Source organism: Miniopterus natalensis, chromosome 10 (genome assembly GCF_054644295.1).
Source record: "Miniopterus natalensis isolate mMinNat1 chromosome 10, mMinNat1.hap1, whole genome shotgun sequence".
Classification (NCBI taxonomy): domain Eukaryota; kingdom Metazoa; phylum Chordata; class Mammalia; order Chiroptera; family Miniopteridae; genus Miniopterus; species Miniopterus natalensis.
Window position 1 is genome coordinate 60,228,761 of NC_142090.1, and position 72,089 is coordinate 60,300,849.

The window sequence follows — 72,089 nt, forward strand, 5'->3', positions numbered from 1 at the left end:
GCTTTCGTTTCAGAACCGTTAAGTGAAAACAAAATAAAAACAAGCTACTTCCACCCTAGAGTAAATACTGAAAAACAACATTTTAAAAATCACTTTAGAAGACTTCGTTCGTGAGAATAGAGAACAGCTTAGAGTTGTTAAGATGTAGATGTTGGTTGGAGGGCTTCGCTTACCTCCTAGCCTACACCAGCTGTCCAGAACATGGATTCAGTTTCCTTTCCTCACAAAGTTACAAATTAATATTTGAGATACCCATGAAATCATTTGCAAACTGCTGAAACTACAAATGTTAATTCCACAAATGCCAGAGGCCTGCTGTTCAGGCAGTCACCAAGTTAACACTAATTTAGGAGTTCTCCATGTCTAAAAGGGCTTTGCTGCTATTACCACCCTTCTCCCTCCATGACTCCCCAAACTCCTGAAGGAACTGCCAAGCCACATGCCACCCTCAGTCTCCTGGAGTCTAATGTTCAAAAGAGCTCAGCACTTGGAGTTTAGGATTTGATAAGGTTCAGGGGGGCTGGGTTCTGAGTTCACAGTCATAGTCATGGTTCTCAGAGCTTGGACCACAGTCAAAGGCAGGTTCTTGTTCCCGACACAGCTGACCTGCTGAACTAATGGGGTCAGCCAGGGAACCAGTATTTTTAAGAAAAATTGCCATGTTAGTGACTCCATGGAAATTTCACATTGCCCGCAGTCCCAGAAAAATAAGCTCCTAATTTAAGTAGCTATACTGACAATCCCCGTCCAGAAACCAAGGTTGCCTTCGCAAGTTGTGCCTCAGCCTGAGTACAAAATCTCATGACATTTTAAACCTGCACATAAAGCAAACTTTAATTTTCAAGAACTTCAACTCAATTCATCAAAAATTTAAAAGAGTATTTAAATGAGTCCTTTGTTTCCCAAAAATCCCAAGCAGAGAAGTCCATCTGGCTTTTGTGAAACTAGAAACCCTCAGAATCAGTTGACATGGGGGTGGGGGGGTGATGCAATCACGATGCCCCCCCCCCAAAGGAGTCGCCTTTGCCAGACTTTGTCTTCACAAAAAGCACGTTTGAGGACATTTCCGCTTTATTTACTGCGAGCAGCCTTGAATGATATTGCAATAAAAACTTATATTCACATCTAAAACCAAAGAGTTTTTCACTTAGAGCAGAGCTTTTCTATTTTAGAGGAGAACTGAAATCTCCTGTTTTTCAAATAACACATTATCAACATCAGAGCGTTTCCTGATCCACTTTTGTGCGACGAATGGCTTCTTCAAGTTAGTTAGGTGATTGCTAGCAATTAATTAGGAAGGTTAACACTGTTTTTATTGATCAGCCTGGCAGCTGTGATTGACAACATTAATATAATTGCTTTATTTCTCAGAAAACCTGGGTGTAAGAACCTAATGGTACTGGGAAACAGTTGGGAAATAAAGAAAAATAGATTATATGCTTTAAACTGTGCCAATTACCTTAACATGCTGCTGGGGCTTTGATAACCGAATTAAGGACTCAGGCTTCCATCCCGAAGGCCCCTAAGAACTTATCTTTCTGTCCTTTCCCTGTACCCAGCAAGAAGATGAATCTCCAGGGAAGACAGAGAAGATGGGGGGGGTCTATGACCTGAGGTGTGACCCCTGCATCACTGTTTCAATTACAATCACCATGAATGAACAAGAAAACAATTTATAACCAAAATTTAAAAATTAAAGATTCAATGGCTACGTTTAACATCTTTTCTGATGAAATCAGAGACCAAAAGGAAAGGGAGGAGACGTTTGCTCTGCTTTCTGCCACTCTCAGGTTCCAATAAAGTCACATATGTTTGCTCCCAGTTGTCCTTCGGGCAGGTGCAGAATTGATACGGTGATATCCCAGAGTGATAATGGACTTGGCTAAAATATTATTCCCTGAAGTCATCCTTGTTCAAGGGTTACCAGGAAGAGGAGGGAAAAGCCTGGGGATCATCAGGCCCACCATGTAGTTGAACCAGAGTTCCAGGAGCTTCTCGGGGAATTAATTCAGTAGAAACTTTGCTGCACTTGACTACTCCTCCAAAATGACTAGTTCTTTATTGTAATTTCAAAATGACTAAGTTAAACCTTTATAATTACCAAAGCTGTTAAAACTTTAAAAATAGCTTGTCTTCCAGTTGAAATGATTAGGAAATTAAGTAGTATAGGTTTTGTTTGGATTTTTGCTCAGGGCATTATAACTCTTCTAAAAGACGTTCAAATAAATGTTTCAAGCTATTTATAACAAACGTAAAATTGCAGATCCCTTTCATTAGAATTACCACTTACTGAGAGTGCCCCAGCTTCCAGAAACTTTTCAAAGTAATCTGAATACATCCATTATCTTCAATTTTTACTACAATCTGACAAATAACAGCCCAATTTGACAGATTAGGAAACTAATAAAATGAATGACTGGTACAAGGTCAGGCAGGGAACAAGGGGGCAAAACCCAGATTTATCCGGTTCCAAAGCCAGTGTCCATTTTGCTACAGCAGACAATAAGTGTAAGAACTCGATTTAGATAATCTGAGAGCGCGGCTCTGTTAAAGGTGGACCCATAGAACAATTCTCAGGGGAAAGACATGTAAGAGCAAATAGTCCATGCTTACCAGGCTTCTTCAAAGAAAGGCTCTGGGCACACAGCTTTTTTCACAGGCACACACGCTTATGGATGCTCCCGTAATGCCACGAGCACTTTTCTCTTTGGAGATAAAAGTGTAGGTATAGCTGTGATGGCAGGTGATCGGCACAGTGCCTGTCTGTTATTACAGACAGAATCCTGACTCAGAGCCAGGAAAGCCAGGATTCGGATTCTGATTGCTTTACATCCATGATCTTAAGCAAGTCATCTTATTTCCTTTGGCCTAAGTTTATTAATCTGTTAAAAGCGTGCAATGACATGTAACTTTTATACTTCAAAGGCTGTTCTGAGCATAAAAACAATGGATAAGAAGTATTTATTTATTTATTTTTATAATTTTTATTTTTGTTTAAAGTATTACAGGTGTCCCTTTTTCTCCCCAATGACCCTTTCCCCCCGTTCCTTCCCCCTCCCCAGTCCCTCTCCCCACCATTGTCCGTGTCCTTGGGTTGTGCATTTATGCATATAAATTCTTTGGTTACTCTCTCCCCCTCCACCCACCCGCCCTCCTCCATCCCTCTGACATTTCGTCAGACTCAACTATGCTTCCATGGCATTGAATCTATTCTGCTCATCAGTTTATTAAGTTCTTTAGATTCCACGTATAAGCGAGATCATGTGATATTTGTCTTTCACTGCCTGGCTTATTTCACTTAGCATAATATTCTCCAGGACCATCCATACTGTCCCAAAGGGTACAAGATCCTTCTTCTTTACAGCTGCGTAGTATTCCATGGTGTGAATGTCCCACAGCTTTTTTATCCACTCATCTACTGATGGGCACTTGGGCTGTTTCCAGATCTTAGCTATTGTAAACTCTGCTGCTATGAACATCGGGGTGCATATATCCTTTCTGATGAAAGTTTCAGGATTCTTAGGATATATTCCTAGGAGCGGAATCACTGGGTCAAACGGCAGCTCCATTTTTAATTTTTTGAGGAACCCCCACACTGTTTTCCATAGTGGCTGCACCAGTCTGCATTCCCACCAGCAGTGTACTAGGGTTCCCCTTTCTCCACACCTTCGCCAGCACATGTCGTTTGTTGATTTGTTGATGGAGCCATTCTGACAGGTGTGAAGTGATACCTCATTGTGGTTTTAATTTGCATCTCTCTGATGATTAGAAGTATTTTAGAAAAAGTTCATATACATTTGCACCAAAGCACTGTAGATTTTCATCACTTTCCAAAACACCACCAGAGTTGATGGGAGACTTCCATTCTTATTGTTGACTCATTTTACTGTGATCACTCTCTTACAGTTGCTACCACCCATAATATATTGGCAGGCACTTGCTTTACTTGCTTTAATCTTCAAGTTTCTCCTTTTGGAACCAAGAGTACTAGATGGAACTTCTCTTACATATATATGCAGCAGTGACCTCATTGGAAGAAAGCCCTATGTTTTTGGTCTCAAGAGCTTGTTTTATCACTGACGTCCCCAGAGGCTCTCTTAGTAGGTTAAAGTAGTTTGGAAAGAGTCTGAAGATAATGTTGAATGTATAATTCATTGGGATACATAAATAATCTTTGACCATAGAAAAGTTCTTCTTGATATCTAAAAGAGCTTCAAATGTCAAATGCAAGCTTATTACTCTTTCTGAAGAAAAAAAATACAGCAGAGATATATTTTTGCTTCAAATTGCTTTTACGCTAATGGACAAATAAGTTTTACATTGCTCTATTTTTATGCTTTTTTAATTGGGCCTTAGTAGATGTAGAAAATTCTAAAGGTGTTACCTTAATTTAATAAAAGACTTTAATTTAAAAAAAATTTTTTAATTGAATTTATTGGGGTGATATTGATTAATAAAATTATATAGGCTTCAGGTGTACAATTCTGTAATACATCATCTGTATATTGTACTGTGTGTTCACCACCCCAAGCCAAGTCTCCTTCCATCACCATTTATCCCCCCTTTACTCTCTTCTATGTCCCTTACCCCTCCTTCCCTCTCATAATTGCCATATTGTTGTCTGACTGTGAGGTATGAGGTGTGTATTTCTTTTCTTCTTTTGCCTAATAAGAGGCTTTTAAAGTCACAAAGTCTGTTTCTCCAGTGCAGAGTCTCCCCTGATAATTCATCTGGTTTGGGTTCTCTGTAATTATATGGCACTTATAGTCTCTTCTCAATGCACTCATATTACTTTTATGTCATTTGCTAGACCTCTTCAAGGCAGAATAAGTCGGGCCTTCATTTCCCTCTGCTGTTTCCCTGGTGGTTGTTTGAAAGGCACTGTGAAGACCTTTTTTAATTCCTCTCACTTTGACGCAAGCCTTTATAAAGGTGGTCGTAATGCAGAAAGCAGAGACCTGTGCTGCAGATGACATTGTTTCATAAACGTGTCAGTGATTAGTAATTTAGAGAAGATGTGTTAGGCAAGTGGAAAGCCCTGATAAGCCTCATTTCCTTAACTATATTCACTTTTACCCTGGAATATAAATTTTGCTAATCACTATTCGAAACTGCATTTGCCTGTTACTCAACTACTACAGTGTTCATTTCAATTAATTCAAGTTTGTGGCATGTGAAATGTTTTCTTATTCATCAAGATGTTACTAGAATAATACTGGCCAGAGTCCTAGGCATTCCCGAGAAACTGGTTCTCCATTAACGATTAAAGAGCACTTCCAAGGGCACTTTTCCAAATCCATGTACCTAAGGAGCCCAAAAACTCATAATCTTGAGGAAAATAACTTATTTTTAAACCTCTTATCACTGAAAATTTATTAATTCTAAGAAATAATTACATTAACTTACATTATACTTTAAATTTGCTCAATTAAACTGCCAAGCACACAGAGTACTGTTTTAAAGCAGTGTCACACTAACCCCAAAGGCTGTTAAACTGCAAGCAATGTTTTTGCCCAGGACCAAATTCTCACAACTTGCTTTCAATGCTGGGAATGTCTTCTGAGGCTCCTCTGTGCATCCAAAGGTCAAGGGACTGACATTTCAATACCAACAAATAACTTGGGAAGCTAACAGAAAGATAAACACAGTGAGTTGCTTGCCCAATCTTGACAAGTACTACAACTAGTGCAATGTGAGACATCCCAAGTGAAAACAACAGATGCTAGTATCTGCTTTGGGTAAGAGATCCCTGCAGGTCAGAGCCAGAATAAAAATGAGCATCTTGAACTCCTAAAAAAGAAAAGAAAAAAAAAAAGAAGAAAGAGCTATCATGCCATGAGGCTCTAAATCCTGAGATTAAATCTACCCTCAAAATTCATATCACAAATTCTGAAAATGCAGAGAGTTAAATGCCAGTCTTAAAAGATATTTTCTGAACAGCAGATATAGGGTGTCCCCCAAAATATATATGCACTTTGAATGATTATAAAGTCAGTATTTATTAACCTATGGTTCATTTTCAAAATTTAAAAAAATTTACAGAAATGAAAAATTTTTTTGTCAATGACTCTTTTCAAACTGATGACTGTTCTGTTCCAGGCACTGCTGATAATGTGAAGCAATGGAATCATAAATATCAAGAATCATTTCGTTCAGTCTTTGTGTGCCCTCAGTTCATCAACTGTTGCTTGTTGTGTTACCGTAAACTTTATTTTTTATGTATCCCTATAAAAAAAAAGTCATTATACTGTAGGATAAATTTTCTTTGGTCAAAGCTTAGTCTGGCTTCACCCGTTATTTTAAATCAGTTAAACTCGTTTGGAGGGAAAATTTAGTGAGTGATCAGCTGTTAAAGTGTGTATACATTTTTGGGGACACCCTATATTTTTGTACCAATCAATACTGTGATTGAATTTTAAGTGGACTTGAACCAAGAGTGAAGAAGAATAATTTTTAATGAAGGCTTTAAAGACGGTTTACATTTAACTTAATAACAAAACTTTCTTCCAAACCTTGCTGAAGTGATTATTTAAAATACATATGTCCATGCAAATACATCTTTCTAAAACCAGATTTTAATCTGGTCCTGATAAGTTCTAAGCTATTCTTGAGCGAAGAGTTTAAGTCAGTCATCTTTCTCTTCCTCACAACACCAGGCAAAGTGGCCCAAAGTGATGCTTAATTCCTATTAGTTGAATAAAGAACCTGTATCATTCTCTTGCTGAAAACCCCTCAAAAGACGCGAGCCCGTGCCTATCCTATTCACATCCAAACTCTCCTTGGTCTTGTGTCCCACCACTCTTCCCTGCTTTCTGGGAATTCCTTCCTTCTGAGGTTCTTGCTACCTGGATTGTGCTCCCTCTTGCCCTTTGTCTTCTCAGTCCTTCCACCTTCAAGTCCGAATTAAGTCCTACTTTGTCCAAACATTTTTCTCTTGCAGCTTGACCTACAAAGCCCTCGTGTGACTGTTTCATCCTTAGAGTAATTCTCACTTAGTTGTCTAGTTGCCCCATGCGTGTGATACCGGTAGAGTGTAAGCGCTTTGAGGCCTTCTTGGCTCTCCCTCCCCTCAGAGTCCAGCTCAGTGTGAATATTCACATACATGGATATGGATAAGGGTATCATGGTACCCAAAGCACAGGCTAAAAGATTCTTGTGGAGCCAGGGAAGCCAGGTAACTTGGGGATTCAGTTCACTTCCATTAATTAATGGATCAGACTCAGATTTAGGTTCAGATCATGAGGGCTACTCCAGATCCTCTCTAACTGGGATAGATGTGTGATTTTTTTTTTTTTTTTAGATTAATTGCTAACTTTTAATAATATATTGCCACAGACCCACAGAATTCAGTCTTTTGGGTTTATAAAAATTCTTCATTGATACCAATCTCTATCTCTCTCTTTTCTGAAAAACCAGATGTGCCCATCTTCATATTGCAAGACTGAGTTGAGACTGGTGTGTAAAAAATATCTTTTTAAAAAATATATGTTTTTATTGATTTTTAAAGAGAGAAGAAGGGAGAGGGAGAGAGAGAAACATCCATGTGTGAGAGAAACATGGATCAGCTGCTTCCTTCAGGCCTCCTCCTGGGGATTGAGCCTGCAGCCAGGACATGTGTCCTGACCAGGAACTGAACCAGCCACCTTTTGGTGCATGGGACAATGCTTAACCAATAGAACCACACCACCCAGGGCAAAAATTCTTTTAAATTATAGGGGAACATATGCAGCTGCTTTTGGAGAATGAGTTTTGCATTGTTGAGAGGTCCACATTCTGTTTCAACTGCCCCCTGGTGTACCTGTGACTCAAAGATCATAGCAGGAAGAAGGAAGAATTGCATTCTACCTAGTTTACCCTTCCCACTGACTCACTAAACTAAAATGCCCACATAGAGGAAAGTCAGGAGTTTTGCTCAAATTCAGAGGTTTCTGACATTGACATCTGCTGAAGGGAGTCAATTAGACAACATGGATCACCATCCCTACAGGAGGATTTGGGCTAATAGGTTATATACATTGGATCAATAAGAAATGCAAAGGAAAACCATAAGGGATGAGCAAGGGAAAAAGGGAAAAAGGAAGACAAGAATAACACATGATGTGACCTAGAAACTAGTTCTAAGGTGACAAGAATATATAACTCTACATGGAAGCTTTGCATCTCTTCAGCTAATATGGCATAGGATCCAGTCCTAACTATAAACTGTGCTGTAAAGTTCAGTTTTTCTAAAATTGCTTCAAATACTCATTTTTGGAACTACTACTATGTGTCTGACGTTACTCTAAATGCTGATGTATCAATGAATGAAACAAAGTTTCAATCCTCATGGTATTTCTATTCTAGTGAATGATCAGAATCTAAATATCAGACAATATAGTAGTATGCATTAACTGAACAACTACTAAGTGTGAGCCTGATTTAATGGTCAAAGTAACCCTCAGCCCTGACTGGCGTGGCTCAGTTGGTTGGAGTGCCACCCTGTGCACTGAGGGTTCTCTGGTTCAATTCCCAGTTAAGGCACATGCCCAGGTTGTAGGTTCAATCCTAAGTCTGGGTGTGTGGGGGAGCCAACTGGTTGATGTCTCTCTCTCTCTCACATCAGTGTTTCTCTCTCTCTCTCCCTTCCTCTCTAAAATCAGTAATAAAAAAACAAACAAACAAAACACCAATATATCCTTGAGTGAGGATTAAAAAAATAAATAAATAATCCTAAGAGGTAGAAATGTCACTGTCCCTATTTTATAGATGGAAAAAAATGAGGTTAAGCAAGAGCTAAATAACTGGATTTGAACCACACACTCCTGACTGCTAAGCAGAACAGCCCAAGCAGGCTTCAAACACCAAGGTGGTAGCCTAAGTGGTCAGGAAAATATTCCACTTCATACGTGTTATGTCTTATAGCGAAACATCCAAACTGGGAAAGATTTGACTCTTGATGTATTAAATCCGCTTTATATCATGAACTTTATTTCATGTAGAGCTATTGGGATAGTAAATGGTGGGGTAATTGTTTTCATTTTAAAACCTTTAACTATTAAATTTGTGCCCCTTACGCAGCCTCTTGCAGTGTCCCTAATCTCCTATAAAGGCATTTGGCTCACCTACAACTGATAATTTTAAGCATTTCTAAAACTCTTCAAATGAAAAGTATCCTAGTGGTCAAAAAAGACTGTTCAGTCCTTTCTTCCCTTGAGCGTTCATCGTCTCCCGTTTGAGTCGATTGTCACCTACCAGCTCTAACAGGCACCTGAGCCTTGGTCCAGAAGCTCACAGGCTGTGGCAAGCGGAGCCCCTGGCAGTGTGGGGCTCCCCACCCAGCAAGGGTCTGGCAGCAACGGACACCATCATCTCAGAAGTTTCCAGAAATGAGTGCTGTTCTCCAGAATGCTGAGATTCCTTTACATGGACGAGTGCCTAGATGCCTGAGAAGGGTTCCTGAGAATTTTGCAAAGGGGGTGGGGGAAGCCAAGCCTCAGGATCTTTCTAACTCATAGCTCTTGGGACCCATTTATTGTTCCTAGAAACCCCGTTGGGAAATGAAACATAGAGTAAGCCAGACAATAAGCCCTGCTGTGAACCTGCGGCACCCAGAGTGTTGTTCTACAGCATCAAGAAGCAATATGTGTTGTTTCTTCCCCTGAGGAGCTCATTTCCAAAGGAGGAAGGGCAAATATTTTGAAATACCCAACTCAGTCAATAAGCCACACACCTAATGAGAGCTATGTAAGTCCTGGAGAAACAAACAACTATTGCATCCTCTCTCCCCAAAGGGCCGTTTCTTCCCAGAAGCATATAGTATTTGCAGCTGGGAAAAATGTCTCCTGAAACAAGACCCTGACCCTGAAACTTTTTAGCCGCGTGACCTCAGCTAGGCTGTATAACCTCTGGTGTCACAGTGTCCTTATGGGTAGGGTGGGAATAATAATAGTATTTCCCTCTTAGCTTTGTTATAAGTATTAAATGAGTTAATATGTAGAAAGCACTTGTAGCAGTGCCTGAATAATTGCAAGAGCTATAGCAAGTGCTGCTTCTAGCTAGTGTCATGTTCTGTTTGTTTTTGAGACAGATGTGAAGATTAAGTCATTTCTCTATTCTAATAATAGTAATAATAATTCTTCACATGTACTGAATGGTTAATGTGAAAATGGGGCATGTCCTGTCTCACTTAATTCTCATAACAATCTTATGAAGTAGATACAAGTTTAAACTTCATTTGAATATTAGAAAGCATATTAGAGATGTTTAAATAACTTCTCAAAGATTCAAACCCAGATTTGTCTGGCCCATCCTCTATTATGACCTCTTGCTTCCTTCCCTTGGCCACGAAAGAATGTCAGGGAGAATATTCCCATGCTTGACATGGGATGTGATACCGAAAAAAAAAAAAAAGAAAGAAAGAACAAAAGAAAGAAAGAGAAAGAAAGAATAAAGAAAGAAGAAAGAAAGACAGAAAGAAAGAAAGAAAGAAAGAAAGAAAGAAAGAAAGAAAGAAAGAAAGAAAGAAAGAAAGAAAGAAAGAAAGAAAGAAAGAAAGAAAGAAAAGAAAAGAAAATGGTGAGTAGAGGAAGAAATTGAATAGCTCTCTAAATCTCCTATTTAAAAGCAATGGAAGTGCAGGGCTAACAGCAGAGTTTTGTCGCCCCTAAAATTTCTTTAAGAGCCTGAACCACACATAGTTAGTCCATTCAGATTGTTTCTTATTTCTAAATTTTCTCTTACTAATATTTCTGATAAGAGTTGAAAAGAAGAATTAAAAAGGCAAACAACAAAAGTTACTGGAATCTTACTCACGTTTTGATCAGAAAAATATAAAGGCTGATGGAGCTGTCAGAAATCTGTTGAGGCAGGTAAGAGAGAAAAAGGATCTGTGTCCTGAGGACAGACACTCTGGCTGCATTAGGGTAGCAGGTGGTTCTTTACAATTGGTCTTCCATGGTCAGCCCAGTCTAGTTTTAAAAGATCTAGATGGAGGAAAGAGCTAGTGATGCTCCAAGAGACATCAAGAGGAGGCTAACGTTTTAGTCAATCCTTTTGCTGACCGAAAAAATAGTAAGTTTATTAAAATCACTTGTGTATTATGCTATGAAAACTTCTACAAGGATTCACAGATGGGTTTCAATTTGGACAACTCTGTCCCTGCATATTAAAGGCCTTTGATTTTAATGTCCAATAATGAATAAAACTACTGGTGGGTGTCTTCCTGAGTCATAATGTAATTAGGGAAGATTGACTGAGTCTGGCTCTCATTCCTTTTCACTGTTGTATATTTGCTCTCCACCAGATGTACCTGTGAGAAGAATACAAGAAATCTTTGTATATGTGGTGGAGAAAACCAAGGGGATTTTGAAGCAAGACTGATTAGAGTCAAATATAAATGTGGCTTTGAAATTACTGGGTTGATCAACTCTAGATATCCATGGTCCTCCAAGTAAGCCAAAACTTTTCTACAATAAAGCATAGTTTATTGAGAACTGTCACCTCCACTCTCTACCAGTTGGCCCAGTTCCATGCTGGTCATAGATAACTCTAAAAGTAGAGCTGAAAACTAGGATTTAGCACTACCTACCTTCTCAGTGCTGACCCTTAATCACTTAGGCCGGTGACTCCTGAGTTAGAGCTTCTCTTTATGATTTGAAGACACTGTTGCCTGAGTGGTGGGCAAGACTTCTATGTGCTATGCATCCTGTACCTTTCTCAACTGGCAAACTGCATTTAGTTGAGTTGTTTTAAAACCAAATTAGGCTTTCCTTTTGTTCCTCCCTGACCCTAAGTAAACCATTGTGTGGCCCCAATTTTTCACCCTTTCTTCTGTAGAGTTTCTTTTCAATGTAATTTTGCAGTTCCTTCCTTCAAATGGTGGAGTCTATTTCCCCAGCCTTGGACTTGACTGCCCTCTTGATCTGCTTGTACCCGTAGAATGTGAAGAAATAAATGTGTGGAATGCCAGCTCTAAGCTCAGTCCCAAAAGGCCATGGACACTTTGGCTTTCTCTATTGCTTCCCTGCCTTTGTCATGGGAACAAGAACAGGCTAGCCTACTGGAAGATGAGAGACCACATGGAGCAGAGCCAAGTGAGCTCAGTTGTCCTATCCAAGGTCCCAGGGAGGGTCTACTGAAAATCAGCAAAGCCACCCAGCTGACCTGAAGGTGACAGGATTGAGTGTCACTGACTAGCAGAACCACCCAGCCTTCCTAATGACTCTTGCAGGAGGGAGGGAATGATAGTTGTTTTAAGCCATTAAGTTTTGGGTGGTTTGTTACATGGCAATTTCTAACTTACCACCACTCTATGGCTTATTTCCAGTTTTAAACTCTGACAGGAACCCTGATATAATCCCTGCTTGAATGTGAGCTGATACCTTCTGCTCTTAGCATGGTATCTAACATTCAGTACATTCAGAACTTCTCATAATATAATTATCAAACATATAACATCGAAATTATACCAGTGACTATTTGTATTGCTCGCTAATGTTCAATCAGATCTAACCTTATTTTTCTTACTAATCAGCATCCTACTTTTCAGACCATGTCTCTTGTATTCTTAATTTGATGTCCTCTCTGTTTGTTTCACTCTCACTTAGACAGAATGAATAATTTGAAAGGTTAATACGCTTTCTAAATTCCTTTAGTAGAGAAATTTAGAAAGTAAAAGAAACCACATGAACAGAAGGGCAAATAATCCAAAAGCAAACAAGAATGGAAGGTTTGCCTTGATCTTATAAATTTGATAATGAAGTTCTGAGTCACAAAACAATTTTTAGGGGTGTTTTGCATAACAATTAATTCTTATGTTATTATTTATGTGGTTTCAAATAGTTGCTTCCTATCTTATATTTTATACATTATAATATTTTTTGAGTTTTCTTGACCCTTCACTCAAAAGCCTAGGCATTAGGTAACTATGTCTTTTTTTTTAAATTTGGTGACTGGGTCCTTCTGTTTAGTAAAATTCAGAATAGAGTTATATTTTCTCCAACCTTCTAATACTGTCAAATATTCAGCCAAGGAACCAGTTTTGTTTTGTTTTTATTGTCAACAGAATCAATTTAAAAATGTGAACAGAAATTTCTTTCTTGGGCGTGACATCTTAAGAAGATAACACTCTACAAATGTGAAAATTTAGGACTGGACATACACTGCATTTTTTTTTTTTACACTATTTCTCCTTTAGGACAAAATCCACCAAATTTCAATATTAGCTTTATGCAGCAAAACAGTGAGTAGTCCTCTCTGCCCCTTCTCTGGATGAAAAGTGATAGTAAAATGTTGGCGTTAGACAGCTGTCGCCCTCTAAGGAGATGCTGAGGACCTCATTTGCTTGGTGTGGCTGAGGACTGGCTGCCTGTTTCCCCTTTGTACAGAAACAAGTGAAATTACAAACGGCATGGACAATTCCGAAAGGGAAGAGTAAAGGGGAAGTAGCTTATGCTGTTCTCCTCATTATCACATCAGGAGGCAGCCGTTCCATGAGGGCTGGCGCCTGGTCTCCGGAGGTGCAGGGGTATGTCCCATCACCACTCGGCTGTTGAGGCAGAGATGCTGCGAAAGCCTTGTTCTTGTCTCATTCTTTCTCTGCCTCATTAACTTGTTCGTTTTAATGATTACATCTTCATAAGTCTAACATTTCCATATCAAATGTTCCGTTCTTAAATTAAGCATTAAAAATAGGAAAGGGAGGGCGATCATCATATAATCTGTCCTCTCTCTCAACACTTACCATGATTTCACTTCATTATTTTGGGGGTGTGCAGGGGCTCATGCACCTCTGTGTCCTTGTCATCTATTAATACAGCTTCACTTTTATTTGTCCCTGTATGCAACACACATTTATTGAGTATTTTTTAAGTTCAAGTCCCTATAGAGAGGCTTTGAGAGAAAAAGAAGGTTTGATATCCCCCCTCCCACACCCATTAAAAGAGCATCAGTTTCCTTCCCTAGATGGAATGAACTTTCAGGAAATCCTGATGAAGAAAGGTAACGCACACTAATGTAAAGGAAAAAAGATTGAATAAAGGTCCAGAAGACTAGGAGTGGACACGGGAAAGGAAATATTAGGGAGAATCACCAGGCTTTGACTTTAATAACTGGTTAAGCTCTACTTTATATCAATGAAATGAAAGTGTACTGCTAATGCTTCCCCAGGTCGGATATGTGGAGAGTTACCAAAAATAATTGGATACTCTTAGGATGCTAAGGACAGATAAGTTTTTAGAAAGACAATTAAATTGGTACCTCATTTCAGTATGAATCAGATCCATGGCGAGATTAGAAAATATTCTGATATGATTTTATTATTCTTCCAAAAGAATAAAAATATGGCCTGTGCATAGGTGTCATCAATTAGTCTTTATTAAATACTCTACTCCAACTGTAGTCTGTCAACATTAACTTTTTTTATATCATCCACAGTAACAGATATTGGATATTTTATCAATTAAAATATGCTAGTTTACTTTACATGGAAACAAATACCTCCTAACACTACACAATTGATTTTTTTTTTTTTTAATCTAAATCCAGGTCTTTCAATGTTCACAAAAATTTGATCTGTATAATTCCAATCAAGATTATTTTTAAAATTTTGATTCTATGTCAATTATCCACTCTTCCTATAAGGTTGTTTTAATCAACATTTATTAAATTATTCAACAAATATTTATTGAGTTCCTACCATGTGCTAGAAACTATTTTAGGTACTGAGGATATATAATTAAACAAGAGTTAAAGTTTCCTGCCTTCATGCAACTTAATTTGTAAGAGACATACACTAAAAAGAACACAGAGAAGTAGGTGGTACATCAAATAGTGATACAAACTGTAGAGACATATAAAGTAGAATAGAGAAAATAGGAAATACAGCGGCCTGTAGGTCCTGGTACCAGCTTTGGGTCTGGGCAGGAATGGCAATGAGGTCAGGAATAGAGGGAGAGAAAAAGGAAGAAAATGAGTAGCTTTTACATTTTTAAAAGCGTTGCTGCGTTGAGAATAGATTAGAGAGGAGTAAAAGTTGAAGTAATGAGATCTGCTAACTATTGCAACAGTCCAGACAAAAGTTGCTATTGATTTGGACCAGGTGGTAGCAGTGGACGTGGTGAGCAGCGGTCAGATTCTGAACATATTTTGAAGGCTGAGTCATCTAACTTGCTGACTGACTGGCTATGAGGCATGAGAGAAAGAGAATCTCTCTTCTCTTAGTTGACTCCGTGATTAGGGGCCTGACCAACCGGAAGGATGGACTTGCTGTTTACTGCGATGGGGAGGGCTAGAGAAAGCAGGCTCCAGCGTGGGAAACAGGAGTTGGGTAATGGATGTGTTATATTTGGGATGTCTAACAGACTCACTCGTGGAGATGTTAAATAGCTGAATAATTGAGTCTGGAGTTTAAGGGGAGAAATTCTGGCTGGAAATGTAAGTCTCCGAGTCATGAGCACATGACTTTTAAATCCAACAGCCTGGATGGAAGCATGTAGGAAACTAGTGTAGATGAAAAAAGAGATGATATCCCAGGACATAGCTCAGTAGAACACAAATGCTGACCGATCCAAGAGTTGAAGAAGAATCAGAAAAACAGACTAAAAATGTGTAGCCAGTATAGTAGGAGGATTTGAGATTATGCTCTCCTATATTTGAGCAGGGTAGCTCACTGTATAAGTATTTTAATAAAATGTTCATTAGATTAATTTAAAATATAAAGAATATACAGTGAAAATTCATGTAACCCTTGCCTTTATTTTTTATGCACTGTACATTACATATTAAGGTAGACAGACACCTCCGTGTACTCCTCTGCTTCCATTCTGTTCCCTCCTTCCCAGAGGTCATCACTACTCTTTTGAAGTTGATGTTTATCATTCCCATGCCTGTTTTTCTTTAAATATATAGAAATGCTTAATTTTTGTAATATACGTGTGTGTGTACATGATATACATACGAAATATAATATTTTCCAGGTTTTTAAATGCTCTTGCACAACCTGCATTGCCTTCTACACCTCTTGGTTTGTATTTGCTTAGTAGTAGATTTGTAACATATTGTTACATGTGGTTTTAGGTCCTTTTTAAAAATGCTGTACCACATTCCATTGCAATATGCTACAGCATATTTTCCTAAACAGTTTATGCAGGATATTTAGGCTGTTTCCAGTGTTTTCTGTTTCCAATCATGATGCTGCAAACATTCACATACTGTCTTTATTGTACCAGTGTGGGTGGTTTTCTCTAGCATATAAATCCAGAAGTGGAATTGTTGGTCATCCGATATGTGCATCTTTCAGTTTATTGAATATCACAAATTATTTTCAGAGTGATTGTGCCAATTTACACTGCGACCAGCAGTGAATGAGAGTTCTCTTTGCCAGGCTCCTTGGCAAGCCTTAAATCCAAAGGGACCAAATGACCATTGTTATTATAATGTTCTTTCTCCTGATTACCCAGGGAGGTAAATTCACCTTCTCAAAAGTTGATTGTCCTTTTGAGTTTCCTTTTCTGTTAATGGCCTGATCATATTTTCTCCCATCTTGTGATTTTTGTTTGTTAATGCTTTACAAATGGGAAAAATCACATTAAATTCTGGTTCTTGTTTTTCTTGTAAAACATGATCTTGCAATAGTCTTTTCACAAGGCAACAGTTGATGGGAACTCTTGAGGGGAGTATATGCTTTCCAGACTTGCCACAGTCCCAAATACTCCTTGTTGCATTACAACTAGCCTGCTTCACTCATTATGTTATCCGCCTGACCCCTGGAGGCATCTGAATTGGGGAGGCTGTCCTATAACCACCTGAACCATGTTAGAAATCCAGGATTCATCTGGGTTTCTCTTGAAAATATTGTTTAACAAGGTTGGACATTTCTTTAAATGACACATATAGGAATGCTATTCTTAAATACGAACCAACAAAACCCCCTTAGTTTCTTTTACAGATATACCCCTGTTTTAGATAATTCCAAAGCTTGAAAATCCAAGTTTTTAAAAGCCCAGGGTGATTATTTTCCCTGTTCCAAATACTTCTGCCGGTAGACTTAAAAATTTACCAAAACTCACTATGGAATTTCTCTTACAAAGCAACCTCCCCTAACACACTTAAACCATACATTATTATTCAGCCAACATATACTTAACAACCTACCATTACAGCCCACTTTCTGAAAACATCTACCATGTAAAGGAAGTTACACGTACACTTTGATTGTGACAATATTTTTGTCTGATTAAAAAAATAATACATTCATTAGCACCTGCCTTATTTAAAGGTTAGCATAATGGCAATGGGGTGGAGGGGCCGAGAGGGTAAGAAAACATAGAAATGAGAGGGAGAAGGAAAGTGTGAGGGGTTTTGAGTGGCTATCAACAAATGAGATATTCTGGGACATTTTTTTCACTGATGAGAATCTGAGATGCAAGGCTGATTCAAAAGAAGTGAATTATTTCCCCAGGGCACTGTGTCTGCTCTTCTGGTAGCTGCTACCACATAAATATTAATGTCTGTTTTGGATAGCATGCCCTCGATGACTAGGCTCATTTCAGGCCCTGGTAATGTAGTGCAGAAAAACAAGGATATAATACATTATTAACTTCTTGACATTTCTTGTACAAAATAAACTTTAAAAATGAATTTACCTAAACTGATTTATTTCTAATTGTTATCTTCTTCTTATATATTATTATTAGAGCAAACTATGAAAAATATCAACCTCCTAAGTTCAAAGGGAGTTCCCATCAGTTTTTTTTATTCCTTCAATAAATACATATTGCTCACCTACTATGTGCCAGGAGTGAGAATTAAAACTCAAGAGTCTCGCCTTGTAGAACGTCTACTGTGCTCACCCAGCCCGTGCTTAATGCAGCTCTGCCCATGCTTGAGTATTCGAATATATCCATGGCTACTGTCTACCCAGCGCACCCCTACTCCTCTGGGAAGCTTAGTGTTTCGTCTGTCTTCTGTGTTATTATTTTTTTTGTCATTGCTCAGCCAGTCCCAAGAAGTGGCAGAATTAGAGGTCTGAGGGAACGGTAGAGAGAGCATTCCCTGAATGTGGTGCCATTTCAGAAAGATACAGAAACAAAGGAAATACAGGCACATTTCTTATCCTACTCCAAATATTTGTGCTTTATCTCCTCCCAGTAGACTTTAGACAGACACATGCCATGTTTACAGCTTTTGATGACATTTCTCCTTTGCTGAGCCAAGACTGTATTAGGGCAATAGCTTGATCTTCATTTGATGATCCAGCAATGACACTCCAAGTCAGTAGAAGACACAGGAGAAGAAAATTCAAGGGAAAGAAAGCAGAAGGATGCAGAGGCAAGTGAGCAAACAATAAACAGCGTGAGGGATTGTAAAGGTTAGAAAGACTAGCCGTTGGGATACTGAATTGCTATTGAATTAAGATGTGGGCAGAAACAAGATGCCTGTGGTCCTGTAACTGACAAGGAAGCTTACAAGTTCCTTAATGGAGACGAGTTGAAAGGACATTAAGAGCTTAAAAGAATATTTAAGGACATTGAACAAGAGTTTGAAAATATTGACATTTTCTGCTTTCTATAACACATTTGACTTGGTATCTGAAGAAACATCCCTTGTGTAGAGTACCTGAAATGCATGATACAGTGTAAATATCATCTTTTCAAAACAAGGCCGAGGCTCTGGGAATGCTGGAGAAATCACCAGAGACCAGAGATATAAGGAATCATGAATCTGGAAAGGTAAGTGCTGGTACAAGTGTTTATTATGGGGATATCTGGAAATCCCTTGGGTTTGAGAAGCTCCATTTTGAAGGTCTATGCATGCAGAAGACAGGAGTCAAATCTGTAGATTTAGATTGGAGACCAAAACAATAAAAAAAGTAGCACTCTCAGTGGAAACCACTGAGCAAAAAACTGTTAAAGTTGAAGGGAGAAACTAAACATGCTTACCTTGGTTTTAGCTCCAGGTGACATAGATAGACAGGTGGGTAGATAGATGATAGACATAGATAGATGATAGATAGATGATAGATAGATAGATGATAGATAGATAGATAGATAGATAGATAGATAATAGATAGATATAGATAGATAGATAGATAGATGATAGATAGATGATAGATAGATGATGATAGATAGATAGATAGATAGATAGATAGATAGATAGATAGATAGATAGATGATAGATAGATAGATAGATAGATATAGATAGATAGATAGATAGATAGATGATAGATAGATAGAGATAGATAGATATAGATAGATAGATGATAGATAGATAGATAGATAGATAGATAGATAGATAGATAGATAGATAGATAGATAGATATAGATAGATAGATAGGTAGATGATAGATAGATGATAGATAGATAGATAGATAGAGATAGATAGATGATAGATAGATGATAGATAGATAGATAGATGATAGATAGATAGATAGATAGATAGATAGATAGATAGATAGATAGATAGATAGATATGACAATGCCTTACCATTTAACTGTAGACTCTATTAAGATTTGGAACTGGGATTCATAGTAATTATATGACCAAAAAGCCCCAGGGTAAATATGAATTTTAAATGGTCCCAAATTACCTACAAGAATGACAATTAAACTGGCATGGTATCAATAATGATAAAAACTGGGAAAATATTTTTAAAAATCTTTCTGGAGAGAAAATAATTATCATCCATCCTAGAATTGACTACTCAAAGAAATCATTGTTTTCATTTGGAAAGATGGCAAAATAAAAATGCTTTCAAACATTAATAACAACAACAAGAACTGTTTACTAATAACAAAATTTGCTAAAAAAAACAACCCCAAAAACTTCTAATATTATACTTCAGGAAGAAGGTAAATAATTCTTGAAGCAAAATCTGAAACTCAAGAGATAATGGTGAACAAAAATCTGGCAAAGCTGAGGAAAAAAACTAAACAACATTGACTATTTAAAATAATAATAATATTTCAATATGGAGTTAAAACATGAAGGAAAATATGCTTTTCAAGAAAGATAGGACTTGTGCTGTGAGGCTATAATACTTATAAAGACTTAATAATTTAGACAGTGACATATTGGCACATAAATATGTAAATGAAATAGTGGAACAGAAAATAGAATCTAGAAATAGACCGACTTGTATGTATTAACTTGATATTTGCCTTGGCAGATCAGTGGGGGGACGATGGTCTGTTTAGGAAATTGGTTTTACAGATGGGGAAAAACAAACTCGGACCATGACTTACACCGTACACAAAATTCAGTTCCAGACGGACCTACACGCAGAAAACAAATTTTCAAAATGCTTATAAGACAACATAGGAAAATATCTTTAACCCTCGATGTCACAAAAAGATTTCACTAAGACCTTTAAACGAAGCACAGAACATAAAGGAAAAGATGAAAAAATATATCAAAATTTACATCTGGACTTGATTACCATCAAAGACTCCCTAAGGAGAACAAAAACACAGGGCAACAACTGCGGGAAGTTATTTACAAAATGCACAACTGTCCAGAAATTAGCAAAGTTTCTACAAATGAACCATAAAATGTCAAACTAAGAGAAAAAACACAAAAGGCAGTTCTCGAAAGAAGAAACATGAATGACTCATAAGCAAATTAAAAGATGCTTAAATGTATCCGTGACCAAGGAGAAGCCAAATAAAATCACTATAAAGTATCCTTTAAACCAACAAAACAGGGAAAGGAAAAAAAATAGCTGACAACAGCCAGTGCTGGAGAACAGGAGAGGCAACGAGAATGCCCTTGGGGTGCTGGTGAGAGTGGAAATCAGCACCACCGCTTTGGAGAACATTTTCCATTCCTTCTTCATACTTAACAACTCTTGGACGCATCAGTGACCCCCTTAGGAACACACTCTGAGTGGAGGTCATATCTGCTTTGGAACCATACTTACACTCTAAAATAAAAGTAAAGCAAGGAGATGTTACATTTTGTATATTCTGTTTCTTAAGCTAGGTGGTGATTACATGGGGTGTCTTATTATTTTTCTGTAAACTACCTACATGGTATATGTAGTCTTTGGGGGGAAATGAGGTAAATATTAGACACTATTTGTGTGCTGGTCTATATTTTCATGCATAAATAAGTCACCTGGTAGACTGTCACTCACATTTCAGGGTGTCTTCATAGCATGGGCATAATGATTCTAAGTCCATCTCCATACAGCCCTGTGTTAAAGGCTCCCCGTCCCCCGCATAGAGGTGGACCTTGGAACTGGAAAGAGCTTCCCCCACTCCACTTCTGCTCTACCTCGTTACCACCTGAGCAGTAAGCTCGCATTCCCATGCTCGGCATAAGCCCCAGAGGCACGCAGTTTCTCCTGGGCCCTAGACTCCAAGTTGAGGTGTTGCACTTCGTTGACTTTACACACACTCAACTTCTTTTCCAGGGCACACACATGGCCAGAGTGCCAAGGTGTGACCTACTCAGACACCAGTAACCTCGCAGAACCTGGAGCAGCACTCGCCTCAGAACCTGTTATTGCACCTGGGCCTGGCTTTTTCTACCAGACTTCTTCTCTTAAGTTGGATTCTTCTACAGGCAGGCTCTGCACTCCCTGCCATCACCCCCAGAATACCCCTCAGCTTCCAAGCATTGCAGTCAGTGTGCACAGCTCCTGGAGAGAGGGGTTCACCCCCCCAGTCTTTGCTTGGGTCCTGCAGGAGTGCCCCACTGCCAGGATATCATCTTTGTTGCTATCGTGAAATGAGCGAAGGTCTTGATTTTGATTGTTATTAGATTAGAAAATTTCCAACATCTTCAACTTTATTTCAGTCCTGGCATTGCATTGTTTAGTAATTCTTTTCATTACTTTGTCTTTTCACTTTGATGTGATACAATTCCGATAGGATTGTGATAGTCATTTCAAGTAGGATTAGTCATTACTTAATGGCAGATGGTTGCAGAGAACATTGAAAGGGCAGAAGCTACAAAAAAATACCCAAACCTCTTGCCACCCCCTCAGAAAGTATTAGTTATACACAAGATAGAGGCTCTCATTTAGACGGGATGACTCACCGCATCTGTGCCTCTTTAATCCCCTTCACCCTTAGATTTTCTGCCATATGAGATGAACATCGCTTTGGCCTGAACACTGAGTTAGTCTTGTTGCTTTTCCAGTTTATGTAAAGACTTATTACATTCTCAATCGATCCTTCTGGACAGACTTTTCCGTTTACAACCCTATTTTTGGTTTGATGTAAAGACTCACAGCTTTCCAAAAAGTGTTAAATGCTACATACATATTTTAAAAAGATAAAAAGGAGTTCTGATCATTTGAGGTCGCACCGTTGTAGAGTTAAAAAATTGTGGCTGAAAATCACTGACCAAGCGCATGGAAACGCACAAGAGCAGAATGTAAACATGTCCCTGCTAGGATGTCACTGTTTCGGGGTAGAATCTTCTGGAACGGATATCACTGTGCCCTGCATTCTCTCCAGTTCAGAACTACGAAGCCTGCAGCCCTACGGTGGCATATCCTGTGCATGTGGGCTGGTCATTCTTTTATTTGTTGTGTTTATTATAAATGTCACTGTCCTAATCTGACTCATATTTTCATAATGAAAGAGAGACTTAGCTGGGGTTCTTTAAAAAACATATGTCTTTCCCTTCAGCTATGTTTTCTATATTTTTCATAAAATTTGGGATTTTTCACAGTAAAGAGGATCCTCATTAGGCAGATGCATCTGTTCACACTTTTTTCAACAAATATAGGAAGCGTATTAAAAATGCAAAATATGATCTCTGCATTTGCCTCTACAGAAACTGCTAAATGTTATCATCCATAATGCACAAGAGTTAGTCACTTTTTGCCTATTTCCATTTTCTCATTACTTCCTTTTCTCAAACTGAGAAAATGAAGTTGGCAAACTGAAATATATCAAAAGCTTCAGGAGGTGGTTTCTGGGTCTTTGAGCCATTGGCTTCTCAGCAGCAAATAAACGGTAGAAGAGAAGGGCCTTGGTGAGCGTGATTAATGTGAATGACTGAGTACGTCAATCCAAATCTCCCCCTTTTCCTCAAATAACTTTCATCAAGGCTCAGACAATTACCTCATTTCTTCTTCCACTTAGCTTCATGAATTGGCTGTGTAAATTGTTTTTCAATTGCTCTTATTTTTCTTTTGAATTGTAAAATAATTCCTTGTTCTTTTTTAAACATTTGAAAAATAGAAGAAACCATATATATATGTATATTAACACCTCCTGAATATTCCACCTTATAGAAACAATAAGAAACTCCGCACAGCCTAAGGAATAATTAACAGAATGGAAAGGCCACCTACGGAATACGAGAAAATATCTGCAAACCATATAGCTGATAAAGGTTAACACTGAAAATATATAAGGAATTCCTTTAACTCAATAGCAAAAAAACCTAACAACCTGATTTTAAAATGGACAAAAGAATTGAATAGACATTTAGCCGAAGAATGCATACAAATGGGCAACAGGTACAGGAAAAGATGTCCAGTATCACTAGTCATGGGGAAATACCAGTCAAAACCGCAAGGAGGGCCCTGGCTGGTGTGGTTCGTTGGTTGAACACGGTCCCATGCACCTGGAGGTCACAGTTCAGTTCCCAGTCAGGGCACAGGCCTGGGTTTCAGGCTCCATCCCCAAGAGGGGACCTGCAGGAGAGAGCTAATTGATGTTTCTCTCTCTCCCTCTCCCTTTCTCTCTCTCTCAAAACTCAATAAAAATATATCTTTAAAAAAACACACCAAAAAAATGAGATATAACCCCATACCTGTTAGGATGGCTACCATAAAAAAAAAATTTTAAAAACATAACAGATGTTGGTGAGGGTGTGAGATAAAGTGTTCACTGTGAATGTAAGTTGTTGTAGCTGCTATGAAAAATAAGTTGAAGTTCCTCAAAAAACTAAAAATAGAAATTCCGTATGACCCAGCAATGCCATTTCTGGGCATCCAGAATAACTGAAATTGGACTCTTGAAGAGATACTTGCACTCCCATGTTTGCTGTAGCACTACTCACAGTAGCCCAAATGTAGAAACAACTTAGGTGTTCATGCACAGATGAATGGATAAAGAAAATGTAAATATATATACTATGGAATATTATTTTGCCTTAAAAAAGAAAATCCTGACATTTGTGACAACGTGAATGAACCTGGAGAACATTATACTAAGTGAAATAAGCCAGTCACAAAAAGACAAATACTGCATGATCTCACTTATATGAGGCATCTAAAATAGTTAAATTCATAGAAGTAGAACAAAATGATGGTTACCGGGAGCTGGGGGGTGGGAAAAGTGGGGTAGTTGTTGTTCAATAGGAATAAAGTTCCATTTATGCAAGATGATTATGTCCTAGAGGTCTGCCTATGGCACTTAACAATACTGCAGGGTACATAAAAAGTTGTTGAGATGGTAGATCTCATGTCAAATGTTCTTCCCACAATAAAAAAGAGAGAAATCGATTTTGCTTTTAACACACACTCACTCTCTCTCCTTTTGATTTTGTTTTGCTTTGTTTTGTTTCGAAAACAAAACTGGATCTCTTTAATACTGCATTGCCACGGAATTACCTTGAAATAGAAAGTTAATACTTTTTTTTGTGAGCTGGCACATTGTTCTTCCTCTTGCATTTTAAAAATCTGACTTTGCTGAGGGGAATTTCACTTGCTCTCATATGAAATTACAAACAGATCTCTTCTGTGCCTGAGTTAAGCATGAAATTAAGGTAATTAAAGATGAGTAAAACTAAAGGTTCCCTGAGCAAAATCAAAGTAACAAAAAATTAAAGACTGTCATAACCGAAGTAGCATTACTCATAAGTCTTCAGGGGATTGTGCTTTTGTTTTGGTTTTAATCCCCCCCCCCCCCCCCGTTTTCTTTTTCAGTGTAGGATAAAATCAAACTTTGAGACCAAGAGACTGGTCAGACAAGATTGCAAGCAGGTGGACCACTGCAGAGTGGGGTTTTTTCCTTCATTTCTGTAAACGCTTGCTTGTTTGCTTAGCAAGTGCTCATGATGTGGCCACGGGGTGCTGTTTGGTGCTATTCAAATGCCAGTGAGCCAGGTACAGGCAGGCAGCTGCCGGCTTATGAATTCCCAGCCTACTGTCAATGCCTCCAGCCAAAGGCCACCAGGGCCCCCCTCGTAGTTGAACAAGCTGGATGCGTTACTCATGGCCACCGGAGAGAACGCACGTGGGGAGCTGTGGGGTGTCTCAGAGGGAGTTAGAAAGAGCCTGTTAAAGAATCTGGACTTGGATTAGGTGATTTGGGAGAGAGTGGAAGCAAGCAGATTTTGCTCTAGATTGGATGCTTTTAGAAAAAGAGGGCATTTCTACGCTTGAGTAGTTTGTGGATGGCACAATAACCATGTTTTTTTGTCTGTGCTTAGATAAAATGATGAAGTGGCCTTGTACTGTTTCATTTTATCATTGTCTCAGGGTGACCTCGCCTGAGGCAAGAAATTGTTTACGTCCAGCTGGGGGATGAAACGACCTGGCTGGGAATGTCAGAGCAGCCTGTGACGGCACCGAGGTCTACCTGTGAAAATCAGTCCCTTCCAGATGCCAGAGGATGCCGCTCTCCTCCTCTTCTTTTCTTTTTCTTCTGTATTTTTTTGGGGGTGTGTGTGTGTGTGTGTGTGTGTGTGTGTGTGTGTGTGTGTGCTGGCTTGACCAGGATCTCTCCTCCCCCCTACTGCGTCAGAGTCACTCTGTGTCTTCACCCTACTTTGCTTAGGTGACTCACTTTCTCCCTTGCCACTTGCCCAAGGACTCTTCCCGCACTGTGGCCTGTAACTGAACAGGAACAGAATTGAGACCCACTCACGCTGCCCCGATCAGGTGAGGAGACAGGTATATGGTAGGCACACTTAGTGGGAACTTAGAGGGTCCTGGGTACCCCCAGCTCCTCTTTTTCCCTTGCTCTTCACAGTTCTTCAATTTCCAGTCATTCATCCTATGGCCTTCCACCACCCACTTCTATCCATCTCCATTGCCACTACCTTAGGTCAGGCTACTGTTCACTTTCGCTGCCAGTATGAGCCACCTGGTCTTCCTGCTGTCACCCTTGACCCTTACAACCCTCTCCTCTACACTGCTTCCAGAATAATCTCCCACAAATGCAAATCTGAGACTATTACTGCCAACCTTTAACTCTCCATGGCATTTAAGACCAAGACTCCCTGTGGGGATTGCTTCAGCTGGAGAAAGCCATCTCTTCCAAGGTCATGGCTCCTTCCTATGGTGACCCACATTCAATGATTGACTGACACAGTGGATAAGGCCTGGTTTCTTGACCCCCAGCTCACAGTAGCTCATAAGGGTTATCCTCACCTAACAACTCTGCTGAGGCCCCACTGAAAAAGCTTTTCGGTGTCTCATTTCTCTACTTAATTCTGCTGGCTTTTTTCTTCACTTCCATCAGTGTTGATCCTAAAACCAATCCTAAATAAAACTCATGCACAGTAACATGGTTTCCAAGCCTTCTTACTGAGAAACCCAATTTGTAACAGGTAGTGTAGGGAGTCGTCAAGGAGGTCTTAAGCAAGAAAGCATCAAACTCAAATGTATATTTATTCAACATTTGCTTTCCTGAACATACAAAAACTAATTAGGCTTTAAACAAAAATACACATCAATTAATTTATTTCATCAAGGGTTATTTTATAAGGCTGAAAAAGCTGTATAACAGTTGCAAAAACATGTCGTGTTGATATTATTCAGTAATGAGCCATTTTCTTCATTATTGACATTATATTCAACTTTTCTAGGAAATTTTTTAAACATCAGAATTCATTAAACTTTGTCTTAGAGCAAAGGAACTACAAAGTAAAATCTTAATATTCAGAACCTGATAATCAGGAAATTATCTTGATTAAGAAGAAAAAGAATATATTCCTGATTTTTAAAACATCATCCTAGGTATAAAATGGGAAAACAAGAAATTTTCTACAACATTTACATTAATTTTTAAAATTTTTAGACTTTACTATGGCAAAATTAATGTTTAAATTCTACAAAATGAAGGAGTTTTGTTCCGCCGTCACATGACTGAAAAATACATTCTTGTCCTGGCTGGTGTGGCTCAGTTGGTTCGGTGTCATTCTGCACACCCAGAGGTTACTGGTTCGACTCCTGATCAGACCACATGGCTGGGTTGCAGGCTCCATCCCCAGTAGGGGGCATGCAGGAGGCAGCCAATGAATGCTTCGCTCTCATCAATGTTTCTATCTCTCTCTCTCCCTGTCCCTTCCTCTCTCTCTAAAGAATCAATAAAAATGTTTTTAAAAAAGAAAAATACATTCTTTTAATTTTGTTTTTCAAAGGTTCAAATCCTAAAGACAAATTAGGAAAGTCAATGGAGAATCATATTGAATAAGGGTTACCGTTGACCTTTTATATTCCCAGTTTTTTCTCCCATCTCTGTTGAATATTATCAGAGGGCCTTCCATCATTCATTCAACATACAGTTATTGAGAATCTATTATAAGGGAGGCACAGAAAGTGAGCATAAATAAAACCCATCCAACCTACTAATGAAAGACTTAGCCCCTGGCTTTTCCCCCTCAAGTATTACTGGGAGTGGCTCTCTTGGGTTCCCATAAATCCACACACCATGGGGTCAGCTGCCATGCTGGGGCTTCTGTTTCTTTCCTCTTCTGCTCTGCCTCCCTAATGCTGAACACCCCCACTTTTCTTCTATGGAACTTTTCCACACCAGTCTGCTGCAGGCACCACTGGGGTTCCCTAAGGCCTTGAGGGGTGCAAGTTCTCTCGGCCAGTCTCTCCTGATTCTCCTCGGCTCCTTTGTTGAGGCACTGGAGCCCTGCAGTGGCCCAAAATTTGCATTTAGATAAAATGAGGGAAGACTCTTCCCCTGCTCTGTGTTCCTCTCCATGATGGGGATTTCCATTGGACTCCCTCAGACATTAGCCCTCAGTTCATTACAGGATGTGAACTGGGACATGGACACCATGCTGGATGCAGACTTGCCCTTCCCTTCAGTGACTAAGGCTTTGTCAGTCTTTTCGTGCCTGACTTGCTTTGCTTGAAATGATTTTTTTCCAGGAAGTCCTCTTGGTTCCTTATACACGTAGACTCGTTTGGGTCTATCCCATAATTCACTCAATATTTCTGGACCCAATGGTGGTTGAGACGGGGGATGCTACAAAACAGTAAGTAACTATGCAATATCTGCCGTAAGAGATTTTAGAATTTTTCTAATTGCTCACACACTTTGAGATGAGTTGAAGCCATCAAATATTAGTAAATCGTAAAGTCACAAAATTCCAAAGCAAAAAGAACAATTGGCTGCTATTTCCAAATAGTTCACTTTTTTTTTTTCCTCTTGGAGGATCATAAATTTTAGATTTTTATTAATATTTTTTAAAGAATCACTAATTCAGCACTGCTCCAAATTTTGAGAATTTTCGTTTTATCTCACATGAACAAGACTTAAACATTTGTATGGATGAGGGAGATTTATGTCAAAGGGTTAAAGGCTACAGGTTATTTAACACCTGTCTTTTCTGACAAAAGGTGATGGTAAACATTAAAAGAGCTATCGTCTCAAAAATGGAAAAGGGATTTGTGACTCTTAGAGACAGGCAAAAGCCTTTAGAAATTGTAAGAAAAATTTTTAAGAAAATTGTAGTTTCTCAACAGAAAAAAAAAATCCTTACTTCTCATTCAATATATCATCATTTTATATGAAGGTTAGCAAAATGCACTTATTAAATACTGACTAAATTTGCTATTTAGAATCATTTAATTTTCACTAACATCATTTGGATGACTCAAGTGAAACATAAGTTAACTGAACAGATATTTCAGGTATAAATTTTACAAACAAAGTATGTTGCCAGGTACAACACACATTTTTATTCCTAAGATAAATTTGGAGCACTTTAAAATGATAATCATGTAGCAAAAATGATAAAGCTCCAATATATTTAAATGATTTAATTTCAAGAATTCTTTCCTTCCTTTATAAATCATCAGTTGAATTTCTATCCCCAGCACTTTCATTGTTCATAAAAAACATTCTATTTCATTCAGAATCATTTCTTCATGCACTGAGAGTTTATTGTAGAGTATTACACAAGATATTAGCATTTGTTAGGAAAAAAAAAAATCAAAATATGATTTGAATGGATAACAACCAAATGCTATCTGGGTTTCCAATTCCAGACATTTGGGACCACTTGATTTTCAGACATATAAAGAAAAAGTCTACAACCTCCCTTTATCACCACTTTCAGCAACTAACAACCCATATTGTGGGAAGTGTGACACATATGCTTGTTGTGATACATGACATACGGCATGTTTTGTTTTGTTTTGTTTTTTAAAAAAGTCTGATGTTATCGCCTTGTCTTTTCTTGAAAGACTGAGAGTGAAAGGCCTGGGAGAGAGAAGTCAAAGTGTTGACTGTATCTAACAGAACTCAAGATCTTTACAGAACATCGGCAGCACACTAAATACATTTTATTTATTTGGCTTGAATTTGGAAGTGGTCTTAAACAAGGATAGACTAAGATAGAATGATCCCCTTTTTAAAAAAACCTGGAACTGTACAACCCTACGTGGAACGATTAGACTCATATTGCCATGAGCTAACTGGTTTCTTACAGGTGAAGTTTGCCAAATCCATGCTACCTATAGATTTCCAAACAAGTCTTTGGATATATATGATTAACTGTGGCTATATTATTAGCTCACATTAAAAAAAAGTTGCTCTGCACAGTCATTTTTGTGGTGTCAAATTAAAGTAACATTTTCAAACATATTTAAAAGCAAGTCAAATTAAGATATATCTTTCCATTGTGAATGTTCACTTTAGAAGATACATTTTGTATTATAACTAAGAAAGAATATTTAACAGGTTTGGGGCTATTGCTATCCCTTTGATATTAGGAAGATAACAGCAACAAGCCATGCTTATCAACACATAAAAACCCCCAAACAAAACAGGACAAAAACCTGTGACAAACACAGACATATTTTAAGTCTACAGCAGTTCTTGATTATAGGAATGTCATCCTGACATTCTTGAGTAGGACTCTATTAATATTTCCAAATGATTTTAAAATTACACCATAAAATTTAAAATATCTCATAGGTATTTGGATCACTGATAACACACAGAGTCCAGCTGGTGAAATATTTCAGCCTGAACAAAGGTTTTTTTTTGGTAGAAATATAACATACTACAGTTGTTTATGTGAATCCTTTACTCTGGATTAAGCTCTTTGAAGAGAGAAACTGCTTTTTTAAAAAATTTGGAATTCTTCATTCTGCATGGAAACTTGCGGTACAAAGATGGCTCAGTGAAATTCAACATGTTGCTTAATAAACATAACAAAGTAAAAGGAAAATTAGCTAAACTTCAATATCTATAAATATGTTAGGATTTTCATTTTGGCTTACATATAAAGTATAATTAGTTCTTCAGTTTCACAGTGTAAAAAGCAAAATGAATTAAACAGGAAAAATTTCTTAAGTACTATTTCCCTTCCAGTTTCATCAAAAAATTGAAATCTGTGTATCTAGAGTGTTATGTATTTTCCAAATGCTTTCCAAGCATTTAATTTTTGGTTTATTGTTGCAAGTCTGTCATTACTTTGATGTGGCAGTTGAAGAGAATAAAAAGCTATTTAGCATGTTGAAAGCTAGTGGCAGAGCAAGTAAACAGAACAAAACAAAAAATATACACACAAAAAGCCCTCCTGATCAATATGTTCCTTACCCACTTTTAGACTGACAATTCTCCAATCCTTTAAAAAACGAGACAGTTGATAAATATATACCTCCCTTGTTCCATACAATGGCAAATTGACTTGTTCTGAGAATAACCTGTAGAAGTGAGAGGAACTAAGATTTCCTTGGTTCTGACTCAGAAATCTACACTGTGTGAAAGTGGAAATAGAAATACTTGGTATAGCTCAGTATTTAAATTAATTGTCTCTTAATGATCTGGGCCTCAACTTACCACCTGGTCACAGGTTGTGGGTAGAGCACAGGCTGGACAGGATCAGTGGGAATTAGTTCCAGGACGTACTATTGGTTACATATAAAACAAAGACGACTTGGGCTATATCACATTGTTTTCTCCCACAGATGTAGCCGTTAGGAGCACAACATATGGCTGGAGGGTAATTAAGAAGCTGGTGCCTCGTAGAATATGAGTAAATAAACTGAAGGATGCAAGAGCTTTACAGCCCTCTGCCCCTAGTGGTCTCTGTAACAGAACTTTGGCCCATGGACTGTGGTTCTAAATAATGACGTGGGGAACTCGGAAGGAAAAAGCAAGTTTCGGGAAGAGAGGAGAGGAAATACAGAGTACAGTTCAAACATGCCAAGTGTAAGGTGTTTATTAGGCATTTGTGTATACAGGTCAAATAGAATTTGAATATGATTTAAATCAGATTGAAGAAAAAGGTTAGGGCTGGAGAGATGAATTTAAGGGTTAAGCATATAAATGATATCTAAGGCCCATTGGGGAATAATGAGATCACCCTGGGAATAAGTATAGAAAATGGAAGAGAGTTGAGCACTGAGTCCGGTGATTCTCTACATTCAATGTAGAAAGAGGGAAAAACAAAAAAAGGAGACCAGTGAGGAGCAGCAAATTAGGAAGAAGAAAAATGAGTGATGCCTGCTTTACCAGTACAGGGGGTTCCAGGAAGGGGGCAGCGATTAATAATGGCAAGTGACAGTGAGAGGCCACCTTCCAGGAGAGCTGAGAGCTGACCACAGTGTTGGGTAACATGAGAGTCGTTGGTGACTTGATAAGAGCAGCAGAGTGATGGGGACTGGAGTGGAATAAGAGAGTGTGTCATAGGAAATGAGCTCTTTAAAGATGTTTTGCCATAAACAGGAGCTGAGAAATGAGGCAACTTAAAAGGATCTGCTTTCAATTGTAATTTTTTTTTTCAATTGGAAATTTTACAGCATCCACGTATGCTGCGTGGGGAAGAAAAAGTTGATAAGGCAGAACAGAGAAATGGTCATTGTTAAGAGCAGGTTTAGAGCAGGTAAAAATGGTACCTGTGGAGGGATTAGCCCTAAATAAAAACCAGAGAGTTCATCGTCCGTAAGAGGAGAGCAGCTATAGGCGATGACAAGAAGAAGGTAAGTGACTAAGCAAGGGTGGAGCACAAGGTCCCCGGAAATGCAATGATGAAGGAATCGGGTGGGAGTTAAGCTAATGAATGAATCATCTTGTAACAACTCACTCTCCACAGGCAGTAATTATTACAAGTTTCCAAGATGTGTTTTACACACAGTCCTGAGTGAGAACAGAGCACTTCTTGTCTCTGGTCATAGCAGGGGGCTAAATCCAAATTATTAAGCTCCAGGGGCAGCCAGTATGGTAAAGAAAGCAGGAGTTCCTGAGAGGAGGGCAGTTGGTTTAGGTCTCCTAAAGATTTCTTGTCTCTTGTCAGGACTGGATTCCAGGGACAGAGGCTGATAAAACATGGGCTTGATTCCATTGCCAGTATTGCTGGTAAGTCTCACAGGGCAACTGACTAGAGGTGTCAAGAAAGAGAAGATGAATATTAGCAACTGATCTGAAGTTAGAAGCAACCTACTTTTTGAATGTTGGAATATGTGACAAAATGGATATTGCGATGGTTTTCAATATAATTCTCCGTAATGAAAATAGAAATCATATAAAATTGAAGTCGCAGCTAAAAAGGCCAGAATTAACTATTACTTTTCCCCTTCTGAGGCCTTTATAGGTCATGGAGAAACTAGAATCTAGGTATACATTTCATTTCTATTTTATGTTATTTTTTTAAATCCTTACTTGAGGGTATTTTTTCCATTGCTTTTCAAAGAGACTGGAAGGGGGGGGAGAGAGAGAGAAAGAGACATCGATGTGAGCGAGACACATCGGTTGGTTGCCTCCTGTATGCACCCCCACAGCCGGAGATGGAGCCTGCAACTAAGGTACCTGCCCTTGGCTGGAATTCAACCGGGGACCCTTCAGTCCATGGGCTGACACTCTAACCGCTGAGAAAAACAGGCTAGGGCTAGGTATACATTTCAATGAATCTCTGTTTATAAGACATTTTGCCTACAGGGAAAAGATGTACCTATTGGAAGTGTACATTTTTTCTTTTCCTTTCAGTAGGAAAGGTTCAGATCGTGTGAGAAAGAGAAGATTTGGAAGTCTATCCTGCCTCTATAATTCACATCATGACATTTAACTGTCAGCTATTGTTTCTAAACTATTAACTTTTAGGAAAGCTCTTTAGACAATGTTGTCGATGGGTAATAATATTGGCTTCAAAAATATCAATGGATAAAGGACACCATCCTCATGGAAGTTTCTTAAATTCTGAATTGTTCCTTTCCTTTTTTGAAGAAAAAGGGGACAATCATTTGCCATCTTCATATTTTCTTTCACTTAGAAGATTTTTTCCCTCCAACTTTAAACACCTTTAAGGATTGATGCTGCCCTGGGGGCACTGTAAGATTTTCAAACTTTAGGTTAGAATGGTTGCTGCAAGTGCCTAGAATACTATGTACTTGGTGACTTACACATGCCCATAGCACCCAGTAGGTGCTCAAGAACCAGCTGCTAAAAGGCTTATAGTAGCTGAAGCAGATGCTTTATCCCAACTGAAAGTTGATAGCAATACAGGCATAGGATGGGAAAGCCAAAAGCAAAATCAACACAAAATATTCCTCCTATTACATTAATTTTTTGACTCTATAGTTCCTTTTACAATTTCTGCTTATAATGCTGTGAACAGTTCCAAAATTCCTAAGCTAAGCCAGTTATTAATTCCTTGAGAAAATTCAATTTTATTATATAAAAGAGCAAAAAAAAGTCTAAATCTTGTTAGTAGTTATTTAAGTTTCAGCTAACTAACCAGCAATATAAACTAGGGGAGTTTTAAGGGGATTAAGCAGGGATACTTTTAAGGAAACTTGGGGATTTTATAAAACATCAAAAGCAGTTGTTACACTCTAACATTTTAAATTCATTTTTCAAATAATAGCCCATTAAGACATTTCATTTTTCCGATCTGATTTTTCCCTGAGGCAAAAAAAGATATATTTGTTTATGTAAAGGATCAATAGAAAAGTGGTTATGAGAAGGAAAATCATTAAATTTTCCTCCCGGGTGGTAGATAGAGCTCTACTCAATATGACATGAAGAAGTTTTATTTCTTATTAATAACTCCAGACAAATGATTCCTATTTTTGAATGTGCCTGTATCTCCAGGTTGAAGTAAAATTACGCGCATTCTTGTTGGGGAACCCCTCAAAGCACAGAATGGAGCCTGGGTTTCTGTGCTCCTTCACTGGGGGGCCTTAGGGTATCCACTCAAAAGAGTTAATTCCCCTGCCCACATCATAAAATAACCCCAGACTTCCAGGAGGGTCTAGTCCTGGGGCAGCACAGAGATGGGATGGTCCCTAACACTTCCAGCGAAGCACAGAGGCAAGTTCAAGGCTTTGCCACTGAGCATTCACTCAGAAGACGGCCGAAGTAACCAGCCCTCCTCCTAAAAATAACGTCTGCTAGAGGCTGAGTGGGTGGTCACTGTTTAACAAGGGCATCATTTTTGTTCCTTTTATCAACTTTTAATGGTAACTCACACATTAGAAGAAATATCACCTAGAACTCAGACAGTAGCTTTAAGTTTTCCAAACTACTTTTATTGATACCATCCCAACGTGATCCTCAGAAAATATCTGTAAGATATATTTTGTAAATAGATTAACTGGCAGACAGAATAGTGAAGTGACTGCCCTAAAATCACATGGGTGCCTTTAGATTTCATGATTCTGAACATCAGGCTCTGGGTATAGTTAGTGCAATGCTGCCCTATGTGAGAAAAGAATTTAGAATTTTCATCTCTGCCCTCATGACAGAGACATTTGGAAAACACAGACTCACTAATTATCTACATCCTAAAGCAAAATTTTAGTTAATTGTCACCATTTATTTTCATGAAGGAATTTAGTCAAGCAATTATGAAAATTATTTCAAAGAACAGAATCTGTTGGCAATGAGGTACTCTAATGAGCAAATATTAAGCTGCTACATTAGTTCTCCAAAATTAGTGCCCTTTCTATTTCTTCCTTAAATGTAACAATTTCTGAGAAAAGAATTAGAAGTTATTAGTCCTTGACATCAAAAGCCATGGGGAACTAATTACATAAAGTTGAATGAATACCTTAACTTTGTTGTGTGACGGGCCATGGCCAGGCTTGTTCATAAAAAAGGCCCCTAAATAGACATAAATGGAAAATACCTGGACCCTATAGACACAGGGAAGGAAGTGTATCCTTGTAGCTGAAGATGGCCAGCTGTCCACATATTCATTACCTCTTCCTTCTGTGCTATTCATTAAGGCTGCAGGTAGCCACATGATTTAATTCTAGCCAATAGAAACTAGAAATAGAAGTGATGGGCACCAACTCCAGGCTTGGCCCATAAAAACTCCTCCAAGCCCTTTCCCCATTTGCCAGCTTGAGGAAGCACAGTAATGCTCCATCCTTCAGTTAATGAGGGACGGAGCCATCCTTTCCCCACTTGCCAGCTTGCATACACAAGCGAGGTGATCTTGGAAGCCATGTGCTAAAAATGACAAAGCCACCAAATGGAACAAGCCCAGAACTCAGAATCACCACATGGGCAAGAGTTGCCTACCAACCAGGAACACCAGTTTGGAAAGCTCTGTAAGAACTAAACTAAGCTGGCTACATCACTCAGTTACTAAACTGAGTCCAGGTTTTCTCTGTTCAGTTATGATGTTTAGTCCTTACTGAGCTTCCCATCTGCAGTGAGAGAATGGAGCATTTCTTTCCTTTCCCTGCTCTTAAAGCTAGTTACTAGTATTTATACTTAGAGAAATAAAAGTTTTGTTGATACTATTATGTGAAAATGTGATAACCATATCTAATAATCCAAAGCTAAAATTAATATAACAAAAGTGAAAACATCTACACTTAGAGAAAAATTAAATTAAAATTTTATCTCTGTTAATGGTTTAATTATAACTTAACTACTACCCATTAGAAACTACTGAACATCAGCCAACTAATAATTTGAAATTTTAGGCCTTAAATCCTCATATCAGAACGTTAGTGTTTGTCTTTCGGAAAAAATAATATGTTTTCTTACTGAATTATAATTCAGTGTGAGAATGTGTTACCTCAGGCAACCATCTGAGATACTATTAAAAATGCAATTTATTCAACGACATAAAAAAATAACTAAAAGTGCTTCTAATCACAGAAGTGATGTAAGCAATGAACTGAAACATATTTCAAATCCATTAAATTTCAAAGCATGTTCATTCTACTTCTCCACACAAACTAGCACTTAGGAAAGTCAATGCTGTTTATTAAAATCTAAATTTCATTATGAGAAGAAAATGTTTTGACAAATGTTGATAATTGTTGAAGCTGGGTGAGGAGTACATGGGGACTCATTATATATTCTCTCAATTTTTATGTATGTTTGAAAATTTACATAATACAAATTTTTGTTGACATAATTGTGAGAACTCTGTTATTTAAATACAAATATATTTATACTTGAACCAATTATTTAACTACTGGTAGGAAGTCAGAGTGGAAGTCAATTTCCAAAGGAAATAAAGATCAGTAAAGAGGGTAAAAATTATGAATTAGAAGTAGTTGTCAATCAAAGGGGCAGATCATTTCCAGGAAGTGCAGAAGATTAGGTGTCATCCCAACTCCAGGTTCAGGTGTAGCACAAGAACCAGAAAAGTCTGAAGTTAATGCACTAAGTATACACTTTCATTGAGGTGAAATACCCCAAATGCACAAATTGATCCCCTGTGCCAACCTGAATTTAAATGCCATTTGTGTTTCCACCGCTTTGCAATCTATAACCACCTATCTAACTATGAATAAACAGAACTCTGACTTTTGTGATAACCAGTGCCTTGTTGCTTGGTAGTTACCATATTCAGATGCATCCCTAAATAATATACTATATTGTGTAGTGTTTTCTACTTCTCAACTTTATGTAAATGGGATTATATTTTATGTATAATTTCTTTCACTTAAAAAAACATTTGAAAGTTTCATTCATGGTGATGTACTTACCTGCAGTTCATTTATTATTTGTTCATCAACAATTTACCTTTGACGATTTTTGGAATGTGTTAATTTTCTAGTTATTAAAAACAATGCCACCTTATTAACTTTATGGGTATGAATTAATCTAGGATAAATCTATGAGTGGAATTGCTGGGTCAGTTGGTACAGTTCAAGTTTTAGGTCATGTCAAACTGGCTTTCAAAATTTCCGTGCCACTATACATCAGCAGTATAGAAGGTTTCCATGGCTTTATATCCTTACTAACCCATTTATTGTTTGAAAATACTGGCATATTTTCCCTTTCAAATGAAGCAATGCCCATGATGATAACCTCCAGGAAAAAAGAAAAGCAATGAAATCTGAACCCAAGTTTATCACTAGCCTCATGAGTTTCACATATTTTTCAGGCTCTTGCCAATAAAATAATTTTAAAAAGTAAAATAAAAGCAAAGGAAATCCTTTGAGAGTTGCAAGACTACTACTTCTAAAATAGGTAAAAAAATAACTGAGCCAGCTGGGCATGGCTCAGTGGTTGAGCATATACCTAGGATCCAGGAGATTCCGGTTCAATTCCCAGTCAGGGCACATGCCCAGGTTGCGGCTCAATCCCTGTTTGGGGGCATGCGGGAGGCAGCCGATCAATGACTCTCTCATCATTTATGTTTCTCTCTCTCTCTCCCTCTTCCTTCCTCTCTCTGAAATCAATAAAGATATATTTTTTAAACAAAATAACTGCTTGGAAAAGCTAAAATGGAAGCAGACATTTTAAATGAATAAAAATTAGTTTTGACATTTAGATTTATTACTTGTATTGAATATCTTCCATTTGCCCATTTAGATTGACTGCCATTCTTCCCCAACCTGCTCTTGATCTTAGGAGGCTGAATTATATGGGGAAGACATCAATGGGACCCACTGTCTTGTGGAACAACCATGACCTGGCCTGTGTCCCAGAAGTATCAACTCTTCTCAAGGCATTGTCTCCACAAGACCCTCTCATTTGGGGCTCCAGTAACCGCTTACTCCCCTCACCCCTCCAAGCCTGAGGACGGTTAACAGCTTTACCATACAAACTTGAAGGTACTCCACTAGCTTCACTCATACCTTGGCAAATTGTTATAAATAGTTCCTTTATTAAACCTCCTTGATTTATCCTAATTTGAATATGGCATCTGTTTTCTGCTGGGACGGTGACTGATACACTATTCCAGTGGTTCTCTAACGTTAGTATGCATTAAGTCAGCTGGCTGACTTGTTAAAACACAGATTGCTGGATACCACCCCTGGAGTTTCTGATTCAGATCTGGACTGGGATCAGCGAATTCACATCTCTAACATTCCCCAGGTGATGTTCAGAGACCAAACTTTCAGAACCACTGTAATACTCTATTTTCAAATTCAGTGGGGCTTAGACACCATGGGGCTAGACGAAGTGCCAGGTTGCTATTAAAGACACAAGTTTCTTTGAGGAAAAAATGTTTCTTGAGTGGAGTAATATGCCAGAAGCCCTAGAACCTTAGGATTAGGGAAGGAGGTTATAAAACATCTTAGATGTTAACAGAAATACTCTATGTATCTATCTACGTATCTATCTATCATCTATCTCTCTCTCTCTCTCTCTCTCTCTCTCTCTCTCTCTCTCATCTATCTATCTATCTATCTATCTATCTATCTATCTATCTATCTATCATCTATCTATCTATCATCTATCTATCTATCTATCTATCTATCTATCTATCTATCTATCTATCTATCTATCTATCATCTATCTATCTATCTATCATCTATCTATCTATCATCTATCTATCATCTATCATCTATCTATCTAATCTATCTATCATCTATCATCATCTATCCTTGTCTCTACTTCTATCTTTATCTCTCTATCTCTCTCTGATTTCAGTAAGTAAAGAACTATTTCTTTCAATTTTTTTCCTGAAAGAAATAAAATCTATTTTAGTTGGAAAAAAATTATATAAATTCTTTTCCTTAGCAGCATAAAAGGTAACATGTTAAAATACATAGTTTGGAAAATATTGTTTTCTTCTCCAACTGGTAAGTAAAATAGGGATTGTGTAAAGACAAAAAATGCCCAGGTGAAAAATACACTGTTTCTTTACAGCCATTAGGCCTATTGGAAAATGTCAGGAGGAAGCCAATATTTATTGAGCACCTACTATTTGCCAGTCTTTTATAAATATTAATTTCTTTTATCTCCCCCCAAAAATCTCTGTGGTGGACATTATCACCTGCATTTTAAAATGTGGAAACAGATTTTGAGAAATGAAATAGCTTGTCCAAGACCATAAGACTCGTGATCGTTAATACTGGAACCCAGGTCGGTCTATCTCCAATGACTATGATTTCCCTAACCCACACTTATCCCAAAATGGAATATAAAAATGATCATTAATGTTATGCAGCCAGTGGCTAGGAATATTGCCAGCAGACATCTCTCAGCCCTCAGTTATCTCCAGGACTTGCATCAATCACTGAGGGGGTCAATGATGTTGTATAAAGCACTCAATCCCTTCTCAGGCCTTTATGAGATTCGTCCAAAGACCAACTGGTTCCTCTGCCCAGCCCTGCTTTCTTTTCTTCCCTTTCATAACTGCTGACCCTGACATTCCCTAAAAAGCTGTCAGCACATTAACCTCCATCTCAGCTACTATTTTGCTGAGAACCAAACCTATAACAAAGATAGACCCTTTTCCTTTTTTAGACTGATGAGAGAATAAGGAATGATTCATAGAATCATCAATTTCTTTTTATTGCTGGATGGTTTATAATTTGTGTGCTTAAAATTCCATTAAAATTGTTAACAGTAATTTAACTGAAAAGGGTCAACAGCAGATGTACCCAGTTTTAAATAAATTGATGGATTTCTAACAGAACAAACAAAAACAGAAAAATTGAGGACAGAGTAGGACCCCGAAGAATATCGGAATACGCATTGTCTTGAGCGCACTCTCTCACGGTCTCTCTCCCCCTCCCTCATTTTGTCTCTCTGTTCCTCTTTCTGATCCTTTCTCTGTTCTATAAGCCTGTGTCTTGTGTTTTGGAAAAGATTTATTGTTTCCTATTTTTTTTCTTTCCCAGTTTTTAAAGAAGTCACAATATTTATCATAGTCATTTTGATTGAAGTGATCTTCATGCCCTGTTTATTAAATTCTGAAAATAATTATTTCCTTAATTGACCTTACAAATCCCAGGAAGAAGTTTTACAAATACAAAATAAAAGTTGTTTACTTATAAAACATTGATTTGAATCAAGGTGGGATACATGCCCATCTAACATGATTGAAACCAGTAGTTGTTCAGTTAATCTAAAAGCCAGTTTAAAATGAGTGGGCATCCAAGTAACACATACAGCTTAAACATTTTAACTTAGAAAATACAAACATATGTTCATTTGCAATCTTTTGATGTGGAGCTAAAATCTTTCCATTAAGCATGGATCAGATGATCAGAGTTCCATATCATCTTTCTTGATTATACCAGTAACATATCCTCAAATTTTAGTTTCACATTTTTTAATGTGGAGAAAAAAACTTAGAGATACTTGTGAAGCAACTTTAATGAGGAAATTTCTCCTGCATACACCCATCTTCTACAATGTTCTCATCCACACCCAATATGGCAAGAACTTTGTAAACAATTCACTTTGAGTACTTCCAAACAACAGAAACCAGAACTCATCAAACGTATGTTTCATTGTTGTGTTTGTCAAATTAAGTATCATAATTTCAATGTCATACACATTTGGCACTGACAGGTTTGGTAAAAATCACAGCATACTCTTAGTGAGTATGTAAGTCAGTTGGAAGTAGCAGAAGTATGTGGGTGGAGAGGAGTGTAGTAGCCTCATATGCCATGGACATCAATTGGTATGACTTACAGAGGGAATGGAGAGTGGCAGTTAGGTTGGCAACGTGGTTAATTCAAAGTTGGTTTAAAAAGCTTCTGCTGTATTTCCAAGCCCAATGGGTTAATGGAATTACCCTCAAGTTATTTGTATTCTCTGAAAATTAATTCATTCACTTTCATAAAATGTATTTAATTTCATCCAGTGCTCCTTCCCCAACATACTAGACAGTAACACCTATTATTTCTAAAATATTGTGGAAAAATCTTGTTCTATGTGGCCATCACAATGTTATATATTTTCATGGAATGAATACTTAAAGGATTAGACAAAGTGTGTGTTCATGTTTGTGTGTAAGTAAGGGGGCATGTTATACTGTTGGGGCCAAATTCAGGAGATGTTTCAATCAGAAGATCTTTTTTGAAATCTCTGAACCTTTTTCAAGAAATGTCAATGTTTCCTGGTGGCTGGCTGACTGACTTCTGAAGTTCCTCTTACTCTTTACATCTCAGGGATGAGGGATGAAGTTACAAAGTAATTTATCCAATTTGGGATTATTTATCACTAAATATAATTTTGCATACCATGGTGAAGTACTATCATTTTAGGAATAAAAAACTATTTTATAGTTTTAATTGGCATGATTTGCAGAAACTATAGTAAAAATAATCTCCTTCCTTCCAATATAATCTACAAAAAAACAAATAAAAATCTAGATAACATGTGTTATCTGAAATTATGCATTGTTAAAGAGATAACTAAACTCAAGGGAGGTACAGAAGCTCTGGGGAGCGCCCCTTGTCTGTTGGCTACCTTAGTAGTTTCACCTCCCATCCCAGCAGAGAGCATTTTAGGAGCCCAAACAGAAGACCTTAAAAGATCTCTCATTGACCTTCGATAGCACTTCTTTCACTGAAGACGACAGAATGACCTGGCATTTGGTGGACTGTTCTCAACAGTGAGGGGGCCTCATCTGCTTCTACCACAGGTGTAAGAGTGAGGTTAATGAGACCCTCTGGTTCTGTCACCATTGTTCCCAGCCTTGGAAAATCACCCAAAGGAGAAAGCACCAAGTACGTTTATGAAGTCTCATGTCATAATAAATTCCACAAGATACATTTAAAGAAGTGATTGACATTAACTTTTTCCTATTCTTTTAAATATATTTTGGATATTTTGAAGTTGCCTAAAAATTCTAGCAGGGCATTTGAACCCTTAGCCAGGACTCTGTTACTCCATCCCATGAAAAGGGACCGAGCACTGTGAGAAGCATGCATTTTCTCCTATTTTAACTGATAAAAAAGAGAGAGAAGTAAAAAGTATTAAATTTTTAAAGTGCTTGGAAAAGGAAAAGAGATCTATTGATAGGAAATGCCCAATACAACACTTGTGATATTTATATGATAGCCAAATCTCAAATCATATGATGAACAAATTCATCAAACACCAAATTAGGATATATATGTGGTTGTGATAGATATGAGTATATTTATGCTAATGTGATAGATATGGAGATAATAAGTGGATTGTATAAAATTGGAAATGTGCTTGAAAAAACAGATTCACAGAGGACAAAACTGTATAATCAAAAAATCAGGGCAAACAATTTTCAGACCTTTCCTAGAAAATATATCTTAATGTGCTTGCAAATTTCACATTGGTTTCCAGAATATATTTAGGATCAGCATTCAACAAACTCGTATCTTGTTACACAATTTCATTTCTCTCTGTGACTGCTAAGAGTCAGGCTCATATAATAGCAAGACCTCCAGAATGACCGACCTGATTCCAGATCCACTGATAACTAACTAGCTCCTTTCATCTTGAGGAAGCCTCTCAAACACTCTGCCCCAATTCCTTCCATTTGTGAAATGAACGATAATAATTCCTATCTATAAAGTTAGAGTGAGAGTAAAAAAAAATCTATAAAAAGTGTTTGAAGTGCATTATAGTTACAGATCCATTTGGTAAGGTGAGGCTGAAAAGTCAGTTCAAGCCATCTGTGCTCAGGGTGCGGCCCAGCCAGGAGCCTGATTACCTAAGTGTATCACCCATCACCATTTCCCTTTCTCCCTCTTTCTCCTAATAAAACAGAACTGACTTTCCTGGCTTCTTCCATAGCTTCTTTGGTAACCACCATATTCCAACCCCTTTCACTGACACATTGACATACCCTTCTCCTGAAATGCCTCTCAGAGCCGTCTTCATTGATCCCTTTATGTTCACTTCCATGGGACAGGATCATGCCTGCCTGGTCACCCGATCACTCCGTATCTTGAGAAGTATGAGGACAGGAATAAATTCCATGAATTTAAAAAAATGGTGGGGCTCTCTTCCCGCTGATTTCACATTGAGTAAAGTTATTTTCATGTTTTTAAAATTGCTGAGTTGTGTTTCAAAATTCAAAACCAGCTCAATTTTAGAGAGCGTAATAGGGCATCTAGATCTGCCAGCGTATTTATTTTTGAACAGGGCAAAGGGCTTGGTAACAGTGCAGGCAGAGCTCTTTTCTCAAATTTTGATCACTATATCGTCCACAGTGATTTATGATAAAGACCTCAACTAGGGCAGTGGCCGCTGGAAGAAAAGGAGGGTATAACAAGATCAAAAGCTTTATGGAAAATGGAATCAATAAAACTGATTGTGATTGTATTTATTGTGGGAGAGGAAAGCCAGGTATTTTCTAGGTAAATACCTCAATAAACAAGGGTATTGTCAACCTCAGTACCGAATGCCCACCCCTAAACATCCAAGCTAGCAAAATGTAGAATATGTTGAGTATGCCATTATCTCTCCAGAACCTCTATGCATTTGCACAAACTGGGCCCTTTGCACTAAATGTCTGCTTAAAAATCTCCTTCAAAGTCATACCAAACGTTTCCATCTCTTCTGGGAAACTTTCTTTGAGCTATCAGACAGCTAAAGGCTCTCTTTTCTTGTTTCTTGATCTACTTCTGATACTTCTATGATAATACATACATTTTATACTATAACTCTTTAACAGTCCATCTCCTAGTCCTCAAGGACAGGACTGTGTTTTACGCATCTGAATGTTCCCAAGGCAGCAAACAATACCTGAAATGTGATATAGATCCCACAGATATTTACTGAAAATGTGAACGGTGTAATAATGAGTTAGGTTTGGTTTCTTGAGTTTGATGGTAGCGATATCAATTATGCAGCTGAAAATATTGACCAGGAACACAGAGATGGCACACAGAGAGGGATACTGGACTGATTTAAATCACTGAGAAAGAATGTGAGGGGGAAAGAACAGGAACCGGCAAAGGCAAAGGAGGCAGGAAAAGAGACAGAGTAAAAGCAGCTCCCAGACCAGGTGAAGAATCAGAAAAGAGTATAATTTTACAGAAACTAAGAGAGGAAGATAGTCCAAGTGAAGGAAGTTGTTAACGGTGTCAAGCAAAGCTGGTGCTTTTGTAATGTGAAATGGAACGTCCAATACACGGGCTTATGTTGAGAACAAAATGAAATATGTGACAATGCTTAACACAATGCCGGGGACAAATGGTAACTGATAATTAAATTTGATTAAAATCAAACACAGTGGAAATATAATGAGAAAATGAGATCTGGCCATTAGGAGGCAGATGGAGATGACCATTGTGCAAACAGCTTCATTAGAAAGGAAGGGACAAAAGCTAAATTTCTGTGGGGTAAGCCATGAAAATGGAGTGAGAAAATAGAAAGCAAAATGCTACTTTCCTTTTAAGAACTGTGCTGATGAAGGAGAGAGAAGAAAGAGAGGTTGGTGGTGGCCTCAGGAGGAGACAGGCTTATGCGGGAAATGTCCACTGTAGGACATGAGAATTTTGAGCGTATACATAGCAGAGGAGAAGGAGACAATAGAGAGGGAGACATATTAGATCCAGAAAGGACAGAAAAAAAAGGTCAAGATAGCTTTACATTTCATGGAAACTTAAGGGAAGTTACAAGAGTTTTCTCTTTTCTGAGAGATTAGGTTTTTCAATAACAATAAAGGTGGTTTGGGGGTTTAAGAGAAGTCATAAATGTGTGACATCCTTTCTATAACAACTTCCTTATGGTCTCACTCCCCCCCCTTTCAATCAACTGTAATGAGGGGAACCTTAAGGAATAGGCTCTATCTTTGTTGGTTCTCAATATCAATAGAACCCAACTGATCAGTTGTTCAAGAAATTCTTCAGGCTGAATGAAATAAAATAGGTTTATAAAGGGACTATGACCTGTGATGGGTAACTTCTCCATTCAGATATCCAAAGGATCCAAGAAATACTCTTTCTCAAGTACATGCAGACTTGGGTTCATGGCTACAAATGCAGAAACTCAGCCTGTTTCCCTCTCCTTTAGTACAGACCAGCAATTACTCCACCCCTTGGGTTTCTGAGCCCAGCTCCATAACCAGATATATAACTGGTCACCTCTTTCTTAACACCTCCACCCCTTCTACCCACCCTCCTCATCTATTCTTTGTTCCCACTATAGACAAGCATCTTGGTACTCTTACATTTGAGTGTGGAACTGCTTAACACTAAGGAAAGAGACAGGAGGTGATCGATAAAGGATACATCTTTAAACCTCTGATGCTGACTGTTCTACCTCCCTACTCTACCTTTAAGAACCTTTGTAATTACATTGGTCCTACCAAGATAATCCAGGATAATCTCCCAATTTTCAAGCTAGCCGTTTAGTAATTTCATTCCATCTGCAGCTTTAATTCACTTTTGCCATGTAAGCTAAAATATTTACAGGTTTTGGGAAGTAAAACAGAAATATCTTTGGAGGTCATCATTCTGCCTACCACACTTTTTAAGGAATCACACATGAAAAACAAGGCCCACCGTTCCAGGACGGCCAAAGACAAAATCAGATGGTGCATGAGGAGCATTCTTGAAGCAGAATCTTGAAGCCAGAACATCCCTCATCTATTTTCCTCTCCTCTCTGTGCCCCATTCCTTCTCTCTTCTCCACTCCTCTCCCCATACATGAAACTATAAGGCAATATTCCAGCCAAGAGTTTTCTTAAATCAGGCAAGAATCCAGAGAGAAGAAAGAAGGCATTCAATTGGAGGTGTGCAGAGTTGCGAATTGCCTATGTGAACCCAGTGTAGATAATTTGGAGGGTTCATCTTCCTCATGTACAAACTAGAGTTGGTGTTTGCCTCTCAGGTATGTGTGAGGAGCCAGTGAGGTAACACATGTGAGGCCCTCAGCACGTGGTCCCATCACGTTCTTGACTGCCACATGAGTGCAGGGATGTTTTCAGATCTGTCCAAGGGGAAAAAACAAAGATGTTTTGTTTCTCCACAGTTTTTCAGAATTTTCTTTCTGAAAAGGAGACAGCGGGATTTAAGTCGCTGACTCATAAGCAATGAATCATAAAAGTTGTTGAATAGTGACATTGACGCAGATTTATTGATTAGGACATCTTTATTGTATTCAAGTGGATACAAAAAATAAGTTTTTCTATACACTTAAGAAAAACTTATTTTTAAGAAAAGTTCCCTGGCAAAGGAAACTTGCATAATCTTTAGAAAAGGCTGCATATAGTGAAATTAGGTTTTTATCATAATTATTACAGACAGGCATCTAATATTAAATCATGGGGAGTTAGTAATGATGTTAAAACCCATAATATTCTTCAAATATTATAATATCTTACCTTTAATAATTGTGCTACAAGTTTCAAAGCACTCAATTTATATTGGTTCATTTTTTTCTTTTTCATTGAATTTATTGGGGTGACATTGGTTAATAAATTATGTAGGTTTCAGGTATATAGTTCTACAATACATCATCTGTATGTTGTGTTGTGTGTTCATGCATAGTTCCTGTCTTAATCTCATTTTCAGTTGGCCCAAAAATTAATTTTATTCATGATCACAGATTTAGGATTTTGGAAGTTAACCTAAGAATTTGCTACGATATTGCTAACTCCACTTGCTAGAGTAGAATCCTCTAACAGGAACTTCATGCACAGTGAGTCATAAACAATAGTCAGGTCTGCTGAGCAGTTTACCATTGTGGCCCCCTCCCCCAGTGTGTAGCTAACGGAGGGAACTTCTCTCTGTGAGTCATAGGTCACCTGAGCTGGACCTGGGTCTTTATGACCAAACTATAACAGGTGCAGTTTTTGTTTCCTAACCCCAAAATAGACAGTGTGGTGATGCTCTTGCTCTGTGCATTCACAGAATAGATCCATGGAATCTTTGGAACATGCATTTCTCTTGTGGGTGAGGAAGGGGAATTGGAATGGGATGTAGGGTCAAAACTGCCAGATTCATGTTGGATGAGAATTCTTTAAGTTGTACCAGTGAGAGCCATGTTTCAAATCCATTTTGTCAGAAGTTATTCACTTTATACTTAGGATCAAAACTGAAAACGGACTCTCTGCATTGCATGGAAAAAGGCTGCAATGCCACTAGGCATTTCTATTGAAGGATTATCTCAGGATGATTCTAACAGCTTCACATCCAGCCTCACAGATTTTAAGACTAAGAAATGATATGCACTACAATGTATACAATTTACATAATCATTTAAAATAATTTTTGCAAGTGATCAACATAAATATTAAGTTTATTAGCAAACTATAGCTCTTATTTAAAAAATTCCCTTAAATTTTAAAATTCTGAATAGCCTGTCATCTGAAAAACATTTAGACTACTTGATAATGTTGATAATTTTATCTCTTGCCCTGTTGCAGCAAATGAATTCTTACAAACACTACATATCAAAGTTATAAACACATGTAAATACATAGATACCCATGTGCATGAACACACACACATAGAAATCGTACCCTTTGAGACAGCATGGAGGGACCTGGAGAGTATTATGCTAAGTGAAATAAGCCAGTCAGAGAAAGACAAGTATCACATGATCTCACTCACATGTGGAATATAATGAACAAATAAACTGATGAACAAAATAGATCCAGAGACATAGAAGCATGGAACAGACTGCGGGATCTCAGAGGGAAGGGGGTGCGGGTGGAAAGAGATTAACCAATGAATTTATATGCATACATGCAGAGAAGACCTGGGAGGGGGCAGGAGCAGGGAGAAGGGGGTCAATGGTGGGGGGAAAAGAGCGACACCTGTAATACTTTCAACAATGAAGATAAATTTTTTAAAAAAAAATTTTTTTTGTGATAACATTTCCCTCATCCAGAAGTTTGTCATATGGAGAAAATTATCCAATTTTACATAAAAGTAAGATATGCAGGTAATTATGTTGAGATTTTGTTGTCTGTGGCATAAATTTTTCCAACAATCTAAAAGATTGCACCTAAAATACATTTATCTGTGGACAGTTCAGATTGAATCATTAACAATTTTTCCCTATTCTTACTTGATAATGAAATGTCATTTTATTGTCTTGTTTTTTCAAAAAAAATTTAATAACAACACAGGAAGGTGAGAATTCTGTTGTGGAAAGTTTCCGAAAAATACACATTTTTCTAGGACCTAATTTGAAAACTTGTAACGTACAAGAAAAGTAGGCCTGAGAGACACATGAGTCACCACCATCAGCCAGCAACCCCTGAGGGAACCAAGAACTCCACTCAGGCCTCAGTCCTGCCCCCACTCAGGGCTGCTGCCCTCTGCCCTTGTGTTTCTGATCAAGTGCAAGAAGCTTCCTGTTCAAACCACATGTGGTTACAATTCCTTGATCTCCACAGTAACAGTGAAAAGGGAAGGAAAGCAAGCCGACTCCATTACAAGTTCACCAGGATGTCAGACGTTCTTCTGTGCTGAGTAATCACCTTCCTGCTTTTGAGCCTTCCTGCCTTTAATTTAAGAAATCCTGTTTGCGTCACACTGTAAGTGAGATTCCAGACAGTGATGTCTTCCATAAGGAAACAAATAAATTAGATGGGACATAAGGCATTCATTGAAGGTTTACTCCTATCGTTGTAAATTTGGAGTGGTGGTATTTGGCTAAATTTCTTACCAAATCTAAATAGACAATCTGGAAAGGGCATTTCTTCTCATCAAAATGCTATTTCGAACAGGATCTTTCGACAATAAACTTTATTTATTTATTTATTTTTAAATGTGGGTTTTATTTTTTATTTATTTTTATATCTTTATTGATTTCAGAGAGAGGAAAGGAGAGAGAGAGAGATAGAAACATCAATGATGAGAGAGTCATTGATCGAGCCCGCAACCCGGGCATGTGCCCTGACCGGGAATCGAACCCCGATCGCCTGGATCCCAGGTTGACGCTCAACCGCTGAGCCACACCCGGCCGGGCTCAACAATAAACTTTAAAGAACTGTTTCTTGTGTAAAATGTTGTTTGAAGTTGATGGAAGTTCAACTGGAGACTGACAATTTTGTCACATGGAGACTTTTTTTGGTAGCAGCTTTATTGAGACATAATTCAAATACCATACAATTCACCCATTTAAAGTGTATACAATTCAATGGTTTTAGTAAATTTTACTAAATTTGACCACAGTCAATTTTAGAACATTTTCATCACCCCCATAAAAAAACCTGTACCCTTTAGTTATCACTCCCATAAAATTGCCTAACAATACCCCCATCTATGCCTAGCCTTAGCCAGCCATTAATGTACTTTTTTCTCTATAAATTTGCCTATTCTGAACATTTTATATAAATAGAATAACAATATTTAGTCTTTTGTGACTGTCTTCTTTATTTGCATGAATTGTTTTAAATGTTTATCCATGTTATACCATGTATCAGTACTTCATTTCTTTTTACGGCCAAGTAATATTCCATTGAGTGGATATTGCACATTTTACTTACCCATCCATTAGCTGGTGAACACTTGGGTTGTTTCCACCTTTTGGCTATTATGAATACTCACTGCTATAAACATTCTTGTACAAGTTTTTGTATGGACATGTTTTTATTTTTCTTGGGTATATAACTAGGGATAGAGTTACTGAATCACATGACAACTTCTTGTTTAACTCTTTGAGGAATCACCAGAATGTTTTTCTGGTGGCTGTAGCATTTTACATCATGTAGAGATTTGATTGATCAGAATTTGTCATTAACTGCTGCTTTGGTGTCCTGCATTGGCACTGAGTCTAAATGTATTTTAAGGCTACCTGTCTGGTCACCTCAAATATCAAAACTCCAGTGGAAATCAGAAGAGAAGGGGGTAAAAAGCTCCTTGAGAGTCTTAACCAATACCAATGATCTACCTACTAAGTATTCATATCTATCCTTAGAAAAATCCCCAAATCTTTCTTTTGTAGTCATTTTGCTCTTTGTTTGGACTAGTTATAATAGCTTATTTTCCTGATTTCCCAAACACTTGAAAATTAGAAGATGCCCAGCCGGGTGTGGCTCAGAGGTTGAGCATCGACCTAGGATCCACGAGATCTCAGATACCCAGTCAGGGTTTGTGCAAATTCTGCTAAATCTGCACCCGCAAAAATGAGTGTTTCACACACTAGGTCTCGCTCCTTGGTTAACTCAGTTTTGAATGCAAGTGTCATTTGAAAGCTTTGGTTGGCAGGATCTAAATCACATCTGGAATTCTTACTTCACATACATCTGGGATTTTTTTTTCTTTATGCCTCTGCTTACCACATGGAAGCTGAAACAGATGTTTAAAAGTGCAAATCCAGCAAATCCACTAAAACCAGGAAAGAATTCCTGGGCAAATTCCACAGCCCTCATCAGTATTTCATGCCAATATTTTAAAAGGGCTTGTGGTTTCCTGCACTACTCCTGATGGCTCTTCCCATATTTCAGAATGTATTTCTTTTTAAATAGGCGGTCTCCTTACAACTCCAGTTTTCGTTTCGTTTTGTTTCATTTTTTTCTTACACATAATGAACAAGCAAGAAACACTTAAATAAAAATATTTATTTGGTGGTACATCCACTAAATTTAACTTGAAAGAGTAGTTTTTGAAAGAGTAAGCATTTTCTAATTTAATTTTCACAAGCTGTTATTTTGCTCCTAGGGTTATTTGTATTTGAATCTAGCAAGCTGCCTGCGTTTCCAGGTTTGGGGAGAAACAATGGGAGTGAGTTTCAGGTTTCTTAGGCTCCTTTTCCGCGCGGAAGGACATTCCCCCAGGGCTAACATCCACTTTCCTAATCCATCCTCAGGCCACTACTGCAGTTCCCTGGGCTCGCTCGGGTTACAAATGCCATCCTCAGTACCCCGCCTTAGAAGTCACTGGAAAATTATTAAGTTTCCTCACTGCTCAGCCCATATTCTTGTCCTTCTACGCTGTTACTTTCTCACCCTACGTGACAAGCACACATCTCTGGTAAGGAGAAAAATGCACTAACCTGCAAAAGGTAGATGTACCATCGAGAAAAGCCCATCTTTACAGAGTTACTAGATTGATATCTCAGCAGTGGGCGCGAAGGAAGACTAGGGCCCCCAAATAAAATTAAATCTTGATGAACTATTACAATTTATTTTGAACTTTCAAATTTTTATTGGGATGTCTTCAAAAACTATAAAAAGCTAAAGATATTACATAGAAAACATTCATGATAGAAGGCTTGTGCATAGTCCCTAAAAGTTGGAATGAATATCACATCATTAAAAGGCAAAAAACCTGGAAAAGTGTAGACAATACACTTTTTAATAATTTCCTCTTTATTTGTTATTTTTTTAAGCTATTAATTTTTTTCCTGATTTTTAAAAAATTTGTGTCACTTAAAGACAATATCTTGGCATGCCCCTCACGCCCACTCTCTGCTATTACGTAGGGAGGTCATAAGTCAACAGATATGCTGTTTTTCCGTAGCCTACTTCTTGTTTTCTAGTGTTATAGGGCAATTTTAAGTACTTGTGCTTTCAGCCGGAGTCACTATATGCTTCTTTTTGATCTCTGAATGTCAGCAACCAACAACAACAAAAAAATACATGAAAGGACTCGTGCACCATTGTCATCAGCCTTAAGAAAAACACACATCACTATTGTACATCCTAAGCTCTGGGCGCTGCTAAGAAAACTGGTGCCCTAAGAAACACACCAAGGTCACATGCTAATCGAGATCAAATGATTGAACGTATCATTAGGCACATATGAATGGAATTATGAATCATTAGGCACTTATGCATGGAATTAAGGTATATAAATAAAAGTGCGAGTATATGTATATGTGAATTTGTGTGTGTGTGTTTCTTGGCCAGTCTCATCCAGTAATAAAGGAGATTTGGAATCCCTTCTGCTGGCAAGGGGACTGACTGGCAGACAGAACGGGTTTTAGTCTTGGCCTCAGATAACCTGTCTAATGTGACCGTGGGAAGCTCTTTGCGCCCGCAGGATCAGCTCTTTTTCATGTGTAACAGGAGTTAAACCAAATGCTAAAATCTGTGGGTCTATACCTGAATATGGCAGAACATTTTAGCCCAAAATGGAGTATTTAAAGGCTTTCTGAGAGGAATCTAGCTGAGCTGCAGGTCTAACTATAATATTGTCCCTAACTGCTTGACTTGGTGTACACTTTCTGTCTTCTGTAATGCTATTTCCATCCAATAGGCTACAAATATTACCTAAAATTCTTATAGTTTGAAATGCACAAAAGAAAACATAATTTTGAAATTAGTAAGAAATGTGCAATGCTTACCAAATTCCATCTCTTCATTGCACTTTATGGAATATCTAAAATAGCCATAAGTAATCACATGGCTCCTCTCATTACACTCATTTGGGTTTTTGAGAAACAAATTGATGCACCTGCGCGGGATTACCTCAGTCGTAATTTCCCTACATGTAATTTCCATTTCCTAGCAGCTAGTTTCCAGCCTTCATAAACCATATTCCTTGAAAAACTTTGAAAATGTGTCCTGTCCTCTTAAAGCCTCTTCCCAGTTATGCCTTCTTGACAAATTTTAGTAAAGTGTTCCTGACATTAGTTTAATTGTATCGGCTACATCCTATTTATAATTCTCCTAGACTTTAATCCTGTTTTAGGATGATTCAATGACTTTTTTTCTTTCACATAATCATGGTTTGAGCAGCAAACAACACACATTGTTTACTAAACAGCATCATTTATTTGTAAGGAACATTTACATAATCGTCACCATATGCATATTGAAAGCGAGATGGGTAATATAAGCCCATTATGTTGCTTGAAATATCTTGTGAGCATAATGAAAGGAAATATTAAGCCAATTTGTCCCAGTTGTTTATTGTAAAGTAAAGGAAAAAGGCCTTTATTTTATAATAAACAGAGGCCCATATCAGCATTGGAATTTAAATTACTTTGCTATTCCTCTTTCAGACAGCCTAGTTTGTTTGTTGTAACTTTCTTAATTAGATATTTTTCCAAAGAGGAATGTTAATTTGTAAATTCATTGAACGACTGTTGAGACGTTCACAATTGTGGATGTAAACATAATACAATGATTTCCTATAACACATTGCTTATTCCAGAGCTGAGCAGATTATTTCTTTTAAGGGCTACCTACCTCTTTTTTATATTTATGGTCTACTTGAACCTCTAAGACTTTCTGAACACCTATCTATTCAGCACATATTTGCTGAGCGTGTACAATGAGCCAGACATTTTTTTGAGATGCTAAAGAATCAATAAATGGAAAGGCTAAAATCCTTGTTTCCGTGGAGGTGTAATTCTAATGGGAAATATAAACAATCCACAAATGAAACAAGAAAAATATATTGCCTTTTAGAAAGTAACAAGTGCTTAGGAAAAAACTAAAGATGGGGAATATGAAATGTCAGTGATGGTAGCTATTATGGAATGAATGTTTGTGTCCCCCCAAATTCATGTTAAAAGCCTAACCCCCAATGTGATGGTACTTGGAGGTGAGGCCCTAGGGAAGTGATTAAGCTTAGATGAGGTCATGAAGGTTGTGCTTCATGATGCAATTAGTGCCCTTATAAGAAGAGGAGGAGGCAGGAGTGCTCTCTCTCCATGTGCGCACCAGAGAAAGGCCATGTGAACATTCAGCAAGAAGGAAGCTTCCTAGAAGCTAGAAACAGAAACCTCACCAGACACCAATCCTGCTGGCAACTTAATCTTGGAATTCCAACCTCCAGACCAGTGAGAAATAAATTCCTGTTGCTTAAGCCACACAGTCTATGTTGTTTTGTTATGGCAGCCAGAGTAACTAAGACAATGGCTGAGAATTATTCCATGTGACTCCAAAACATAGTATTTTCAATGTAAATTCTTAGGTGGATATAATCTAAGGACACAGTGAGTTGCAAAATAATCTTAAACTACATTCAGTGAGTTCTGATAATATTGTTGTTATTTTGAAGCCATTATATTTGTGGCACAAAGCAAATAAATATGTTAATATCATTTGAGACCATGATTTTCAGTGAAAAAGAAATACAAGTCTTAAATCACAGAAGTTAAGTAAAGCCCTGTAAGCTTAACTCAAATTGAAAGTATCAATACGTTCTTTATCCTTTGTTAAAATGCCCAGTTTCTGGCTGTGTCCACGGAAAAGCCATAACAACAATGATAATTCAGGGGGACTGAGTATACTCAGTGGCCAGAAATGGATCTTTATAATTATTTTTCTAATCCTCACCCAAGGATACATTTTTAAAAATTGATTTGAGAGAGAGAGAGGAAGGCAGAGGGAGTGAGAAACATCCATGCAATCGGCTGCCTCCCCTAAGCACCCTGACCAGAAATCGAACCCAGGACCCTTCCCTGCACCTGACAACACTCCAACCGAGTGAGCCACACTGGCCAGGGCAGATCTTTAAATACTGTTTCCCACCCATCTCCACAAAAATTAACAAAGCTCCTTGGTAAAATGGGTGAGTGTAGGTTAAGGTTTAGAAATGCAGAAAGTGAGTTTAGCACCTTTAGATTTGCCAAAAAGCAAGAAACTTCTCAAAAAATCAACAGGAGTTGTGCCAAAATGACAGTGGATTCGATGTGAAATTCGAAGGGGCTTCTCCTAAGCCGATGTAGACAATTTATGCATCAAAAGAATAACAGCGACCATGGATTGAAAGACATTAAGAACATGAAAATCTACAAGTTCATGATACAAGCACCACACGCACTCAGTGTTCACCATTAGAGGCTTCTTGGAAGCCAACCCATTCTACAACATGACAAACGGGAAGAATCACGCCAGTCTTTGAGGTACGAACGCGTTTCGGTGTAATCAGTTGATAAAGAAAAGTTCTTTAAAGTATTCCAGCTAATGAATGCAAATGGAACGACATAATTAGAAAATGTGATTTGCAATCCCTAATGAAATAATGGATCTATGCAACTTTCCATATGAATATAAAACAATTAGTGAGAAGTTGTTGAACTTTATAATGGATGCATCACGCTGACATCAGCGGGGGCCCATCTGGATCTTAATATCACTTAAACAGGATAATTGGGCATTTTGCAACAGGAAGTACTTAACATTCCTTATGCAACATCCTTGGCAAAAAATTTTTATCTGGCCTCTGTATTTACCATTTTGCAGTGAATATAAGGTAATGAAAACAAGTTAAATGACATATTGGAAAGCAATCAGCTAAATTCAGTTTGTAGGAAATTCTATAGTTTATAAATCACTGAGTTTCTTCAATAAATACATAAATGGCATTATAAAAAATAAGACCATGAGGAAGTGTTACTGATTTTTAAAATAGAGGAAGAAACTAAAAGGCATATTGAACTAAATGCAATATATGAAACTTAAGATCTTAATTCAGACAAACCACCTCTAAACATTTTTGAGAAAATTGAGGAGATTTAAAATGGTCTGGATATTAGATAATATTAGTAGCTTATTCTAGTTATGTTTACTATGAAGTCTTTACTTCTCAAATATACATACTAACATGCTTGTGGAGTGTATTACATTGTTTTGGAGTTACTTTAATGTACTCGGTCTTCACACCCAAGTGAAAGTGCAGGAGGCTACAGATGAAACAAAATTAACAAAATGTAGGTAATTGTTAAATTTGGGTGATTTAGTTAATGGTTAATTAAACCATTCTTTTTCTACTCTTTTATGTTTAAATTTTTTTTCATAAAAAAAACCTATTTTTTTAAAGAAAGAACTACAATAGCAGTGAACATCATTGTTCATAAATCCTTGTGCTCCTGTATATTTATCTACTTAGAATAATTGCTTAGAAGTGTAATTACATATTTCAATTTCTGACGTATGTTTCTAATTTATATTCTGGAAAAAAGTGTCAGTTTATATGCTCCCTCCAACGATACCTATGAAGGTCAATTTCCATTCTCTTGTTAATCTGAGTTTGATCAGTCTTTTTAAATTTGCTAGTCAGAAAGGTGGCAATATCTCATTCCTACACGCTCATTAGATTACTAAGAAGGATGAAATATTTATATAATTTCCTGACCATTTATATTTCTTCTTTTAGTGAATTGTCTGCTTATATCTTTTTGCCTATATGTCTTTTTTTTAGGGATCACCAATATCCTTTTCAATTGTAAAAGTGCTTTGTATACTATAAATACTAACTTTTTTTTCTATCACATTCATTACAGATATTTCATGTTAATCAACCTTGTTTATGGTGGTTTTTGCAGTGTAAAAGTTTTCAGTTTTATGTATTCAACATTTTAAATCTTTATATAGCTTTCTGGCTTTTATTTCAGGCCAAGAAAGGTCTTTACCATGCAAGATTATAGAAGTATCTCTTTGTATCTTCTGATTCTTTCATAATTTTATTTTAATATTTAATCATTGTTCAATCTGGAATTTATCTTTAAAAGGACTGTATTAATGTTCTAGTTTTTTTTTTTTCCATATGGCTGGTAATTATCCCAAAACTGTTTATTAAATAATCCATTTTTATTTCTACAAATGTTAATGCCACTTTTACCATGTACTTATTTCCCATATATAACTGGTTCTATTTCTAGATGCTTATCTACTTCATTGATATGTTTCTATTAACGTATGCATCAAATTGGCGCTTTCAATTATTCTAAACTCAGTCTCATTCTTTTAATTAATGTCTATTTCATTTTTATTTGTTATTATGAGAGAGATATTGAGCTTTACTTCTATCATGTCATAAATTTTCAGGTTTTTTTGTGTTTTATTATTTTCTCTATGTTCTTACCTCTGTTGTCACTGTTGCTGGTCTTTCCATTCTCATGGGAGTATTTTTGGAAGATATTCAAGCAGTTTTCAGATCCACTTATAGTTACCTTTGATTGAGCTAAAAACCATCTCTAAACCTTCTATACTAGGAACATGCCTCTTCCTAGCCATATTTTTCACAGGAACCTTTTTGTTGTTATTTAGCTGCCCCTGTTTCTCTCTTGCATTCACCATAATCAAGGGCCTATAGTATATACCTATTCTATTATTATTATATTATTATATTATTAGTAGTATCAATAACACTTTGAACTATGCATTGGAACTTTTTTCCCAACACCTGGATTTGCTGGCAAAGCATCACTCATTCAAGGGCATGTTGTTGTTGTTGTTAGTCTTCACGGAAGGATATTTTTTTCCATTGCTTTTCAGAGAGAGGGGAAGGGAGAGAGAGCGAGGAGAGGGAAAGAGGAACATCGATGTGAGAAAGACACATCGATTGGTTGCCTCCCACATGTGCCCTGACAAGGGGCGGAGAGTAAACCTGCAACCCAGCTGCATGCCCTTGACCGGAAATTGAACTTGCGACCCTTTCGTGCAAGGTCTTACGCTCTAACCACTGAGCAACACCAGCTAGGGGCATTTTACACATGTTCCAAAATGGGATAATTTGTGCCTTACCTTACCTCCACTTCTTAAAATACAGGCAATAGGGCTTTTTTCCTCACAAAAGCGTTTCAAGGATCTTCTTATTGCAAGGTGATTATGACTTGTCCTGAAATGAGTAGTAACCATCATGTTCTATCTCTAGCCAGATAGAAGGGTCACATTATAAAGAAATATATTCTCTAGGGTTGCTATACTGACAAATATTTTTATCAAGCATCACATTATGATGAATATGGCTGCTAATACTGTCTTAAGAAAGTTGTTTCGGCAAATCAACTTATTGTTTACTTAGTGAACAGAAATGATGGTGTGGCTGACGGCTCATATGGCTTTTGATCTCCATGAAAATGTCCTGTCTTCTAAGCAGGCAACTAAGTTCCTGGCTCAGGTCTCAGTCAGAATCTAACTTTCAAAGAACATGTGCTGGTGGTGGACAGTAGGGTTGTGTTCCCTTTAGGCAGCTTCAGCAATTGTTCTCAAAGACCCCTAAAGGCTAAAAACTAAGAGAATGTAGCCAAATTTAAGATTAAAAACACAACTTTTAGTTAAAAATAAGTTAAATAAAGAAGTCTTTGAGAAAGGCATCATTTGACAAAGTAGAAGTATTTCATCTTCTCACTGTTACACCATGACTTAGAAAATACATTTACAGTACAAGTCATTCCTTAGACAGTACATCCAGATAAATAGATATCAGAAAGGGCACTGAGGAGATAAACAGATATCATAGCTGGCTCTCTTTTTGCTTTACCAAGCTTTATTTCCTGTAGGGACATCAACAATGTGGACTAAATGGTATCATTCCACAATTCACCTCTAAGTGCTTAAGTCAGGTGGTGACAATCATGACTTTAGCTACCTTGACTAATAGGCTGGATGAAAATATAAAAAGGAGTTGGGAGCTGATAAATAGACTCAATTTTTTTTTTCTATTTCTTGATGGATGAACTAAAAAACAAATCAGGGTCATCTGAGACTTCACTTGGGAACTATGTTAGTTCTAAGTTAAAGCTGCCATTGAAAAATGTCTTGCCTAAAAATTCTGTCTTGCAGTCCATCCTTTAGGGTATGTCTCATTCAACGGTGCCACCTCCATGATTTTTTGTGCTAGGTTGTCACTATCATTGGATTGTGAACTTGTTCTCTCTGATATCCAGAAACTTCGAGAATTGCCTAAAAGGTTTTTTTTAAGTCACAATTATATTGAGAGACATTATTCTATGTAGATAAATTGCATGGAAAAAGGGCAAAATAATGAGTTTTCAAGACATAAAAGAAGAGCAAGATTATAGAAAGAAATGTTAAATGTAGTAAATGCAAAGGAAAAAAAGTGAATGAGAATCATCTTCATAAGAAAAGCTTGCATTCTGGGGGAAGCTAAAAGTAAAAGAAACTGGAGAGCTTCCTCAAACAAAAAATTATTATAAATACCCTTACACCATAAATGGAAACATACTCAAATCCTTAACTGACATTTAAAAATTCTTAATTCAGGAATGCAAAGTTGTTGTTTTGTTTTTTTGAGAAATTGCCCCAGGGAATTGAAATTGCTCAGTAAGAACATCTGTACACCTATTCTTAAAGCTTGGAGTTCAGAAGTTAATAGGTAGTCAATATATATGTATCTTTTAGGGAAGAAAAGGATTAGGCCTTTAATACTAATTACTTTTCTCCATTTTTAGCACAACATTAATCCGGTGTCTGGAATTCCTTAAAATGTCATTGGAAATCCCCTGTATGTTGCTTTTTGCATCAAGAAAAAAATCAGGAAATTACTATGGGATTATCAAAGTTGCCAATATTGCTCATCCCAAAGCTAAGTTACCAAATCAAACTTCCTTCTAATATATTTTGTATGGAAACAGAGCTTTCAAGAATGGGATTCCACTGGGTTGGACATATAAAAGAACAGAGCTGTGGTGAGTGGGGTGGGAAAAAGAAGGGCTCAGACATGATCTGATGATGTAAATGGCTTCATGCCAAAGGAGATTTTAATACTAGAAGAGTCGGTAGATTTGGGATTGAGTTTAGCTCTGCTGTTTCTGTGCAATGGAAACAGGTAATTTCCTGGACTTCTTCAAGCCTCAGTTTCTCCTTTCATAAAATGAGTTTAATGTTACTTAGCTTGCTGGGTTATTCTAAATATTAGGTAAAATAACGCCGTTGAAAATGCTTTATGTGGGCGCTGTTGTTGCTGTTGTGTGATTCCTGTTGTCTGTATACATTTCTTCCACAGCTCTCAAACAGAGCTGTGCCAAACATCCACAATGGAACATCTTCAAAATGCACATGCCTGGACTCTATTTAAGTGTTGAAGATGGGTTCGAACATTCGTATTTTGAAAAAGCCATCCAGGTATTCATTTGTCGTGGGCCTTGTTAAGAACTATGAATGTATACTCTACTCTCAAGCCTCAGACTTCCTGGTCCCTAACGTTTCTTACCACCGCGCACTAGAAGACCAGAGGGAGGCCTTCTTTCTTCTTCGGTTCCAGAATTCAATCAATGGTTATTTTACCCCTGAGGGTTCCTGTGAACTGCTGCAATACGGAATTTACAATAGTGAGAACTTATAGTTTAAGGAATAAACAATTCAGCAGCTGAGAGAATGCCAGTATTTTGTTTTCCTTCCCACACCCAGCTGAATTTCCACTTCAAGTCTATGGCCTCTGCCTACCACAAAGCCCAGTCCCAGGGTTCCTTGTGTGTTTGTTTGACTGACAATGGGAGATTAGCCATACTTTTCTCTACGTTGTTGCTAGAGGTATGGACCTATCCGGGGCTCCATTTGCTGCTTACCATGTTTCCACATCTCTCAGTGGAAGACAAAGGAGTTGAAGACTGCCCTTTAAATACACACACACACACACACACACACACAGAGAGAGAGAGAGAGAGAGAGAGAGAGAGAGAGAGAATTGCTAGCACTATATTCATATAGTCCACATATGATAGGCACTGACCATCACTTATATTATATGATAGGCACTGACCATCACTTATGAAATACACTTAAGTTGGGTTTTGCCATTAAGGAATCCTTGTTGAGTGTAAACACCAGAAAGCAAATATGAATGCCAGCAGTTATAATTTTGTGTACACATGAAATAAAAGGAAGATGCACAGTTTCATATTAATTTAAACCAAAGGCATGGCTTAAATAGCATACCAACCTCAAAGAAAACGTCACACCCAACCAAAGCTGTGGTGATTAATACTGATTGTATTCCCTGAGCATGCTAACCCCTCCCAAGGTTTATCTGTTTATTATACTCCATTCATTATTCTTTACTGACTGAAAGCTTCACAACTGATCTGATTCTTTCTAAACAGCCCCATTTGTTGCATTTTAATCATATTGAAATCTTTTGCCTGGCTAACTCATACCTATCCTTCAAGTTCACCTCCAGAGTCCCTGTTCCTTTAAGCCTTCCCTGATCCCTACTTTGTTCCCTAACTTAGTAGCTGCCCCTCTCCTTTGCTATTCCTTGCTGCACCCATTAGCATGCTATTGAAAACTGCCCCCTAAATAAAGGTATCAAGGTCCTACTTAGTAATCATTATTATGGGAAAGATCTTAATTGCTTTAACTTTCTTTAATTCCTAGAACTCTTTGCCTTTCCCTTCCTAACAGTTATCAACTTTCTAGATTCATTATTTTTATTTATTTGTCCCAGTTGTTAAGAGATCTTTAAGTACTTCAATATCATAATTTATCTTTTAAATTGGTTCAGAGTTTACCAATTAATATGTGACATCCCATACTTTCACATAAAAAAGTGCATGAATTGACATCTTTCAGGCTCAGAACATTGTTTTCTCCAAACTCTCAGAAAAGAACATAACTTAAAGATAAGGAAACTATGTGTAAGTGTGTATATGTATGTATCAGCTGTACAAGCAAAACAAAAGTTTTGTTCCTTTTTCAAATTATGACACCAAATCATAGACTTAATCACAAATATGGATCCTAAAAGGTGACCCGAAAGCAATATAATAAGATTAATTCATTTTAAGATAAATATGTATGTAAACATATTGCATTTAGTAAATATTTTATTATACACTATTATTTGGTTGATACAAAAGACAAAAAAAATCACAGCACATCCATACACTTTATAATCAATAACCACTATAAAAAGTTTGGCATACATTTCCATACCCCTTCTATACCTATAACGCACACACACACACACACACACACACACACACACACACACACCCATTATTTTACCTAAAAGGTATCATACATCAATTTGATAATCCACTCTTTTCATTCAATAATGTATTGTGGACACATTTCTATATTACATATAATATACAGGTTGGGGCAAAAGTAGGTTTACAGTTGTTCATATGGAAAATAATACAATAATTAATAAATAATAATACAATAATAAACTCTGTGTTTTGCATACTCACAACAGTAAACCTACTTTTGTCCCACCCTGTATTTTTATGTATATAACAGTGACATAATATACTATTGAATATATTTAAAACTTTTAGAAGAAATAACAATGATATAATACGCTAAAATAAGAAGGCATCAAAACTGCAGAGTAATCCCAGACCATTCCATGGCAGGAAATGCATGGATTAAGCCATCTGGGAAAGTTCTACAATGCAAAACAAGCCAATATCCCACCAGATCATAGTAATTCATGCCTCAACTATGCAAGGCCCCAAAGAAAGAAAAACAGATGCATGATGAACTTGCCGAACTCTAAACTCCCTTTCATCCATCTGGCTTCTTTATCATTCCTTGTTGACTTAATCATCGATCCTCAGCTTTTAATTATAACTTTCATTGATACCACATGGTCTTTAAATTAGCTTCAGTTTTTTATTTCACACACACAACAGATATTCATAAACCCAGCTCAAATGGATGAGTGGCATACATATTTTGAAACCCCCACCAGGGGTAGAGGTAATGAAAAACAGACCCAATCAACATAATCATACTAAATATTCAGTAAAGACAAAAGTGGAGTCAGAAGAGACACATGCACACTCACTAACAAATGAGAACAAGCCAGAATAAAGATTTAACAAAAGTCAATAAAAATCAAAAGCTTTTGAAGAACACCACATGTAAAGACTCACCATAATTAATAGGAAGTAATTTCTAAAAAGGAATGAAAGAGGAACCTTGGATTCTGTGTTGTGTTTGAAATCTCAAGTTCTGAGTCAATCATCAGTGAACAAAAGCACGTGGAACATAATTTCTGGTCCTACAATGACTCTTCCAGTGTAAAAAAGCAACCTCCCTGGCCACTGGGCCCAGTACTCACCTTCATCTCAGGTTTTGTTCAGACTAATACCTTAATTAATTAATTAATTAATTAATTGTTAACCTTCACCCAAGGATATTTTTTCCATTGATCTTTAGAAAGAGAAAAGAGAGAGAGGGAGGTGGGGGAGAGAGAGAGAAAAAAAAAACCATCAATGTGAAAGAGACGTATCAACTGGTTGCCTCCTGTACATGTCCGGACCAGGCAGGGGATTGAACCTGCAACCCTTGACCCGGAATCAAACCCAAGACCCTTCAGTGCTAGGGTGATGCTCTAACCACTGAGTAACACCTGCCAAGGAAGATTAATACCTATTAAATAAATTCCCAACATGTAAGACCTACACCCTCGATCCTTCACCACATTATAATCTACATGACACTGTGTATTTTATTGCCCTAATGCAGCTTCTCTCTCTTATCCCATTTTTCCATACCCTTCCAGTGGACCCTATCAAATTATTATTCCTTAATTCACTAATTCCTCTATATCTTTGGCCTCTTCTCTGAATTTTCCATTCACCTTCTGCTGTGTCTGCAACCTGGCTTTTACCTTAAAGGGCTCTCCAGTTATCTCAAGGGATAACATCACATTATTGTCTCACACCTCATATATCCTCAATTTAGGAAGTAGGACTGATGTTTTCTTATTCCCTATTACTTTTAGGTCATTATTTCCTCTTGAAAAGGAAAGAAAAGGAAAGGAAGAAGAGAGGAGAGGAGGGGAGGAAAGGGAAGGAAAAGACTTTGAGGCTTATATCATTCAATCACATCAAACTCTCTACCTTTTAAGTGCTTCCATCTTCTGAAGTCCCAACCACTGTCTGTAGCTCACTAGAGAATGTAATTCATTCCCACCATTCCCAAGACACCATCCTTTTGTGCCACTCTTGGCCCAGTGCTTTGGCCTTTCAGTCCTTCAGTCTCTGCATTACCAATGAACATGATCTTGTCCTAGACTTCTCTGTGTCCAAAACAAGAATTCAAATATATTCATATTCTTTAACCACTAACTCTTCTCCTCTCAGCTTGGTTTTTAAAATTATCTCTGTTACAACAGTTCTTTGACTTAATCATGGTCTCCAGTCTAACGCTCTCTCTACTTCCTCCCACTTTATCTCCTTCTTTCTTCATGTCCCTTCTGAGGCCATTTAGAATGCATGCTCTATTGTTTCAATAATACTCTTGACAATGCTATAAATTTCATTGGCTTTCTGCTTTATTCATTACTCTCCTCTAAGGAAACCCCAACACTGAATGAGTGTGACTATGTGCTTTCTTGATGCCTGCCTCTCAGCAGCTGAGTGCAGTCTGAGAAAAATCACACAATAGGCAAGATTGCCTCCATTGTAAACCAGCAATCACCAGCCTCAAACGATCTCTTTAGCACTGCCTAGTAATCTCGTCGCCTGTCCCTGGCTCCCTTGTCCACTTTTCTACTCATTCAGTGATTGTCCTAAGTTTTCCATTTCCCTCAAACCACTCTCCTCATCTCCCAAACTGAGCAACTCACCTTTTCCTAAGATGTAGGAACTTTACAAAGAACATAAATACATACCTCTGAAAGGATTTACCTCATTTCTTAGATATCAAACATCCACCTAAATTTTCAATCATGTAGCTTTTCTTCTTTCTTGAGAAAATTAAAGACCTGTCTCTTTTTCTAGCTAAATTTAAATTCTCTACCAACTGTGCTTTAGACTCAGTGTTTTCCTGAATGATAAAGAACCTCTTGCTACTGATTAACTTCCCTCTCTACTGTGTATTCAGCATCTCTACCCCTGACTGGACTTTCCATTTTCTACACAGTCTAACTTTCTGCCATTAAAAATGAAAAATATTCATCTGTTCTCGAACTATTGCTTCAGTCTCTCCTTTTCCTTCACAGTCAGACTTCTCAAGTTTTCTGAACTTTTTATGTTTCATTTCTTTACTCCTTCAGCCTAATTCGACCTATCATCTGGCCAAATGAGTTCTCTGAAATGGCTCATGATAAAGTAACAGATGTTCATAATAACGCTTAACCCGACTAACAATTTCATCTAATTTGATTCTTCAACAAAATATGTCGCCATTATCCACTCTTTCCTTTATGAAATACTTTTATCTCTTGATAGAGGATAAGAGGAGGAGGACTGGGAATTAAACTCAAGAAGCTTCATTACCTATTGACCTGGGAGAGAAAGATGGTATTTTGAATAAAGCAGATTAGGCCTATGCCTTGTCTTTTCATACACTTAAACTTGCATCCTGTTAACATCACCTGCATCCACAGCTTCAATATCCAATACTCATATGATTAGAAAACTTGTACTTCCAGCCAATACTTTTTCTCTAAGCACAGAGTACTATATTCAGCTATCTACACATCTCATTCAGAATAGTTCAAAAATATTTTGACAAATATTCAAAACCAAAAATAAAATATCCCCCCAAACCTGGTCATTTTCCATCATTTTTACATTCAGGACACAGCACCATCATCCAATCAATTTCTCGAATCAGAAACCTACATGTTTTTATTGACACCTCACTGTTCCTCCACACTACATTCCAAATTCTCATCAATGTCCTAAATATCCCTCAACATTGTCCATGTCTCCACTCAGCACCACTACCATCTAGTCTATCGAGAACTCTCCCAGATTAATGCAGTGGTCTTCTAACTAGCTGATGTCCACTCATGCTAACTCCTTCTCATTTGTTCTCTGTGATAAAACTAGAGTACCTTTTCAAATTAAAAAAATTGAAAATATTACTCCCTTGCTTGAATCCTTCAATGTCTCCCAGATACTCTTAAAATTAAGACAAAAGTATATAGCATTACCTAGAAGGCTATGTGTGGCCTAGCTCCTACTTATCTCTCTAGTTGTATTTCGTACTATGTGCCCATTACTTGTTTCTTTCCAGTTACACTGACCTTCTTGCAGCCCTTCAGACTGAGCACCGCTTTTGAACACACAGTTTCTCCATCTTCAATCCCCATCTACCCTCCTCTTACCTAGTGATGCCTATATATCTCTCAGTTCTAATTGCAAATGTCACATTCTCAGGGAAGCCCTCCCTGACCTTCTCAATAGGTTAAGTCCCTATATTATTTCTCCATCTTGACCTCTTCACAGTTGCATTTTATAAGTTTATTTGTGAAATTATGTAATTAATGTCTCTCTTCCCCTGTTAGATGACAAATGACATAAGGGCAAAGACAGATCTGTTTTCTGCTCTTTGTGTTACCCCTGAACTTAGGACAGTGGTTAAGTAAATATCAAGCAGTCAGTAAATATTGGTTGAATCAGTGAATTGCCTGAAGAGGACTGAAAGTCTCCTAACTCTGGTGCAGCATTGTTTTATCCCAGAGAATAAATTATGAACCAATACCCCAGAGCCAGTTCTCAGTCCTATGATTCTATGCCCTGTGATTCTATCCCTCATCTCAGGAGCAGGAATTTTCTCTCTATATACACTTAACCATCTGAGAAACATCACCAGGAGAGAAGGTAAGTAAGGATAAAAAGGTAAAGATCAATAGAAGACATGCCCCTTACTCTTCTGTTAAAAATATAAAAGTTAATTTTACTGTACACCTGATTCAATGTCATCTACTCAAACTGTGCTCAGGTGCATACCAAGGGACACAAGAGATTCTGGACCTAAATTGGGCGATGGACAAGTTGTTCTCCATCCTGGTGGACAATTTTATGAGAATCCATGCATGACATAACATCATCTATTATTCTGAGAATAATAATAAGCTTGAAACAACTGGACACTACTTGTCCTTACGATGTGGTGGGGGACTCTCAGCTTTAATTGTTTATTTAACATATTTGCAAATTCACATTGCATGAATTAAAACTTTGCCAGTCAGTCATCACTCCTACTTCACTCTGTTATTGATGGGTATGGTCTGCTTTAGTCTATTTAGCACATTATATTGGATGACATTCCAAAAGAGTAAATGTGCATTTTCTGTAAGCACACACAATAGATTACAGTCCCAATAGATTTTTAGGCACAAATGTTGACTAGTAATTTAACCATGACCCTATCTCTAAATTTGATTATACGGCCTTGTGAACTCTGGTACAGCAGCAAGTCTCAAGCGGCCAAAAAGAGACAAAATGCTAAAGCTATAACACTCCAGTCTTGGAAGCAGCTATTTCCTGCAGAATTTCATAGGAAAGATCTTTAATTTAAAAAGAAAACAGGCAAAGCCTAAGTAACAGTGGGTATGGAATGGTGAACTAGCACAACTCCAGGCTGCTGCGAATGTAGGTGATATAGGATGCAGGTAGCTCCATTACATTTGTGCTGTGATGAATTCTTTTTTCATTTTAAATTCTAGCTACCAGTTAATCTTCACATGAAAGAAAAGCTCCAACCAGTGTAGACTGGTACAGTCTTTCTCGGAAGAAGTTAAGAAGTATGCATCTAGAGACTTTAAAATATTCTTATGCTTTAACTCAGAATTCCCATTTCTGGAATTTATCCTAACAAAACATGGTAGGAGGAATACAGAGATAAAAGTACAGGGATTCCAGTTAAAAAATAATTTATAGCAGCAAGGAAAACAATTGGGACAAGTGGAGAATGGTCAAAATAATTATGAAAATGCATATGATAAAATAAATATAATGCCAAAGCCAGTTATTAAAAAACCCCACTGATTTGAAGAATATGTAGACCCGGCCGGGCGTGGCTCAGCAGTTGAGCGTCGACCTGGGATCCAGGTGATCGGGGTTCGATTCCCAGTCAGGGCACATGCCTGGGTTGTGGGCTTGATCAATGACTCTCTCCTCATTGATGTTTCTATCTCTCTCTCTCCCTCTCCTTTCCTCTCTCTGAAATCAATAAAGATATATATATATGTATATATATATATATATATATATATATATATATATATATAAACATTATTGAAGAATATGTAGCAACCTAGGAAAACATTATATAATATTAAATTGGAAAATCAAGTGTTAAAAATAGAAATGATTTATTATATATTTTTATATTTTTAATATTTTATATGTTTATATTAATCATATTAATATAATTAGCTAAATTAAAGGTAAATTATAATATGTAAGTACATACGATATCAAACAGGAAAATCCCCAGAATATTAAATGTTTATTTGTGGGCAGTGGAATCATGGGGGATATTTGTTTTCTTCAGTATATTTTGGTATATTTTTGAAACTGTCTCCAATAAACAGTATTATTGTTAAATAGCATTACTTTTTAAATGAACAGGAAAAGATAACTTAAAAATTTCCACCGACCCAACAGAATCAGCTGAAAACCACGCAGCATATCCAGAGAGGAACCCAAGGCGCAGCAGCGGGAATACACCGCCAGGGAACAGGTGAGGCCCGAGTCGGGGCAGACACGCAGCCTTGTGCGTTCAGCCTGGCCCGTCAGGCTCAGCCAGCACCAGGGCCTGCGCTGGCTGGGGGCACGACAGACAGACAGACAGACAGGGGCACACCCCTGCAAGGACAACCCTGCCGCCTGATGCAGGGGGCGAGGCCCAGGGGTAGGAGAGAAAGAGCAGATAAACTAGCAGGAAGGCGAAATGAGGACAATAGGCCCCCCAGCTTTCTCTGGCTATAGTTTTATGAATTCTTACTGAGAAATGACTGCAGTTGCTATCGGAGCCCCACTGTTTATTGTCTGTCAGGATGCTGCACATTAAATGCCTGCGACTTGTATAGAGTTCGTTGTTCAGGGCTGGTTCTGCCAGTCTCACTTAGTTATCTTGATGAAGTTCATAATAGAAGAACCCTTGGATCTCATTGTAGATGGAATTCAAGCACCTGATTTCAATCCTCGCTATAGTTATGATTCCGGTGCTTAAAATGAATGAACCAGATACGCTGCCCTTCTTTGCTACTGAGCGGCAGTTTCCCTCTGGGTACGCTGAATATAGCAGTAATTGCATGCTTAACAAAAAGATTTTTAAATCTATCGGCTGCTTTCTTTTTTAATCTGCTTACTGTTTAAATATTGATGAAGTTATGGCAGTGTTCCCTAGAGGAAATTGAATTTGACAACCTTTTGAAAATCTCCAGAATAGGCTATTTCTAACTGAACTTAGAAAACTGAAATTATATTTATTTTTCCAAATATAAAGAGTATTAAAGTTAAAAAACACATTTGCTTTCACATTTCCTAAAGGCCCTTAAAATTAGCATTAACAAAAATTACCATCACCTGTTATATCTTTGCTCCTAATAGTCTAAATGCTTACATAACTGGTGAGGGGGAGCAGAGTTTGCCACCCCCAAATATGTCTTTTGGGGGGTATTGATTACTTTGACTTCGTTATTTTCAAGAAACAAAAGACTCAGAAAAAAAAACAACAAACTTTGACCTTTCCCCTAACTTCCTAAAAGAATTTAAACAGAGGATCTGCTCTAGAAAAGGAGCTATCAGATGACTATAGTTCAATATGAACTAGTGTGTGACACACAGGGAGGGACCTAGCAAGGCCCCTTAATCAGTCTTCTCTGTGTCCCATTGTTAAAGATGGCCCAGCAAACATTTTTTCACCAAATATTTGCTTTTCTATCTCCATGTGAATTGCCTTCTTGCCCTTTGAAGTCCCAAACCATAATCCCTCTCTTTCTCCTTACCTCAAGGTGACAGAAGCCTCAACTGCCCCATTTGTCCTCAGGTCCCCATATTCTTATGGAACCCCCATATGTACATATGTAATACATTTCGTTATTTTCTCCTGTTAATCTCTCTCACATTAATTTGATTATTAGTTGAGCCAGAAGAATTTAGGAAGGTAGAGAAAAAATTTATTCTCCCCCCCCCCCCCCACACACTACCAGGTAAATTACTTAATAACCACACCACAGCTATGGAGAAAATGATTTCAGTGACTATAATCTCTTCATAACAGGAGAGAGGCACACATTTGCGATATTAAATAAAAGTTGTACAATGGGTACAGCCCATGGGCTCTAGCATTTAGGACAGAGAGGAGACTCAGAAGAGATTTCAGGGAATTGAGGAAAATCCTGAGACACAATTCTGGAATAGGCATTCTTAACTCAGTATTCTATAGTCCCCCGTCTCACTGCTGGTGTTATCTGCATGAGTCATTCGTCCCTTCTTTAGAAGGTATGACACAAAACACCGAGACTCTGCTCCAGAGCTTCAAGGCTGCATTGCCTTCTAGCTCTGGGTGCATGCCTGATGTCAGTGTTCCGCTAATTCTCTCTAGGTGCAGTGGACCATCCATTACCTGTTTGTGTAATGGAAATGTTTCCTCTTTTGTTTTTAATGCGAGTGCTACCAGAATATGAGAGACATATTAACTTCGATGCATAGTCAAGTTAACTTTTAAAAATTGAAGAAATATTTATGCAAAAGAAGGTATATTCTACATGCTGGGAGACTTTAGAGGATGGGGATGGTGGTGGAAGTGATTATCATTTACTACTCATGAGGAAAGAAGTTAGGGCTTTTCACAATCACCAATTGCTCACGATGATAAAAACTTGAATAGATCTTAACTCCTCTGCCCCTGTTTGGGGACGTGGGGGAGTCTGGGGGCCAGGTGGTTGCAGACAATGTATTTTGCTTATACCTTCTGACTCCTTCAAAGGGGTGAGGTTCTGACATAATTTTATAACCTTTCCTAGGTCAGAAATGAATCACTCTGTTAATCTCAAAATTCTACATATTCTCTTTTATGGGATGAATGCAATAGTTAGGTTCCTCTTTTCTCTAATAACAGCAATAAACAGCAAGCTACAACATGACAGAGAAAATTCTTCCTGGAAAAACCTTAAGAATTAAACGGTTCTTTTGTTACAAGAGGTAAAATATATCTTCTGGGAAATATGCACAATAATCTTAGTGTGACCGAATCCAGCGCCATAGATGACATTACCATTTGTTAATTCCATTTGTTCCCAGGAAGAGAAAAAAATCATTAATGGTATGAAATTATCTGGTCTGGATGGCATTTGGCTGGTCGTACACTAGGAAGCGGGTGGAGTAAGCAATAGCTTATGTGACAGGATGTGAAAGGACTAAAAAGAGCCTTACCCACTAGGACAACATAGTGCCTAAAATTCCCATCACTAATCGCTCCAATGAGTGAAGTATTTTGTATCTTACATTATATTTTTGTTCAATTACTTATTTCCCACTGCATGTTTTTGTCTTCATTATATTCTAATAATTTTGGATTATAATTAATGGACCTTCAGAAAATTCAAGTTATAATTTCATTACCAATGACATAGATGGTAAGACCTAAGTGGTCTTTCTCTTAGTACAGGACTGATAAAAAAGCATATATTTTGCAGCCTGTTAGGCTGAATAATCCTAAACTTCATATTCCTCATCTGTAAATTAGAACTTAAAAGAAAACACCCTACATGGAAGGTTATTCAAAGATTAAACAAAATAATCTACATAAAGACAGAACTTACAAAATAGGTATTAAATATTATCACATAGAGAAAAGCAATTTCATTTAAAAATCAATATATTTCTGCTTCTCTATGATTCACAGAAACATTAGAAAAAAGGTGCTTATAGCTTAGAATTTCATACATATCCAAGACAAGGAACAAAAATACCTACAAATATTTTTTTATTTAAATATTTTTTTTACCGATTTCTGAAAGAGGAAGGGAGAGGGAGAGAGAGAGAAACATCAATGATGAGAGAGACAATGATCGGCTGCCTCCTGAGTGGCCCCTACTGGGGATGGAGTCAGAAACCCAGGCATGTGCCCTGACCTGGAATTGAACCCTTGACCTCCAGGTTCATGGGTTGACTCTCAACCACTGAGTCACATCGGCTGGGCTACAAATAATTTTTAGTTGTTTTTTGTTCTACGCCTGCTAGGGAGAGTATATCTCCTTCATCCAACAAGCCATATCCTCTCTCAAAATCTCAGTTTTCTCATCCATTAAATGAGATGTGTAGACTAAGTGTGCAGTTTTCAAAATTTTTTATTGTTTTATTGTTTTAGTTGATGAGATACCAGTCATTCAAATGAAAACTATTCAACTAATAAAAATAGATAAAATCAAAGCTGTTTAAAGTTGGGTTTGGCTTAGGAGCAGAACTTCACCTACCTTACAGGACCAGAATAAAATATAAGTCACTTTTGTTAATATTCTA